At 36.2% G+C, this 72,089-nt stretch overlaps 1 protein-coding gene across 1 annotated transcript; it reads right to left on the bottom strand.

Moving 5' to 3' along the window:
• Positions 1 to 46,851: 46,851 nt before the first annotated feature.
• On the bottom strand, positions 46,852 to 66,742 carry SPOCD1 (SPOC domain containing 1). The gene is made up of 8 exons (XM_072407833.1): positions 66,632 to 66,742; positions 66,372 to 66,500; positions 65,632 to 65,743; positions 65,152 to 65,284; positions 64,538 to 64,667; positions 61,120 to 61,209; positions 49,549 to 49,735; positions 46,852 to 48,568 (listed from the first exon to the last, which is right to left on the bottom strand). Exons 1-8 carry the CDS (start codon positions 66,692 to 66,694, stop codon positions 48,078 to 48,080), a joined length of 1,335 nt encoding a protein of 444 aa, XP_072263934.1. The 5' UTR covers positions 66,695 to 66,742; the 3' UTR covers positions 46,852 to 48,077.
• Positions 66,743 to 72,089: the final 5,347 nt, after the last annotated feature.

Genomic DNA, 72,089 nt, shown 5'->3' with positions numbered 1-72,089 from the left:
TGAGGTTTTGAAACCAACCTTTATCATGGAAATAGATTTTGGCTAAAACAGACCCGTTAAGGAATATCCTGAACATTTATTATTCCCCAATTTTATTAGCTTAGAAGCCACTTTTAAATGATAAAAGAGAACACTTGTGCAAACTACTTTAACTATATTATTGAAACTAATCAGACTATGATTAGCTTCAATTGAGAATAGACTGATGAGTGTACTTATCTGGTGAAAAACTCATACATAGAAGCCTTAAACATAGCCCAATTTCCAACCCTAGAAATAATCAAAATTAACCAATAAAATAGAAAGTAGGGTTTTTAGGCAAAAAAATTCAATTGTATTTTTAGTGAAAATCAAAATGGTAACATAATTCAAAAAAATTTTCAAACACTTTGGTATGACCTATGACATGGGTCTTGGTCAATACCAACATGGCCTTGAGCGGGCATTAGAAGTTGAAAGTCTAGTGCCTCCCCATGGCCATGTTGGTATTGACCAAGATCCAAGTCATAGGTCATACCAAAGTGTTTGAAAAAATGTTTTGAATTATGTTACTATTTTGATTTTCACTAAAAATACATATTGAAATAATTTGCCTAAAAACCCTACTTTCTATTTTATTTGTTCATTATGATTAGCTTTATACTTTTTGCAGCTGTGTAACCACTGGTCAGATAGTAAGGTGGCTGCATTTCAGAGGCTTCCATGATACACTCGATATTTTGGTACAAGCCACATGATTTCGGTGTCACTAGTTGAGAACTTTTGCGGTACAAAAATAAATAAATATATATATATATATATATATATATATATATAAATGTTACTCAAACAGGTTTCTAATAAATAGGAAAATTACAAAAAAGTGTCTTTACCATTTGTTCCAGGATAAAAAGAAATCACACATTTAGGGAAAAAAATATTTTCTTATGGTAGCCGTAAATAAATCAGTATATTGTAAAAGAGGAGTACAATATGCAATCTCATTTCAAGAACAATAAGGATGAGATTAAAACTTTCAACTACAAAAATTGACTTTCAAGGTTAAATGAAAATGTTGACTGTCATTGTAAAACTTTAATTTTGTAGATTGCAGTAAGTTTTTACATTGTTTTAAATTAATTGCAAAGCCCATGAATATAGCATTGTCACCAAATTGTTTGGGGAGGAAGGGGGTTCGGGGGCCTGTGGGAACATGCCCAATATTATTGTATATGTAAAAAATACACAATTTCATGGTCGACAGGGCATAAATATCACCGAAACTTTACTCCTAATCCTCCCATTAATAGTAGATTTTTGTCCTGAATCAAATAGGATAATCCTTTTATATTTAACACTTTCATTCATTTACAAATTCGACTAAGGTATCATATTGTATTGTAACCAATTATAAATCTAAATACTAATGCTGTCCAAGGTTCTAAAAATTGGCTAAAACAAAAAGAATTCCTTGTGATTTTTTACCAAAATTATCCATGTCAAACCTTTTTTAGGTTTCCCACCAACACATTGAGGTGTTGACTGTTCCAATCAAAAACTGGCACCGCTACAAATCATATACAAATCTGTGCAATTATCGACCTTATTGGGTAATGGCTAAAATTTATTCAGATGGAATGAACATTACTGTGGATATAGGTATATGGAGTGGGGAAATATTTTATAATTTAATCCTAAACAAATACCAATAAATCTCTTTTTTGTTTACCCCTCTAAGTATCTAGTTTCAAAATGCAAAACATTCCATGACCAGTGGTCCTCATCCAAGGATACTCCAGAGGTTACTAGGGGTTCCTTGAGCAACAAGCACATTTTGACTCTCAGGTCAGTTAAAGTGATGCCAATTATCTTTTTGGCTATTTGTAAGGATAACATTGTCCCATTGGCCAGCAATGTAAGAGGCAATCTTCCCACTGAGCACCAAACTAATATACAGTGAGTTGTGAATCTAAGTAAAGGACATCCCCTATGTTAAAAAGGTTGAGAAATATAGTTGGTAAATCCTAGTTGGTAGAACAGAACAATGTGGTATGTACAGTGCTAGTTCATTCATCTGTTACTGAAAACAATGACAAAAGATCATGGTATATTCATTTTAGAAACAAAACAATGCTTAGATTCCAACAAACATAAGAACCATTTCAAGCATTGCAAAGTTGTGTTAGAGTTCTCAATAAGCATTCTCTTGGAATCTACATCTAACTGCAAAACCATTCAGACAGTCACCAAACTCAGCTCAGACATAGTAAAAAAAAAAGAAACTTCAGCTTATTACCTGCACCACTTTGTTTATGAACCAAATTAAGTAACCTAAACAACGAAAAAGCACATCTATGGTAATGCATTAAGGATGGAAAACCCCTTTTAGCAAGAATAGAAATTGTCACAGCAGAGATAGAAATGACAGCCTTCCCAGACTAAAGTACATGTTATCTCCGGCCACATTTGTTGAGTATATATAAATTTTGCAGGCAGGAATGATAATCCTGCTGGAAGTTCTCTCTCCTGAAATCTCAATGTTCCCAAAGTAAGTATCTCTATGATTTATTTGGACATGCTGAATCCTATTAGGAAATAACAGTTCCTCGCATGTAGTCTACTATAGGGAGTCAAGTTGAAAATGCATGGGCTCTGTAGGAAATCTCAGGTGCTGACATAGAATACAGATAAGACGCAGGGCGTGGGTACATGACTTGTAATGCCATATAAATAACGTGGAAATAAATATCTGTAATATGAACACTAACACACCAGAATCATCCAGCACAGCTCAATGAAATAATAAACCCCTAACATGCTTTGGCTTTACTTCCTGAAGAAAACAAAGCTCAGAAAGAACCATTGGTTTGATTGTTTAGTCTATTAGACAACTAAGAAAACTGTGATGAATTATATCTTCCCATTTCTCCAAGAGATTTATGAAAGATTAATGCTGGTGGTAAATTACTACTGAAAGGATAGAGACAGGTTGCAAAAAAGTACCTCCATATGGGGCATGGGCTGACCATGGACAATCTGTATGTGTCAATATACAGCTAGACAGAAAAGGATAGATAACAGAATGAAGTGATATTAAAATGTATGTGTGTACAAATGACTACCATTAGGATAACAATATTAAAGAGATTGCGTTAAAAATACATCTCATTGACTTGTCTTATTATGTAGACATAAAAGCTGATAGATGAAATAAAATAATTAGACTTTTGTAATATAGTGATCCTTGTTGTGATGCCGTGAATGAAAGAACATATTGATACTTCTAGGAACCACACTGACCATTCACATGGCTGCGGGAACAATGCAACACAAAGATTCATTGAAGCCTACATGTGGTTTGGAAAAGTATTTCTGTAAGTGTGCTTTTTCCTTTCCTTGGCCCAAATGATTATATAAGTCACTGGCATTTGTTTTACATATGAGTTTACATATTGTTTTATGTTAGCTATGTCTGTATTGCAAAGGTCAAAGGCTTGAGACCAGTAAGCCTATAATGTACAGCAGTACAGGACAATTATATGTAACACTGCTTCAAAACTACTCATTGTCAGAGCAGTACATTTTTTTGGTAATACAACTACATCACTATATTAGTAATCCATTAAAACAGCCCTGTTATCAATTTCTTTGTTTTGTTCAGGACAGCTTGCAATTCTAGTATGCAGACTATATGGAGATAATTGTGTCACCAATATTATTGGTACCCATGTTATCACTGACTGCTGTGGTCCAGGGCTGAGATTAAGTAAAAGTGTTTCCCCAGTGTAATAAATGGGGCTCTGTTACCCAAGTGACAACCACCTGCCCTGTATTAAAAGAAATATGCTCTCCCAATGAACAGAGAACCACAAACTGATGTTCATATCACAGCAGAGCTTCCCTGATTACTGCCACATGCTCTCTCAGTGTACAAAGTTTAAACCATATCTGCCATATAGATAATATACTATTGAAACTATTGTAATTATTTAGCAGTCTTTTTGGGTGAAATAATAGAAAGCTGGGGGCAGGACAAGAAAAAAACAAGAAAACAATAGCTATCATTTGTGTTAAAATTTAGTGATCCAGCATGGCAGATCATTAAATGATACTGGGGGCAGCTGTACTAGCAATACAGTAAACTATCAGTTAGTTAAACTGAAGTCCCATCTTCCCTCTTCATTCTAGCACAGACTGAACACGTGGCTTTGCCATCTTCTACTTCCTATGTCAGCCAATCTCGCACTGCAAAGGTGCAAGATTGAGTGAAGTGCCTTGCAGGAAATGTAAAAAAGTGCAGATCCCACTTTTTTTTTACATTAGAGGAAAGCCCCTTCTGCACATGCCTGAGAAGATGTAAGTATCCTAGGAGGCCCAGGGTTTCCCATTCAGTCTTTACCGCTTTGGCAGTAAAGACAGAAGGGTGGTCCCCCCTTCAAATTAAGGAAAGAATATCATATGAAAAAATTCCCTTGTATGAAAGGGTTATTAAAAAGTAAAAGATGAGGTCATTTTTACGTTACCTTTTAACAGCCAGGCTGGTGACAATGGTCTTCATCTATGCTGGGTTTAATGCAAACCAAAAAACTCAAAAGTTCTCATTGAAGGCATGTTTAATAGTATATATTACAAGTATTTATTGTATAATAGTATACATTACAGGAGGTCAGACTTGTTCACCACCCCATCTACATCCAAGAACTACAAAGTCCGGATTTCCCAACTAGACAGATGATTTCTTTTATAATGCAGGGATGCTGGAAAATGTAATCCCATCTATTTATGATCTTAAGGGCACAGTGATCTTAATTGTGTGCAGAAGCAGAGCATTTTCACATTTTTTGCATTATTCTTTTGGTTGGCAAAATGATTACTACTTTATCATAGTGAATGTGAACAACAAAATTATTTTGCAAAGAATACCTAAAACTTTCCAAGAAAAGGTTTTAAAAAGCTGGATTTTTGTTTACAAATTTTTGATGATTGAAGTCAACACAACTTTTTCTCATTCGCTAAGCTGAATTTTACTTTGCAAAGAGACAATTCACTTAGTTCCATGAGTATGAAATCTGTTTTCATTATGGAGAAGGCAAAAATTCTGTTTTCATTATGATAAGTGAAAATGCACTTATCAAAATGAAAACAGAAGTAGCATGCTTTACTTTTTTAGTAAATCAAATCCATTGAGTTAAAAGGATCTTTTCCATTATGGCAATGGAGGGCAATTCCCACCCTTCTGGTGCCAGTGACTCTCTGGGTCTGATTTAATAAAGCTCTCCAAAACTGATAGGCACTTCTGAAAGTTATCAAGCAAAACTAGAATGGATTTCTTAAAAATCTTGGATAGCTTTGATAACTTTTTAGAGTTTGAAGAGCTTTGATGACTGTTTAGGTGTGAGTTTATATCAGATTGTGACAAGTGTGCACTTAGATAGTGGATAGAGAGAACTAAAACTTACCGTCTAAAACTTACCGGTTTGTTAGGACTAGAGTCCCCTTTACATTATCAGGTTAATGCAACTCAGGTTTTATCTGTTTAATATATGGTATTCCTTCCGAGCTGTATGTCACAGTTGTATCGCCACTTCATGCACTGCATATTTTCAAGACTTGTTCATGGCATAAGCAGATTTAAAATTATAAAGAAAGAGCTAGGTGGTTAATAGCCGATTTCCCAGTGAAAAGCTGACATTTGGGAAAGCTGATTTTTTTTTTCATTCTGTAAGTGGCTACTGAATTGCACTCTTATCCAGCAGGAGAACAATTAACATGCTTCTGCTGACTAGTGATGTTTAGTATATCAAGCGGAAACTGTAGATGTGAACTGCCTTACCCATTGTGCCTTTTTAATAATCACAGATTCTATTTGATACATTTTCTTGCATAATATATGAATCATTTGCATACATATCCCAAACAAAAAGCCTGTTTCATTCTCCGCTGGGTAACTATACCAAATAATCTGGTTCGGAAAAAAATGTCATTATTTTGTAGAATTGTTATATTTTCTATAACACAGTCTCTAGGTATTTGATGTGCATCTCTGACAAATGCTTGTATTTCACAGTTCTCATAGATATAGAGTACTTACCCAGGTGTATTTAAACTAAAACTGTACTTAAAAAACTTAAAACTGTAAAAAAACAAAAATCCATGGCGCATTAGAATAAATAAACCAACTGGCTTCAAAATTTACTGAAATAAATTACTCCTTCATACTCCAAAACTGATATCTCTTCCTGGCTGAATGACATCCACTCACATCCATCCCCATTCCTGTAAGCCTGGGCCAAGGTGGCACCAGGAGCTTCATATACAATGGTGCATACACATCATTTTGTGAGCACTGTGCTGTCATGGAGAATGGGCCGTCACTGCCAGATTAGAGAGACCCATGATGTAAGTATGCAAAAGACTGCAATGAAAATGTGAGGCTGATCTACTACTGTTGTAATGTATTCAGAATTTTAAGAGTATTTTTTTATATTATTTTCTATTAAAATGTATCAATTTTACATATCTGCTAGACTGTCATGAAGAATCCTTGCATGCAATGCCTAGTATCCAAACTGCTGCATCTGTGCATAGACATGCATGCTAAAACAGTTCATTTACCAGACCTTTGTGAAATCCATTCATGTGAAAGGGGAATAAAATAATAATAATAAAACATTTTCTTGAAAAATTGGCATGATTGGACCAAGGTAGATGTATATACACTTTGGTAAGGGAATGGCCACTACTCTTTTAGTAAATTAGACCCACTGTTTAATAGTAATTTGTGCAGTTTTCCTAAGGTATGTACATACAAGACAAAACTCATAATAGAGAGGGAATATTGATATTGCCATTCAACAAGACACTGCAATGTTCACCTAACCCTGCATTTGATTTTCACAAGTCATTCAAAAAATGTAGAACACAACTCTTAGAAAATTCTCTACATAACAATGTAGAAAGAACAGTAAAAGAAAGGGAGTTTAGTTACTGTCTCGAATTTATAGGTCATTAACTGGGCTACTTTCCTCCAGCCTTGCTTCCCTTTCATTAAAAATGAATGGGGCTTTTGCTGAATGAAGATCCAAAGGAAATTGGGCAGGGAGCACACTATTTACATTACGGTGTTGAAACTCCTGTGCATAGGTACTTTTCCTATGAATTAATCAGCTGTTTGCACAGTTCACTCCAATTTCTATGTGGAATTGTAGAATATCTGGAAGAAACCTTTCCAGTTCTCTGCAATCGGTACAAAAATGGTGATCCAGCTTATCAGAAAGTAGTGTTTTTCTACTTTAGTTCTCTCTCTTGCTTTTGGTAAGGAAGCTATTTCCTCTCTTGTGTATTAGAAATTGCTTTCTTCTCAGTGCGCCGGAAGACATTAGTTGCAATATTTTAGAGGTTCTGTTTGTAACCATATGCTTGAAACATTTATTTCTAAAGAAGGTTATTCTTCTTTTAAAAAAGATTGTCTGTTTTTCTGCATTTAGTCCATTATCTGTTGCATTGTATATGAGAACTTCATGCTCCTCTGTATTCTTGAGTATTGAAACTTTTTAACTCGTCTGTATTGGGGTTTCCAAAAAACTGACTAATGATTCATAATTTGTTGCTGATTCAAGCTAAAACATTCTCTAGTGACCCAATCCTCTCTAACAACTTTTATTTATATTTATTTTAATTTTATTGATTATTATTATTATCATCATTAATAATATTATTCTTTAGTCATAAATAAAATATCTGAACATGCAAGTTAAAGTACTACAATGTAGTTTTGCTGAACTTCTGGTTTCAATACTTTTTTCAGATTAAATGGCCACAAAGAAGAGTCAGAAGCCGTTGTCAGAATATATGTACCAGGTCAAATTACGATAAATAGATAAATATATAAATATCTTATTACAGATAAATAGACCTTTCAAAGTTATGAAATTTGGGTTGAACTTGAACTTTGGGTGGAACCCCGGGGCAAGGTTTTAGTTATCCTACTAAACACAGCTCAAGAGCTGCATTAAAAATTATTCTGACACCAAAACTGCTCTGCATCAGCTCTTCTGTGCTAAAGATAAATATCAGCTCATTAACTGCTAAAGACTTGTTTTTTTTAACATATTCCCTTTTAAAGAATTATAGATTTCAAGTATATTCGGTGAAAAGAATGTAAAATGCTAAGGACATTTAATACAAGTGAAAATTTTTATTTTTGTAACTATTCATGAACTAAATCAATTATCTGACTTTTCATCACCCGTCATAATAAACCCACATGATCAATAAATACATATATATTACTTCCCCATGTTTAGGCACTACATAAGTAAAAAAGAAAAAAATTACATAATCACAACTCTTGAAAGACAAAATCATCACCTACTCAAATTATTCACACTTTTTTTAACACTTCAGCACTTATACCTAATTACTTTCTATTGACCAGGTTATTTTTGCATTTCTGATATGCTGATTGATTCAACAAAACCTCTGCCATTTCTTAAGAGTAACACATACATTGTTTTATTTTGGCATTTTTTTCACTAACACTATCATCTGTGTTGGTTGAAAAACAGTGGCTTACCGAACATGAAAAGTATAATTTCTATCAATTTTTAAGGTAAAGGTATGATTCTGGCATTACAAAGTTATTTATAAATTAAAGGTGTTTTAAATGCAGCATTATAATAATTGTTAACCAAATGAAGAATAAAAAGAAGTGAAACGAAAAAATTGTTAAATAGATCAAAAGTGATTGGTATAAAAAAACAAGGAGTTTACTAGTGCTCCTTTTGCCACGTCACATACACTGTTCAGACGGTCTTTTTTTATAATAGTAGCTTTTACAGATGTTGCATTCACATTGCAATTCCTGACTGTCATTTTGACAGGTGGAAATTGCCAGCAAGTACAGCAAGACAGAGTTTACTATACACACCAAGTATAATTCAATTAGTTATTTTGAATTCAATGTGTACAGTACACCCAGTTTATACTCAGTACCCTTGCTGTGTTACTACAAAATTATTTTATATTGATCTGTGTTAAATTTTTCATGTATGACCACCATGTGAAGAAATACTGGAGCAGCCGACGAAGATCAGTTCCTTCTTCAAGTTTTGAAGTCTCCACTACAGTTGTTAAAGAATTAGGTTTTAAAAAGGCTTGAGGAAAAAGAGGGAAGAGTCACTGGATTCTAAAGGACATGTTAGCTGTGTGGAGATTTGTTTGGGGTGCACTTTATCAATTTTAGAAACCAGCGGTTTTAAAAATGACATCTAGAGTCCTTAACTGCAACTTGTTGATCCACTGCAGCTTTAGTTTGCAAACTAATACATGTCTGCAGCCCTGGAATACATTGATTTAGACTTGATTGCATTTATAATCTGATCACACAATAGCACAAATGAAAAGCTCTTTTGTAATCAAATCTTGATAAATCTATGCAGCCTGCCTAATACAAATGTGGGGCTAAGTATACACTGTGTTAAATGCATTCTTTGGTTAATCACCTATTTACTTATAGCATGTAGTCCTAATCCAACGTGCTATAAAACCCTAATCTCAAGTGCACCCTTCCTATCTGAGGACTCTGGTGTTCAGCAACCAAGGCGTATACATTAGCATCTGATGTAACTCAAAACCTTAAAGCTAAAGGGCAGGAGAGGAGAAAAGAGTTTTTTTGGCAAGTCACTATAAATATTGTAGTAATACAGTTACAATACAGTTACAATCCAAGATTATATTATGACAAATTAGACCATAAACCCTCATTTCGTCATGGGGCTTGGATGTCTTTTTTCCTACTATTAGTAACCCATACAAAGTCCATTTTGTGGACAATCAAAGGTAAGTAGATTATGGAAATACAGTATAAAAACAGGACTGTGGTCTCGAATCCCAATGTGCTTCACCTTTGGCTTTCTCAGAGGTATTGTAGAGGCCGTAATGAAATTGTTAGCCGTAAATGGTCATTGTAAAAGGATGAAGATTATTGTCACATGATGTTAGAGAGTTCACTTGATATTTGAAAATTAACTGATTAGTCTTAATAAAGGATTTTCAAATCCAAAAGGTTAGGGATTATGAAAGGTGGTAATAGGGGGTTATTGTAGAACTGAGCATAGGCTAAAAGGTTCAGTCCTTTAATGATATTGAAGGTTTGGCAGCATTGAAGCCTTAAAAGTAACTTATGTTTTCAGTGGATTTAAAGTTGACATGAGGCTTTCTTGCTGATAAATATATATTTGGAATCCATTTCAGAGCTTTCTGCAAAAAGGTTTCATGTAATACAGACGCAATGCAAGATTTTCTTTCTAACCTGTTAGCTACATAGAGCTGACAGACCTATGTATACTAATACATGGCTCTTCATAACTGAAGAATAAACATATTTAGACAGCTCAGTTACTATTTACATTGGATCCCAGCAATAAATGGATAACTACCAATTTCCTCACTACCCAGCCCTCCAATCCCCATAGACTGAAATCATTTCTTATATCTGAAGCTATCCTTGTATGCTGTAATAAACAAAAGCATTACTACCCTGTCTTTTACTGGCTGCTTAAGTATGCCAAGGTAAACCAAGTCACTTACATCTCACTTAAATATTCAGTGGTGACATAATTTCAAAAGCCATTTTCAAGACTTTTTAAAATCTGCAGATTTCATTAAAATATTTCCTTTTAACACACCTAATGAAGGTCTTTGTTTAGACATTTCATTTTATAGGGTGACAAGAATCTGTTCATGTCTTCCTTGTTGGCTAGGTTTCCAAAGGAGACTACAAGTTGCCATTTCAGCGTTCAGACTATAAAGCTCTTTATAACACTGTTTATACATATAAAATTATAATAAATATGAAATAAATGTTAATATATATTAATGGTAATATATATATATATGTGAATATATATATCATAAGAACAGTTTACCGTGTTTCCCCGAAAGTAAGACCTACCCCGAAAATAAGACCTAACACTTTTCCCCCAACCTGCCCTAATATAAGACCTACCCCGAAAATAAGACCTAGTAGAAAAAGAAAAAAAAAAAGAAAAAAATAAAAGCAAACATAAATTAAAACAGTACTCACCGAGCGGGAGACAGCGGGCGTACACACAGCGGGCTAACACACAGCCGCACAAGCCGATGCTTTCCTTGTAGTTCCGGCTCCTGTCACAGGCGGAGTGATATTACATGCACTTCGCCTGTCAGAAGCTGAAGTGCATGTAACCAGGCTTGTTCTAGTGAGCCCTTAAAAATGTGTTAAAAAAAAAAAATTAAAATAATATACTCACCTGATACGCGATCCTGCGTGTGTCTGGCTGCAGCAGCGTCTCTCTTCTCTCCTCTGCCAGCATCGTGTCTTTTCCTGTTTGTAAAGCAGAGCGAAAGAAACCGGCACAGCGCCACCTGCTGTTCCATGTCCTAACTGCCGAACAGTGGAAAAAAAGCACAGAGTGATCAGAAGGGGAATTTGTAAGGGGAATTTGGGAATATGGTGTTTTTTTTCATTAAAAAAGTATATAAGACCTACCCTGAAAATAAGACCTAGTGTGTTTTTGGAAGCCCAAAAAAATATAAGACAGTGTCTTATTTTCGGGGAAACACGGTAGTAATAAAGTCTCTATAACCCACCACAAGTACTAATATGTCATTCATGCTAACCACTCATGATTCATATAACAGAAATTTGCGTGTGTTCATAATATATCTGGATAAAGAGTCATTCTTTGCAAGCTGCACTGCTCTGCTAACTATGCATTTCACAGGCTTGCTTGCAATCGATTGTTCCAGGAGTATTTACATTTAATAAATGTAAGACTTTAGTCTGCAGAATGGGGAAAAGTTTGGAACAGGGAATAGCCAGGAATTTGTATAAGTACATGGATTAAAAGCTCAGCTGGCCCACGTCAGAGGCTGCTCACCCGCAGCTGCTATTGTGAATTTGTTAGAAATTGTGTAATCTCTTTACAAATCTGATTTATGTACATCCACCTAATCTACAAAATCCATCCACCAGTCACAAGATTCTGTACTCTGTCTCTAATCATGCATGTTTAATGTTTTGTTGTGTCTGATTTGCTTGTACATTCTTAGTGCCATATGGGCACTGAACCTAGGAAGCAACACAAGCAAAGTTCCTTTAACAAGTTTTCTTAACATTTGTATTTTACTGCCAATCAAAAAAATCCAGTTAGATGCCCAAAAATGACTTGTTGTTACTTAATACCAACAAATATAAGGCCACTTCAACTGTAGAAATTCTTTGTTTACCACCTCCTGACGTGACTTGACCTAATCTTTGTGTACCTTTTCTACCACACCATGCTGACAACTGTATTTACTTTTTTATTGGTATTGTTCTTTATTCTTGCAAAATCCTTAATTATAAAATGAAAAGAACAAGAAAAATGGGAATTACTCATCACATTAAAAGTGTCACATGGTCCCAGGATAAAGACAGACATTTCTAAATGACACCAGTTTGTTATGGAACATATCTAAACCAATGAATGGGACAACGACCAAGGAGATCTCAAAACACATCCAGGATGATGGAGCTTGGTTACAAAAATAGCAAGCTTTGAGAAAACCCTTTGGAAACACCTTTATAAATAGAAAGAATGTGTTGTGGCAGTGAGAAGACTATCATCAAAACTGAATCATATGGTAAAGTAAGTAATCATAGCAACACACAACTGGAGTCCATCACAAACATCCTTAAATTAATGGACAAGATAGCTTGGAACAGACAAAACTGTTATTAAAGAACCTTTATTTCCAGGACTATAAACCAATGAATGGAGAGCAGTCAAAGAAGCTGAACAGCCAATACAGGATATGTGCCCATTGAACTACAAAGCGGAGTTTTATAAATAGATGACAATAAAAAAAATCTAAATTAAAAATATTTTAGGAATTTCCTAAAACAAGTAGAACATTTTATTTGATCTAAAGAAACCAAAACTAAACTTCATAGCAAAAGTTTAACAAGGACAGGTAGTGTTGGCAGAGCTGAGTTGTTATAGTAAATAGTGGGGATTGCTTTAACTGGCTCCTGAAATTAGGGGAAATTTCCCACTGATTTACATTACCCTGACAGAGAAGGAATTTTTGGCACTTAATTGTGTAAAGAGTAAAGCTACGTACACACATCCAATGGTTCTCGCCCGATATTCCGTTCAAGGCCAAAAACGTATGAGAGTCTGGCGTGTGCACAGCGCCCGTTGTCCATCGTCCGAGCGACCGTCCTGGCGGATCCACGGACCATAGACGACGAACAATCCTAATGCAAGGAAAGGGGGGGAGCGCGTGGCAGGGTGCCGCTCCATCATTCTCCTCCTCCCCTCTCCATGGAGCAGAACTGTGCTGTATGTACAGGACTCATTCATGTATCGTGCAGTCCTTTGTCTCTGGAAAGGACGATCCTTTCCAACGACAATAATTGCACGTGTGTATACAGCTTAAGTGTTTTTAGTCAATGGTCAGTCAATATATTGATAAGGAATGGCCTAGTTTTCAATATATTTATATTACATTTCACATTTTTATTTAATTTAACATTTGAACGACTGAAAAACATTGCATAGTGTGTGGCCCCTTAATACAACATTGTAAACTGAATTGCAGAGTAACAAAACACTATATAACCTACAGCTTTGAAAATAAAATTTCCTGTTGTTTTGAATTATTTTACTCTGTTTTCCTTTATTTAAAATTCCTTTAAAAAAGGATGTTGTACATTATTTGTTTTATATATCACTTGTGCATTTAATTAAAGCTGAGCTATAGATGAGAAACAGTTTTTTGCTTTTTAAGCGCCCAGCATGTAAGCTATTATTTACACTTTTGAAAGTGTTTAATTACATTGTAAATACCATGGTTTCTGTCATGTCCTTTACATTTTAAATCATAGAATTATAATTTCATACCTCATACTATCACAAATTTTGCTGACTGACTTCCACAAATATTCAGATGTTTGCTTAAATATTTCAAAACTAAAAATAATTATATTGGTACCCAATACAGAATTAATGTTAAAAATGGTCAGCATGCTTCTGTAATTTTTATTCTATAACTCAACTCAAAAAATGTTTATTCTGTGCATTCACAAAGAAGAGCCATTTTTTATGATGCCTCTGTACCTTTTTAGGTCACTAACAATTCTATGTCCTGGTAACAACAAGGAAATAAAGGAGACTCTCATACAATAGTGATTGTGTTGCTTCATGTGTCCTTATGTGTCCTTATGTGTCAATCTTTAACATGTTTAAATAGTGTACAGGACTGCAGAGATTGGTCCTAGATGGGAAATATATTCCAGCAGGGTATAGAGCATGAGCTCTTTTTAACCAGGGTAAAGAGTCCAGGATAGTGGAGGCAACTCTGCTAGGGTTGCTGTGTTTAATTAATTTCAGGGCCCTGGACTCAGGAATGGGAAGGAAGGTACTAGGTGGGGTAGTTGGGCTAGGTGGGCTGCAGCAGACTGCACGTCTGCTATAAGAGCACAGGTGTGCTACCAAAGAAGGGGAAGGGGAAACAGAAGCATGTAGGCTGCACCCAGGTCTCTGTGGGAGTCTTTGCTGTTTGCAAAGGAAATATGTTGTGGCTGTTCATCTATTCTGATTTGGTTTATGGACTCTTTGCATCCACCTTTGTCCAGCTCATATAAACTGCCTTTTCATTTTGTTTTCATTTTAAGCTGAAGAAAGCCGTTTTGTTTGTAAGCCAAATAAAAAGACTCTTGTGTTAAACAAACTACTCTATGTGCTTACTGCAAGGGCTAATCCGCTTAATATTGCAATAGGCACACAGTAAGTAAGGGGAATCACCCGAACGGAGCATAGACAGCAATAAAACCCTGGTAGAGGTTCTAAGCTAGTGTCAGAACCAGGGTGGGCAGAATAAATTGAGGAGTTTGTCTATTCCAAGTGACTAAACTTGTGGTTTGGTCATGGTATAGACTTTGCTTTGTTTTCTACAGAATTGCTTTGTTATACTGTCTTGTTAAGACTAAGTAAGCACCGTTACAAAAGATTAGGAGGTTTTGGAATCTGGATTGAGACAGAGCTCCTTACTCTAGAGGGCCTGTATGGGCCCTGCTCATGACCACTATCTGACCACTCACTGTTGTACACAGAGCCCGCAGAGGACATCTTCTACCTTTGACTTCTTCTTCTTGGAGTTAGTTGATGTCATCTGTCAAAGATTGGCAAAAGAAAACAGTAGTAGAGGACCTCCTCTTCTGGTTCTATTTACAACAGTGAGCAGCTGGGGGTGCTCCTGATGTTGATAGAGGTTTCTGATGCAAATGGGGACGGAGGGGCTGCATAGTAAATTTTGCACACTGATGTAAAGGGAAAGCTCTGATTTAAAGGGTGTTCCTGACCTGAAAGATGTGAATGTAGGGACGCTAATGTGAAAGGGGGGCTCTGATGTAGAAAGGGATCCAGATTTTGAGGGGAGTCTTAATGTGAAATGGAGACCTCTGGCCTAACTAGGTGCTCCTGATGTAAAGAATCCTCTGCTACATGGTAGGGAACATGTGAATAATTAGTACCGGACCCATAGAACTGTAGCTAGAAGACCATCAGTGGCGGTGCAGAGTTGCTATGAATGATCCCAGATACATATTTTGCATCATATGTCTGTAGCTACACCACCAGTGACCACTGTTACATTACAAGATATCTGTGATCTAACTATATCACTATTGTGATATAACTGTAACTATTAGGTTACCTTTGTTTTGTTGTTATACAAGCAATAATTGACTACCCCTATATCAGGGGATCCCTATATCAAGGGATCATCCACTAGTAAATGCTGGGGTAGCTAGGAAAATTCTTCTAAATACTCAGGCACTATCAAATACTCTCCCCTACACACAATGGTCTAGCCTTTTCCCAATCCAAAGTGAAAAAAAAGTAAAAACAAATGTTTGTCTGAAGTTTACTTCAAGTAGAAAATATGTGGTTACATCTTCTCTTTCAGCTCACATCCTCAGAATTCAGAAAACTATTTCCTAGCATTTAGGTAATCTCATCATGCTTCTAATGCTTTTAAAGTGCTGGTATCCTAAACAGGCTGGCTAAAGACATATTGCTTTATAATTTAGATGCTGGAGAGTATGCCAGCTTTTACTAAGTGGCTGTCATGTCATTTCATTACATGGAAGATTAGGGTTCCCAGGCCTGAGCCTTTGGAATAGGATTTGTGAACTCTTATTAAATCAGAGGTTATGTGTTTCCCTACACTGATGCCTGAATATCTATCTCTCTCCCAAAATTCAATACAATATGCAATGTGTCTATTACAATTTTAAGTGGCTGCATATGTTTTACAAAGTTTGTTAAATATTTCAGGGCTAGGGATTTGCTATTATCGCAATTAGTATATTGAACAGGGAAATTCATATTTATAACTCATCACAGACATCTATTCTTCTCCAAATACTCCAAGCTCACACGTGTTCTATTTGCTAATTCTTCCAGAGAATATATCCTTACAGTAATAATATTATAGCCAGATATCATTACCAGACTGGAAATTTCCACGCATTGTCTAGGAAGAAGAGAAATATTAGTGAATTATGCAGTAAATGCATGCATAGGTCTCTAAAAGAATGATAGAGAACTTTATATGAATGGAATATTATAAAAATGCATTTAATAGTTGGTATTCAAATGAATGCATTCTCATGTGCAGTTAAAGTGCAATAATTTTATTGAAAATATAAAGCGTGCATTTCATATGATCTGTTTTTAAACAGTTTCCCAGGCAACAGTATCAGGCACTTGCTTGTATCAGTCTATCTGCATGTGTATCTATATCTGTCATATTAAATCACAAATAATGCTCTTGGATGTATCTGAGGATGAATGTCGACATGACAACCACCCTTGTAAATGATGTCTTGTCTCTGTTTATTGTATAATTTGATACTAAACATCCCTTCCCCCAGTGTTATCAGTTAGGATTGATTCTCCGAGAACACCTCTGCAGACAATTGGAAAAGGAAAAACAACAGCTACCAGTTCCCCAGATCTATGAGATTGAGTAACAGGTAATCAGATCAACCCCATGGGTATCAAAAATACAATTCACCTACCCACATTTTATATGGACTTTATATTACCATCTAGACCCATTCCCCTGTCAAAGAAGACTACATCCAAAGTTTCTCATTCATTGAACATGGTTGGACCATGACTGGATTCCACATGACTGGATTGTTTATTGTGGGGCTTATACATATTGCTGAGACCTTCTGGACCCTGTGAAAGGTAAGTATTATTTGAAAACTGTGATTTTTTCCAATTTTAACCCTTTTTAGGATATAAACAGGGGGTACTATCTACCCCTGCTCTTATTCCCACTTGGTGCAGGGGTAGAAATCTGGGGGTTACTGATTAAAGGGGGTATATAGATTTCAAATACACCCCCAAGCTAAAAATCCCCACAATACCAGGCCATGTTGTGAGGAAAAGGCCCACAGCCCTAAGGGTGGATTTGTTTTTTTCACGGGGAGGGGGCTACATGTATTTTACTCTTTTTTTAGGAAAACCTGTTTCCAAAGAACCTTTTTATGGATAGGACACACATGTTCCCTGCCTTTTTTTCTGTCCAGGAAGGACTCAACCCTTTTAAAGTGTGGAGAGCTGTTTTGTTTTGTTTTTTGCCAAGCTAAACATTGCCTAAATTAACTGAGCAGGCATTTTTCAAACACCTGTACAATCCTTTTTAAGCATTTATTAGACAGTTCTTATTCAAGTATATGCAGGTGGCAGGGGTGGCAAATGGCCCCTACAGACTGTATTGAGCATCCAAAAAATGCATGACAATGCTACCTCATCCTGCCACCTGTCAAATAAAGGATAATGAATAAACCTAATCAGCCCAATGTTATTTGTTCTGTGCAAGCATTTTGGAGCGGTAAAGCCTATATTAGGTACGCTATATTTAATTAGCAGCATCTGGTTTTTACATACCCTCTTAATTCCAATGGAAGAGGTACCGTATTTTTCGCCGTATAAGACGCTCCGGAATATAAGACGCACCCAATTTTAAAGGAGGAAAATCTAGAAAAAAAGATTCTGAAAGATTTCCTCTATCGTTCAAACGATCGTATCTATTGTGTGTACAATATCTACGAACGATCGTGTCGTTAACTCTATGTGCAGGATCGGTGCTATACGATCGTTTGTATATATCGTGCATGAACGTTCGTCGTTCGTTTTCCAACGATAATAATTGGAAGTGTGTATGTAGCTTTAGAATCACTCTATCAAGATCAGATTTTGTACCCAAAGAGGACCCTGCAGGGCTGCAGGTGGAGATACAGAAGACAGCTTGTTCACTCTTTGGCCCTGATTTATTTAAGCTCTCAAAGGCTGGAGAGGATACACTTTTATCAGTGAACCTGGGTTACCCAGCAAACCTGAAATGGATCTGTTCCAGGATTCAAAACAGTTGCTAACAAATAGTACATTTCATTGAAGCAATCCAATCCAGATTTGCTGGATCACCCAGCTTCACTGATGAAAGTGTATCCTCTCCAGCCTTGGATAGCTTTAATAAATCAGGCCCATTGTCAGTACATCTAGAGCATATAGGAATGCAAACCATCTTCCTTCTCTGCTAGCAGTTTGGTCCTAAGTGTATGAAGCCTGAATGGGTAAACTATATGTATTCAGTATTGTATTCCACCAACCCAACCTATGCAGGCCCAGAACAACAATAAAAAAGCCCATGCAGGTTGTAATGGCAGGGAATGTGAAAATGGTAGCCACATGATATATGGCTATATCTAAGTGCTGCCTCTGTAGTTACCTTCAATTTTTAGATTTGTTCCTAATTCTTAAACATTTATAGATGATATTTATCCTATGTCAGTGGATTCCCAGAATCATCTTTAGACATGTTACATTGTTACATGTTACATGTTACATACAGACATGTTCAAACCCAAATACTATAAGTATATGCCCTGATTTGTATATTAGTCTTTTAGCCTATTTAACATATTCTTCAATTTAAATACACACTTGGTAATATGATTTGTAAAAAGGTACAAAGTAATTAATTAAGAACAATGACCTTTTTTCCCATTCTACCAAAATATGTAGTTTTGATTGAGAAGAGTAATTTCTTCCTAAAATGAAACGTTCAGTCTGACTTTGCCAGCATGCAAATCAGTTACCTCCCATGGCCATATTCTAATGAAGTGCGCTGGCACAGATCTGCAATCTTTGATTTAAAAAAAAAAAGAAGAAGAAAAAAGAATGCTGCCATTTTTGAGACCTGCTGCACAAATCACTTTACGTTGTACCCTTAATATGCTGTCATTCTCTTACTGCCAAGCTGTGTCTTTTTTTTATGTTTACGCTGGGTAGATTGATTTGTACAGAGATGTTGTGCAGTCCCTTGCTCTTCCCTTTAAATTGTTTTCAGAAAGGTTTTGAGCTAGCAGTGGCCTTACAAAACCCATTGAGAGAAAGGCGGTTCACCTCCCCCTCTTGTACATGTGTGATAATACGTTCAAAATCAGAGCCATCCCTTTCCCTTGGGATATCAGAGCAATAACCACATGCCTTTTCTCCTCTTCACACTACTGACACTGCTCCTATCTTTCTGAGAAGGATATTTCCTCTTTCATATTCCCTCGGATATCAGGGATCAAATATTCATACAAGCTCCTAGAAAACAGGCTGGGACATCATGCATAATGTAACCAGAAGGCACGCTGCACATCAGCCTGCTCATGTACAGTCTAATCATAGGCTCCTTGAAAGAGATTATTGTGTATAAATAAATATATATATATATATATATATATATATATATACACACACCAATACCAACCAGGGATATCCAACACTAACCTAACTTCAGCAAACTTAAAGATGATATGCATCATCACACCATCTTTGTATGGGTTTATTCAATAAGTAAAACTGACTATGAAATGTTGAATTATAGTTACAGCACAGCGACCTTCAAGAATATATCATTATCTTTCTTTACAACATGCTTTGGAAACCTTCAGCCACAGTAGTGTGCAGATGCCACTATTGGATAGATATTTCTATAAAGGACCTTTAATTTAAGTTTGTTCTTTGCCTGTAAGGACAGATAGCATATACTTTGTCTTGGCTTCACTCACTTTCTGCTCAGTCCAGCCCTTGGTAAAAGGGAAGCCCTATGTTAGAACCAAGTAATGACTTGCAGCATAGGTGAGAATGGGGACTTTCTCAGGTGGTGGGTGTTTGAGCAGCCATTGGCTATTGGAATTAACACTTTTACATGAGAGGGCTGTTAGTCTCATGTTCCCAGCATACATGGAAATACCAAACTTTGCAATATAGCAAAGTCAAACTAAATATATATTGCTGGTGCTGTATGTATACCAGTAATAGTGTATCTGAATGTGCAAAGAAAAAGGATGGCAAATACAGCAAATTTCTTTTACATATGCCCTCAATTTATCAAACTGTATACTTACCACTTCATTTTCTATAGCCCATAAGCTTCCAACTTGTAAATTAAATATTGTGAGAATGTTAGAAGGTAATACTAAGGTTAGGGAATGTGTCCTGCAAGGCCACTTCTTTTCATGCAGTGGTTATAAGGAGATTGATGGTGGAGGTGGAGGAGAGATCAACTAGAATTACACACATGGGGTCATTTACCATTGCGTTGGCTCTGCTTGAAGCTAAATAACTGGAGAAAAACTACAAGTCTCAGCATTTTCCTCTAGCCAATGGCTGATTTGCATGTTAGGACTCAAAAGATCAATATAAACAATACAGACATCAGTAAAATGAGCAACCCTCCATGGGAACTAGTAAAATGTTCACTTATGTCCTGCCTTTAAAGTGTATCCAAAGCCAAAACTGTTTTGGATATTGTGAAATAAAATAAATCCTGTTTTTTTCTGCAAATTCTCTCTTTTGCCCCAGTAATCATTGTCATATAGATAGAGAATGAGTGAGAAGTCAAATTTTGAGTTGTCATGATAACAGAAAGTTGGGAAATCTTCTTATGGGGACACTTATAGAAGCCCACCAGGAGACTTTGCAAACTTTGAAGAGATTTACTCTCACTTCTTGTTGTGCATAAAAGATAGGAAATTATGGGAACTATCCATTTTGAGACACAGATGGCAAAATCAACTCTACCATTTCTATATTCCAAAAAGAACACCCTTTGGGTAACTAGATATAAACACTTTAAAGACAAACTCTAACCATTAATGTAAAAACATGTGAACAGACAGGTTTTTTTATTGCAGAACAAGCATGCTTTGTCTCTCTCTCTGCAGTAAAAGATTATTACCAGCCTTTGTAATATTCCTTACAGTGTACAATTTTAGCATATGCCAAGATAAATGATGGCCAGGTGTCCATAGTGGTCAATAAAAATGGTCGAAAACTGGTAGAAAGCCAGGTGATGATGTTGACATTGGCAAGAGAGCTCACGCACACCACAACACTGGAGGTTAAAAGGTAAGACCTTTGTATTGTTCGATTGTCTTGGAACATTGTGGGAATGGGAGCATTTTTTATTGATTGACATTGCCAGTGATTACTATTATGTATGAGTGCTGTAAGGCATAGAAGTAATACTTTTGCTCTTCAATCCCCACCAATATATTAGAGGTTTTGGTTCTGAGTGGACAGAACAATGTATAAGTGAATGATTTGTGGAAGGAGAGTGAGGATTAAATTGTCAGATCTAACTTTTTTAAGCTATCCTTTAAATTTTAGAAAGCTTTGGTGTGGCATCAGTAATATGCACACACCACACAAAAAGCAGTTTGTTAAGTACATGTATAACATCAAAAGAGCATGATTGGCACATTGCCTATCAACATTTACCTGTTAGTAGGTAAGCAGAATGTAAATGAAATTGTGAATTACAGTACTGTGCAAGCTACCTGCAAGAAATGCCTTCTGTACAATTACTTGCTGCTATGGATGCTGAGACAGGAACATGCTGCCCTCTGCTGGACAGAAAAACATATTGTATGATAGAGTGCCTGCTATTTAGAGGTCTCAAAAGAATGAAAGAAAAAATACTTGTAATTCAGCATTTCGACATGAAAGACAAGCCCCTGTAATTATAATGAAATCAGAACAGAAAATTCAAAGGCATTTTCTCAAACTCTGCAACATCTATTTAGGGCGATTTGATACATGTCACTAGCTGATTTTAAGGTGAAGGAGAAGAAGAGGTCATCAGAATTTTACTAGTATAAAGAACATAACTAACAATATTTCAGGAATGTGATAAAATACAAAAGGTCTGATTGCACCTGTGTTTTTTTGTAATGACCTTAAATAACAGTAAGTGGTTTGACCACAATAAGGTCTGACCTTTGTGTGACATTAGCAGAATTTATGTACTATAAAGGTATTATGACTATGAGAAAAGTAATAAGACCATTAATTCCAGGGGACTGACATTTGCAAAGTTTTCACAATTACAGCCACTATGAATCTTGCCAGAAATTGTGCCTGTGTTCACTATTTACTGTAATAGGCAGAATCGATGTATGACCTACACAGCCAATTCCACATACCATACATTGGCTGTCTATAGGGGCAGCATAATTTTTTATATATTACAAATATAATTGCAGCAAATAAAATAAAGCAGTATGGCTGGTTATCAAAAAAGTGGTTACATTTTTTACTAAACTCGTCCAGAGATCATTTTCAGATGCCCTGCACACACATAACTAGAACACCCACAAAGTCCCGAAACCCATAGGGCTTGTAGAAACGGGCAACGCACGCTGTGATCATGATTTCTGTTCACCAGCATTACCAACTCTTGACCTAATATGATGTTCCCCCTTACCAACCAATAGGTAGGCTCATAAAGTGGTGGGGAGGAGTGCTGACCTCCTGGTTGATTTTCCAACAACAGAAGGTTCCATGTTTCTGGTCTCCAAATTAGCTCTTTAAGAAAGGAAACAATCTGTTAGCACTTTAGAGTATTTGTTTTGAATAATTTACTTGCCCTTACTAGAGCACCCTAGATGTCCTGAAAACCAGTCGTTCCATTGTGGCAATGGGCAACAGACTCTGTGGTAATGGATCCTGTCCACCAGCCCTACCAACCCACTGTTGATTTACCATGAGGTCCTTCCTTACAGACCAATAGGGAGGCTCAATGGAAAACAGTAAAAGGCCCGTGTTTCTGGTCTCCATGTGGGCTCTATAAAAAGGGGACACCATGTGCAGGCATTTTCTGTTTTGATGCATTCACTTTGGTTGCCTTTACCAGAGCATCATGGTCCTGAAACCCAGGGAGTTTCATTGTGATAATGGGCAACATACCCTGTGGTCATGGCTTCTATCTTCCAGCAACTCCCTGTTGGTCCAACATGATAGTCTTTCTTACAGACCAATAGGTACACCCACAAAGTGGTGGGGAGACTTGCTGACCTGTTATTTCAACAACAGAAAGCCCCATGTGTGTTGGCTCTATAAGAAAGGGAAATAATGTCTTAGCACTTTAAGGTACCTGTGTAGATTGCTTTACTTTGGTTGCCCTTACTAGAGCACTCAAGAAGTCCTGAAACCCAGGGAGTTCCATTGTAGAATGCAGCACCAGATTTCGTGGGCCTGGTTCCTGCCTGGTTCCAACAGTGGTGGGGGGAAGTGCTATCTTCCTGGTTGCTGTTTGTATATCCTAATTTTTCTGGGCCCTCATATTTAAGGGTTTAATGAATTGTACTTGAGAGAATCAAGCAGGTTTTCTAGTTAAGCAATGGCTATATTGTATCCTGAAATATGAATAGGATTAACACGTGTCTGTAACATTTTCTCTAATGTATCAACATCTCTTGTCAGGATATTAGATTGTGCATGTTAATGTAATAATCATTCAATTGTTAACTGTGTTAATTGTGTTTTTATGCCCAATCAACATCTAATATGTATGGCCAGTTGTGACATTAAAAGACTTCTGGAACCTTTTCACACTGTCATTGCAAACAGCATGGATGCTTAAGATGTCCACAAGCTTTTTTTAAAACATCAACTTAGAAGCAGTGCCATGGCAATGACAGCAACACAGTACAAAAACCTGGCACTGCAAAGGTGACCTATTTAACTTAATTTAGACTGTCATTTGGTGAAGATGGGGGGATAGGCATTAAAGGATGGATAGTTTGTACTAAAAGGGAACTTAAGGAATAAAAACATGTATGGGCACCTTATGCAGCCTGTTTGGCAGCAAAATTGTCACTTTTTTGTCTGCTATCAGCAAAGTAAAGCTTCACTTTAGGTTTATTTAGCTTAAAGGATACAGTAAGTGTATCTTTCATACTTTCTAGTCATTGCTGCCTAAACCACAGCTTCAATGAATTTTTGTAGTCCTTGATTTCTGCATGCCAATGTGTTTTGAACCCTATTGACTTCAGTGGAGGATCCATCATCAGGTTGAGGAAAGCTAGACAAGCTTCCTAATAAAGTTAACAAAATTAGGACAAGTAGGCAGTGAGGCAATAAAACAGTTGTATATAACAGTTGTAATATTGATGCAACACCCTTTGTGTGTTCTGTTTGCTTTGAACTAACAATTGTTTAATTAATTAACAAAATAATATAAGAATGAATAAGCATATTGGGTTGTGACTGCAATATTATCTAAGTACAGAAAGAGAGATTAGAAGAAAGAGAGATTGATCTTTTGAATGTCCACACTGATAGGCGTTATAGCATTTATCATTGTGAGAAGTGCCAGATCACTGCCACCCTGAGAAGGTCTCTGCTCTTTGTATTAGGCAGAAGCAAACTAAACAGAGCATAGTTTCTCAGCAACACACTTGAAATATCAAGACATACATCATACATTGTGTCACTGGGAAGTCGTGATTATCAATTAATTAGAATTCAGTTAAGCAAATCAGAGGAAACAGTTACAGGGCTGGAAGGTTGTTATTCATTTGTAGATCAGTAACATGAAAATGTGTGTGAGGTTGTGTATATATATATATATATATATATATATATATATATATATATTGTTTATCACATTTAAACAATTCAGATAAAAATGATGTACTAGAACAAATAACACATAATATTGGTTTGTTTATTCTCATAATTTAAAGAAGACCTACCACTAAGACACTGAATAAATGACTGATCTGGTTCTAGAAAAACAATTTGCCTGGTTGTTGTACTGCTTCTCAGTGTTTAATACCTTGTCAATCACTGACCCAGAAAAATGTTAGCTCAGCTAATTGTCACACAGTTATCTGCATGCTTGTATTCAGGTCTGTGACTGACACTACTGAAACCAAACAATTAGCTATACATGCAGGCATTTGCTATTCTTTAGATAGAGTCCAGCAATTAACCTCCATGATCTCTCAGTGATAGCTCTGCTTTAAATATATTACAATGCAGATTTATCATATGGAACAAGAAAGCAAATCCCTACAATCACCACTTGAAGAAGTTAGAATATTGATTTCCAGTTGGGTGAACCAATGACTGAAACCTGTTCAGGGAGTATACAGCTAAAACATGTTATTTTAAACTTCAGAAAGCTAAACTATATATCTATCTAATTGCCTGCGGACTGACAGCTTTTACAGTTTTGCAATTAATTTATCTATGCTTAGTTTATCAAAAAAGAAACGAGTAAAACTGTCAAGCATTTTAGAACATCACCTCTGTCCACTTCATAAAACGCCCTGCATCCCAGGAGTGTGAGATGTAACAACTGCTATGAGCAGCATGAAATTGTTGGAGTAAAATGACAGTTGTTTATCAGATTTAAACATTTTCAATAACTCATTCATTGCCCAGGAGAACAGCAGCTAGGTGTTTTATTACACATACGGCCCGCCTGATCAGTTTGCATCACATAATTATAGGGAATTATTTATTAACATTTCTAGGCAGCAAACTGAGGTTGAAAAATATATACTGCTTCACATTTAAACTAAAAGAGATGTTTATTTCCTGGAAAGATTTTCTTGCAGGCAATATTTTTACTAGGTTTATAATCAAGGGCCATTGGCAAATCAGGTTCAATAAAGTTTTCAACATTAATGAGCAAGGGAAATAGAAAGATGATTGTAAAATCTGCATAGACTTGATACCTTGTTGTGCCATTTATAATAAAAATGAATAAAGTGAAAATATTAATGATATAAAATTTCACACAGTCTGCATTCAAATCACCAAGGCTATGTATACACACTAGATGAAGATCCCTGTTTACTTAATGCTATCTGTTACAAGTCCCGAAGCACATGTACGTATTAGCAGAACCTTCATGGTAAGAGATCTGGGTCAATGTGAATCTGCTCGATAACTTTTATGAAACCCATATGGTGCCCCCCTTTTGTGGTTTTCAGGCCCATTCTGCTTCTTTTGGGAACGCAGGATCACAATAAACTTTCTGAGAAAACAGTGGTGCTTAAAAGTTTATGAACCCTTTAACAGTTTCTGAATTTTTATCTTAATGTGACCTAAAACATCATTTGATTTTCAAACAAGTCAAAAGAAGATGAAAAACCTAGCTAAACAAATGAAGCAAAAAATATTATATTTGGTATGTATTGTATATGAAAGTATGTATGTATTTATTGAAAGAAAATTATCCAATAACATATATGAGTGCGGCAAAGTAAATGAATCTTTAGGATTATCATAAAATTTGAAGATGAAATCAGATTTTGATGTTTTTCAATCATTGAGGTGTGAGTGAAAGGAACGGTTATCTAGCAAAGCCTGATCACATACACCACACGTTTTTGGACGTGTATCATAGCTAGAACAAAAGAGGTGTCTGAAGACCTCGGTAAAAGAGTTGTTGATGCCCATAAAGCTGTAAAAGGTTACAAGGCCATCTCTAAAGAGTTTGGACTCCTCCAATTAATGGTCAGACAGACTATGAACAAATGGAGGAAATTCTAGACCATTGTTACCCAAAGATAACCTGCAAGGCATGTAATAGTATGAGAGGTTACAAAGCAATCCAGGGTAACTTCAAAGTAAACAAAGGCCCAGCTCACATTGGCAATTGTCCATTAGTCCACCATCGGGGGAACACTGAACAACAATGGTGCATATGGCATTACTATATTAGACTAAGGTAGCTTCTATGGGGCCTGGATGAGAGGAGATCCCATTAGGTAAGGCTGTTCAAACATATTAAACAAAGAAAATATGTCTGCATGTGAAGATAATGCATACTGTATTCATCACTGTTATATTAAGACTGAATTGGTTGCAATTCACACTGACCCTGTACTCTTGCAGTCTCCGGATTATAAAAAGTAAAGCCATGACACAGCAAGCACAAAATGCCCTGAAAGTCATTCAAAGTGGTGCCCTAACCCTTAAAGTGAGTTTACCATTACACACCCTGCAAGTGTCCTGCAGCACATCATATGTGAGGGTTTGCTAAAAAAAAGTAAAGGGGGCACAGTAATAGTGAAGGCAAGTACACAGGGAGAGCCTATACAGGGGTCCCAAAAAAGTTAGGGCACGCCATGCCCACCCCACTACACCCCTGCACTCATCCCACACCAATAGCTCCAGTTTTTTGGAGAAACTAGTGTCTGCTGACTGAAGATACTTCAACAAAGAATTGAATACAAGGGCTGTTTGAGAAGTAGTGAGCCTAACATATGAATAAAAAAATTTTTTGTAAAAACTCTGTAAATTAATAAAATATAAAGCCTTAGATGAAATTTGACCAAAAAAGATATCTAATTTATTTAAAAAAAAAACAAATTTAAAAATTGTATGTTGGTGATTTTTTTTCAAATGGAGAAGACTGGTCATCAAATTCTTTCACTTAAAGAGCCTAAACACTAAGGCAATCCATAAAGAGATGCAAGAAGTCTTAAAAGATGATTCTCTTTCTTATTTCACTGTCAAAAGATGGGTCAAACAAGGTCGAAAAAGCCTTTCTGATAAAGAAAGGCCTGGAGCACCCAAAGTTGTCACAACCCAGGAAATGACAGAATATACGATATTGTCCTCCAAGACAGAAGACTGAACACCAGAAGCATTGCTAAGAGTGTGGGGATTTCAAATGAAAGAGTTTACCACATTCTTACTGAAGAACTTGGAATGAGCAATCTTTCTTTAAGATGGATTCCGAAACTTCTGACTCCTGACCAAAAAAGAGAAAGGGTGAGATGCTCCAAAATCTTTCTCGAGCATTTCAACAAAAATGGGCAGCAATTTCTTGAAAAATTCATAACAATGTATGAGACTTGGATCCATCACTTTGATCCAGAGACAAAATAGCAGTCTCAACAATGGAAACACACAGGTTCTACTACCCCAAATAAGGCAAGGATCACAAAGTCCTCAATGAAGGTCATGGTCTCTGTCTTCTGGGATATTCATGGTGTAGTGATAATTGACGTCTTCAAAAAGGGTCAAACAATCACAGGGACTTATTATTCCACATTATTAAGAAAGTTAAGAAATTGAAGGTGAAAAGATGGGAAAAGTTGGCAAAAGGCGTTTTGTTTTATCAGAACAATGCGCCAGCAAACAAGTCAGCTGTTGCAATGGCCACAATTTATGAATGCGACTTTGAGTTGTTAAAACACCCACCCTATTCACCAGATATGGCCCCATCGGACTATTATCTATTTTAAATTTTTAGGAATTTTAAAGAAATACCTAAAAGGGAAGAAATTTGACTCTGATGATGATGTCACCAAGGCTGTTGAGGACTTCCTTAGGGGCCAAGATGTTGAGTTCTATAAAAAGCATATAAAGGACTTAAAAGAAAGATCTGAACTGTGCATTCTGCTTCATGGAGATTATATTGAAAATGTAAAGAAAATAAAGTTCCTAACTTTTGTCTTTATGGTTGAGGATCATTACTTGTCAAACAGCCCTTGTATGTGGTTTTACAATAAGAAAGATAATGCAATAATTGCAAAATATAGAAACAGGCGTATGTTAAAATTATGCGATTTTTGATTAAAAAAAAGTGCAAAAAAGTATAAAGTAAAGGCATATTGTAGTATCCAGCACAAATCTTCTGTATTGTCTTATTATGTACATTAATATGCTGAAAGTACATGACAACATGTAATCTAGGATCACACAAGGATTCTTGTATTTTGTGCCCATTATTTGGCCCACCTGCAGTATGCCACGACCATGCCCCATCTGTGGCCACTCCCACATTTTTTGCTGCTCCATACTGTTTTCAACCATTGGTGCTTTTGGTTCTCTGGTATGCTAGCAAAGTTGCTAACTAGTTGATGTCATATGAACAGGAGAGATGTTTGGAACACCCCTAATCACCAAGCTTCCTGAATAGGGGCTATGCCTGTTATGTGTATGTCTTTTCCTGTATATTACAATATATGCTGGTATTACCATATGTATGACTGCTGCCTGGTGTGTTTGAATTGGGAATTGGGAAAACTAGATGCAGCCTTCCACTTGACTTATAGACAAAATGTGGCCCTTAAGCCCTTTTAGGTCAGGCACTACTGCTCTATATATTTTTACCAGGGAAAATTACCTGTAGTGTGTTTGACAAGGAAAAGCAGTAATACAAAAAATATTTGGATGGTATTCTGTCTTTAATTTTAGCTTTTATTTATTGTAACTCCCATAGATACATGTATCCTATTATGGGAGAAAAGGCAAAAGCAGTTGGAATGGAATGATGTTAGGATAAAAATTCAACTGCTATGAGACAAATTAAATGAAGCAATCGTTACCCACATGCATCATGCAAGAAGATTGAATATATTAAATATGCATAGTTGTCACAACAAAGTCCAACATTTCAGAACCTCACGGGGCTTCTTTATCAAGGCAATGTGACACAGTAATTCAGTCACATTGCCATAAGTAAAGGGGCCCTGCACAGTCTAACTTAACTCTAGCAGAAACTTTTTTTGTTTAGACAGCTATAATTTTACTATAATTTTGCAAAAAAATTTATTAATAACAAGGTGGGACAGAGTTGTGTGCCTGGTTGAGGACTTTTTACACATATGTACACATTACACAAAACTCTGTATGGATTCTGTGGAATTCTGTATTGTACAGTATTTATGGGTTACCTAATATTCTTCAAGTGACTTTTACACACTGTGTTCTATATGTGATTTCAACACTGTAACCAATTTAAAATATGTAAAATAAAAACAAGACCAGGTTAAGTCATTTTTGTAACAAAACATAGCTATAACCCAGAAATCAGCAGTAAAAAATAAACAAATATCCATCCAACTAAAAACTTTCTTCTGTGTGTTTATTGTGTGATACGGTTTAGGATATAATGCCTGGATTTCGTTTTTAATATTGTAGATTGCAATCAAAACCTCACAAGTCTGTCTAGCCAAAGAAATATATGAAAACCCAAGCAGAACTGACCTTCTTATGACACAGGATATTTTCACGACCCCATTCTTCACCTGAAAACTTCTCCAGCTACTTTATGCTATGTGTTGTGTTCACTGCAAAAATGAATCTAGAGACTTTTATTTCCCATGATGCAATACTAAGCAAGATTTATATAAACTGAATATAAATAACTGAACTTGCAGACAGTCCTCTACAATATAGGCATTTGCAGAATTTTCTAGGGAGTCACAAAAGAGACATTATATCATCAAATATCTTCTTGATAATACTGGCAATAGCCTTATATCTTGTTCATATGTCCCCTCATTAACTAAAGTACGAGTTATTATTACCGAAAACCATCTAAGTTAAGTCATCTAAGTTATTTAGGAAGTTAAAGTATCAATTTGTAGAACAAACATAAGACAGTAAAATTATACTTCATATATTATACTTCTTTATTATTCTTTTAATTTTAGCTTTATTATAAGAAACACTGATCAAATTAGAAAGTTAAGTACCATTTCAAAATGGTCACCACCAATAAAACCACTAATAATAAAGTCTTAACTTTTACCAACTGTCTTTATTATTTGTATAAATTTCTCATAAATTCTGCATGTACTCTCTCCATTGCAATGTGAAGATGGACAGTTATTATTAAGGTGAAGATAAATAATGGTGAAACATGTGCAATACAACTATAATAACAACTGAAGGAGAATGTTTGGGGCCAGATCACTGCCAAATGGGAAAGCTTTTTGCAACTGCATTATTTCATACTACTTTTGGTCAGTCCTAGTAATAATGGAATATGTTTAAAATGCCTGGAACAGCAGTGATATGATTTTTTTTTCAGTTAAATCATGTTAAAACAATTTGGGTAATAGCACTTTAAAAAAAAAGATATAAATCTGTGATATATAAGCTTTTGTCTTTCTTATTATGGCTGATTTAGTAACAAGGCACAATACCTAATGGACTCCTGGAGATCTTTGCATTACAATGCAGTGTGTTACTTTGCTAACATTACCATGAAGCATAGCAATGGATCAAAAACTGGACATATACTCTTGACCTACCGTACTTGTGCATTGGGGTGCTAATGGAATGTTGTTAGTACACTATAACATTTAGCCATGTGTGATGGAATGCATATGTCTTGCACAGTCTTTTTAAATAAAAAATCGTGTTTTATTTGGAGTAGATATGGAGTAGATAGATTTTTAAATGTTTAACGTGATATGTTTGCTTTATTGAAAACAGGATATTTTACAAATAATACAAAATCATGTAATGTAATATAATAAAACATAAAGCAAAGTAACCAATAAGCAATCTCATAAACGGCTAAATGATAAAACTTGGTTTGAAATTAATGAGAATGTTCTGCAAATTGCCTTAAAAAGTAGGACTGCAGGTGTTTTTAACAGAGGTCTTGTAGTCTGGTTTTGCTCTCCAGACTTTGCAGCTGCACAAGCCAAATCTCAGGAAGAAAGTTTGCAAATAAAGTGAAATTAAAACAAACTCTGTGCAGAGAGAAGAAATCAATTCATCAGTGACCTGGTGTCAAGCAGGGAGAAGCTTTAATGCAGAGCAGGGTGGGTGATAGAAACCTCTGCTGAGAGATGGTGAGCAAGCATCTGATGATAAAAAGGTGGTTCAGCGGGCACAGGGATAAAACCAGCTTCTATTTACAGAACAGGAGGTCAGCTGAGAAAGCCTGCAATCTGCTAGATATTACTAACTGCTCTCCATTATCTTCCACCACTTATAGATTCATCCCTGCTGTCTGTGGCTTCTTTCCCAGGCCATTATATTTTCCTTTCTTTATGTGAATGTCAGTTCCCCAAAGCGGTGTCTTGCTACCTCTGCAACGCTGGCAAAATGTTGACAAACTGGACCTGAGGCAGGTTTAGTTTAAAGCACTGCCAATAGAAGAAGGTTTAATAAACTATACATTCAATCAGACACCAATTCCCCTGTCAAATCATTCCACACAGCAGTTCATAGTGCTCTTACAGTTACATAGTGGCCAAACCAACCATTCTGCTGCTTATATAGTGACCTTCTCATCCCTTTTATATTATTCAGTTAGCTATGAGCAGTGTCCAAAACAAACAATTTATTGTCTAGTGTAAGTGTATACTGGGTCATATTTATAGAAATGAATCCATTGACTAATAACTCTGCAACATTCATAATTATTCTGTACTGTTTGCACCTCCTCTTCTGTTAATGGAATAGTATTTTGCAGAAAAGCTCATTGCATAACAAAATTGTGACACTCTCATATGTATTCAAATATTATAAAACATAAATATAATAAAACAAATCTAAATATAAAATCTTGAGGCCATGGCCACTTAGAGCATTTGTCACTCTCCTTGCATTACAGTGAACTGCTTACTGCTTAGCTGCATTACCTGCTGACTCCCCACAGCAACCAGTGCTGCTATCAAGCTACAAGCAAACTCAAACAGATATTTAAAATTCTCAGACAGCGGGCAATAAACTCTAAAAGAAATAAATAAGTTCATCATGGCACATTTTATTTTATATATACACATTATCTAGACTAGCGGTCACCAACCTTTTGAACCTCATGGACCACTAAATGCACAGACTTCAGACCGCGCATGCATGGGGAGCCATGTGTCACTCAAAGAAACTTCCCCCAGAGTGACATCATAGTGTACCTGCGGTGGGAGAGTGGGCGGGTTGTGTCTTTAGGGGGACATGGTCCGTGTTTCTGGCCAGTGCACCCCCCCCCCCACAGGGTCAGGAGAAGGACCCTGTTCGGGGGGGCGCACTGGCCAGAACCTCAGACCACCAAAATGTTCTCTGGTCCACAGACAACCGCTGGTCTAGACAACCTGTTGAACTTTAAACTGAGCACCAGGAAGAAGGGTAAGTAGAGTTTCTTTGAATGTGGCATAGTTATTGGTGCCAGGTGGCATGATCCAACTATTTGAAAAAGTGCTGATCTGCAGAGATTTTTACAGATAGTTGTTTACAAAGACCAGTCCAAAAAGGGAAAATATCCAGTTAGTGGCAGTTCTCTGGGCAATAATGCCTTGGTAATGTCAGAGAAGGATGGCTAAACTAGTTTCAGAAAAAAAGGCAACAATAACTCAAATAAACACTCCTTGCAACCAAGGTATGGAGAAGAAAATATCTTGCACAACATGTCAAACCTAGAAGCAGATGGACTACAACAGCAGAAGACCACACACACCAACCACCACTAATACCGGTAACAGAAAACTAAAATTACAATTTACACAAGACCACCAAAAAACCTTGCCACGTCTGTTAAGTCTTAATTTTCTTGGCACACTTTGGGCCTCTAGTATTGACTGAACATTGTATAAATGACACAGTCTTCCTTAGTATAGTTGCTGACAATGTCCATCTCCTCATGACCAAAGTGTACCTATGTTCTGATGGCCATTTCCAGCAGAATGATACACCATGTCACTAAGCTCAAACTGGTTTCCTAAACAAAGTTCACTGTAGTCTGTGGCTGCTGAATATATATATTGTGAAAGATTAGCTTCGAACCCACTTCCTGGGAGAGAGGTATTTCGGAATCCAGTTCAATTTCAGGGCGCTCTGCCCACTTTCATTCACAAAAACCTCAAAAACAAAACAAAACCAGGGTTTTCCCATGCAGGGGATCAGTGTCATTACAGCATTACAGCCTCTCTCTCTAAGCCCCACAGACCTAAACATTGGGACACCTCCTGGACACTCCCAGCATACAGGTTACACACTGCCTGCCCACCTGAGCCACCTGACGCCTCAGACTGCAACTCACCTAGTCTCAAAGACATGGTCCTTTTTTATATTTGATGGCCAGGTGCTCCAGAGCCTTCCTCAAGTTTTGTTCTACAAATAGGGATTGAGTACCTGGCCCACCCAATAATTCCAGGGCACTCCAGGCCATAATCCTAAATAAAAAGCTGCAAATCCACAGCTCAACACTTACTGACAGCCTTATCCATGCCCTCTAGTGTAGTAGGTAGTGTAGGAACTTATGGGTATTCATGGGAACTCATCTGAATTCATATTTAGGTGTAAAGTCAAATAGAAATGGTCAGTTTAGTCACTATACTAGTAAGTGGTATGAAATTGTTTTGTACAGTTTTACCATATACAAAATGATGTTATACCACTAGGTTATTTGGGATTCTCATAAAACCTAATAGTTTGGATACCGGTTTCATCAGGTAGGACATAGAGCAGTTACATCTAACACTTCTGTTTTAATAAACAGTAGTTTAGTGAATATTAGACTAAATATTTTATCGTTATAAGGATATTTTGCTTCTAACTGAATTTTCTCTGTTATTTTTTTCCTATTTGATAGCTCATTTATTATCATTATATCCAACCTCCAACACAACACTGCACCGCAGGAGAGGGTTATTAATTGCATAAAGCATGTAAAGAAAAGCAAAGGAAATACGATCCACTGGGTTTAATGCATCTCCTCTGACACACAATATCACTGGTGTGTAAGGATTGTTGGGAATAAAACTTGCATGTCATCATGGATTCTAGAGTGAGAATTTCTCTAGCACACTGCCAGACAGGGGACTGAATTGACTCTATCCAGACAGACCTTTATGTATTATTCATAGCCCATGAATACATTGTGAGAATAAAATGCCCTGAGTGCACAGGCTGAAAAGCAATGTCAGCTCTGGGGAATGACTTTACATAAAAGGAAAGCAAAGCACATACTAATGCATACAACTCAAAGTACATGTACTAGACATATGTACAACAAACCCAAAAAGGAACAGTTTTAAATATAGCATTAAAAAGTGATAATCATATTTAAAGATGGTACTGAGGGCACATTTATTGCTGCGAATATACGTTCTTGACCACAATGGAACTGCTATAACTTCTTTTTTTCTTTATGTGTGATCACAGAACCTTTGTATGTGTGTGTAATGAAAGCATTTTAAGCTGAGGAGAAAAACCTGTATATGACTGAAAGTATCGGTACTTTAAGCACCTTTGTGTCTACATCCGAATAACGGTATATCTGCTATGTGGAATCATCTAAGGCAGTAGTGGTGCCCAACCTTTTGAAGCTCACAGACCACCTAATGCTCGGACTCCGGACCGCGCATGTGCGGGGAGCCGTGTGTCACTCAAAGGGGGAAGAAAATTCCCCCATAGTGATGTCATGATGCCAGAACCCGCCCACTCTACCATCGCAGGTCTGAGCCAGAGACACTACCCACCCACCACTCTGACCCTGCAATGTCTCCAGGAGACGTGGTCTGTGGCTCTGGCCAGTGCACACCCCCAAGCAGGGTCCTTCTCCTGACCCTGCTGGTGGGTGCACCTACCAGGGCCGCTGCCCACTTGTAAGACAGCCGTGGCCCTGGGGTTGGGGACCCCTGATCTAAAACACTACAGTCTTGACACTGACAATCTCACTTGATTTGTAATTTTATCTCTTGATGTCACTGCTGTGTTTGTTAATGTTCTCTTTGCTGAAAAGAAAGCTGTATCTGCAGCACAAAAATTTCCTTACTTCTGTTTTGTTTAGTATATTTGTATTTTGTCTCCCTGCTGCTTCTTCAATATCCCCCTACAGTCTCTAGTTATCAGTCTTCAGGAGGGCAGAACTAACAAAAAGAAGCAAAGCCCTATCTCTAATAAGATGGCTGTATCTTTACAGTGACACAGTGCAAGACAAAGCATAGTAAATAAGTAACGAAGAACAGATCAGCTGCAGAAAGTCTACACGCTTGATTTTATTTTGGCACATCCTATTTGTTTTGCCTCTCCAAAAAATACCTAAAATATTACTTCAGTTAAAGGAAAGCATTGTCTGTTTGTCCCAGGATGGAGGATTTGAGCTGATGGGAATGCTGCAGGACAACTTATGAAATTATTTTCAATAGGAGGAGGGGACCCTGGTTTTCTTCTACACACTTCATGCTACACATCACAAAGTTCACAACATGCTTTTTTTTTTACCCTGTTTGTTGTCAACGTTGATTTGGTACCCGCAGCAGCTATCTGGGACAAATGTGCTCCAAAACATAACTGAAGAGGCTTTCCTTTCTCTAAAAAGGGTATATTTCAAATGAAAAGCATGATCTGCATGTGCCCAAGGAAATATATCCATATAAGTATAAAAACCAAATACATAGTACACATAATGATTAGTTAGGTGTTGAATAGTGTCCACACTAATACCAGAGGCTGTTATTGTTACTATCTAAGCAACAGGCCAGATGACACCTGAATGTTATTCCGAACTCTCATAATGACCACTCCTTGACCCAGGCAGGCAGCATTAAACGCCATCTTTCATGACAAAATTTCCTTGTAATTGCTTTAAGGTTATTTAGTAGATTCACTTATGTTATCTACTAGATGTAATCATTGAGTTATACTACCTTATTTGTGTGGTAAGGTGCAGGTTTATATAGCTAGTTAGGAAACAGACTGCTATAACAAAATGATTAAATGTTTCCCCTAAATCTCTTAAATGCCAATTTTGCTTAATCAATCTCCCCCTTTAAATAAAAAAATCTAAAGAATACAATAAATATATCTAAATTAAATATATTTAATACACTGAAGCAATTTTTAGGAAACTCTGCTCAGCATAAAAGCTAGTTCTCCCTATGTAATAAAAAACCTTAGGCAAGGCACCGTTGCCACCAGTGGTGTAATTAAAGATCATTGTATGCAAATGTAATACTCTAGTGGCTCCCAATGCAATCTCCCCCACTAATAATCCCAGCACACTAAAATGAATCTAAAAATTAATAATTGCCATAATTCCCTTAAAGTAATATGTCTTAATTTGCTGTAAATTCAGCTAATCAAGGTATGTTACTAAAAATTATTCAAGCCTTGTGGTAAGAAAGACTTTTTTTGTTAAAGAACATCAAAATGTGACCAAAATTATAAATCAAGTCAAAAGTAGTGCTATGTTTATTTGAATATCTTTAAGGTTTTTTTTTTTTTTTACCTTGACATCATGGATGGATTTACATTGTTTGATGGCATAATTTACACCGGATCTACCTTTAATGACAAAATTTAAGTCAATAAGTACTTGTATTGTTTTTTTAAAAAAAAGGCTATACTCAATGTGCAAATATGGTGGTATGGGAATGGGTAAGGCTACGTACAAACCTGCAATAATTATTGTTAGAAACGAACAACTAACGACCGAATGTCCGATAATTGTTAACAAAAAAAGTTCACAACGACTGGCCAACGACACTGATGAACGAGGAATGTCGCTGGAAACGAATGACCGTACCGGCAGATCTGATTAGGCGAGAATCATTTGCTATCTATTCTGTGTTTGGTTGTTCAGTTATCGTAGATTGTTCTGTGATACACTTTCTCCTATACATGTCACTTCCTGCATCGTTCAAACGATTGTATCTAGTGTGTGTACATTATTGGTGGATTATATTTAAACAATCGTATCGTTTCAGCATGTACAGTATTGTGCACAATACGATTGTTTAAAATAATTGTGAATAATTATTAATCGTTCGTTAATCGTTCGTTTTCTAACGACAATTATTGTGCGTGTGTACCTAGCCTAACGGATACACCCTTGTACTCATTCCCCTGGGAGGGGGCTGATCTGATTGACTCCTTATTTAATGGGGATTCCAGATTCTACCAGAAGCCCCCACATCCTTTTTGACAGACTGTATGTAGTAAAGAGGCCCTGTTCCTCAACACTGGGACCTCCCAATTTTAAAAGAAGGCATGTAGCATAGTATGTTACAGACAGGAGGGAGTGCATGCTCTCTACTCTTTCTTTCCTGCTCACCCAGGCTACATGCCAAGATAGGAGCCTAGGTAAATTTTAACCTCATTTCTTAAAAAAAAGTAACATCATGTACAGCTTTAAATCATCCAACAAACATAATACTTAAAGAATTTGTGTATTTCCAATGTTGCCCTTCACGCAGCAATAAAAGACCCTCTGCTCGCTAAACAGTATTTTTAAAATATTTCTTTCCATTGACATATGTTCCCCCTTGACAATGCTTAGTTCACAATCCCTTTTTAACAAACGTTAGGGTTTGCCTATAAGCTCTAAAATTTGTATTTCTTATTGGTTTTGACACACAAGGTACTCTGCTGAGATTTGCACATTTTGAACTAACTGGAATTCAGCATTTCTGTTTATTCCAACATGCAAATCATTCCTTAATGTCTAACACAGACAGATGCATATCCAAATTCAAATAAGAAAGAATTAAAAACAAGTTTTTTTACAATCTCTGTATCTTATTGGTAGAGGAATCTTCTCCAATCAACTTGGTAAACATTATCAGAAGGAAAGAAATCAAACATTTTCACTGGTCATCAGAGTGAGAAATCTTCCAATGGGGACATCTGTTTTAGTTCCCCTTGAACATGTAGAGATTACATATATAATATTTGGGTTACTAGCACAAATGGCAGACATACAGCACCATAAAAACCCTTGTACCATCGTTACTTCTCTCATTCTAAGATATCTTATTGGAAAGCTGCTTTAAAAAGTAGGTCATGTACAAACAGTGGTTTTCAATAGGTGGATTGATGTTCTGTTCACCTAGGGCTTATATAAATATGCAAAACATATGCTGTCATACAGAAAACTTCTCTTAGCATGTCATACTATGAACAGTGTCTTTGTCCAAACAAACCATGATGTGGCTTTAAATGGCAATGTATGCAAATATATTTTATTTTATTGTCACAGCAGGAAAACATAAATCCTTAGCTATAGATTTCATCATTTTAAGGCCATATTCTTTCCTCCTTTCTGCATTGAGGAAGGACAGTTTGTATACTTTTTTCAGCACCAAAGAACATTAAAGTAAATAATTAATGGCACTTTAAAGGCATCAATCATTTACACTTAAGATCAATCAAATAAAATTAACAATATTTATTAGTCCACATACAAATATGTAATAAAATCTAAGAACAAAGCTCAGTAGTTCAAAATCATGCTTCTGTATCTCAATCCTACACAATTGCACGGATTTTGCAAACCATAGTGCGCTTCCTTAGGAGTCAACTGAGATCTATAAACATATGTAACACAATTCAATTTGTATAAAAAATTGTAATACATATACTTAAAGATCCTAGTTGCCACAAGAGCTATGAGGGAAAGATTCAGGAAAGAATTTTGGTTTTGTTTCATTAGGTTCTACAACATTATTCAAGGACGTGTAAATAGGTACACAATAGGTCAGCAGGCACTGATGAAAACAGTGGGTACATAAACATGCAAACAAATATAAGTAAACAACCCTAAACTATTACCCTACTTTATTCGTATAGCAATAATGCCCTTCCTGTGCTTAAAGATACCTTAAACATGAAGGCTTTTTAAGACTACAGTCTGTGTCAGCAACAAGTTTGATTAGTTGCCCCTTGGGCAAACAACCCCTTGTTGCCTTGGGGGGGGGTGTGTCTCAAAACCATAAATATTTTTGTTTCAAAGATTGGTTCCCAATCTTAGTCTGCACCCCCCTATGTCTACAGTGGAAATTCGGCATACCTTGGTTAGGCCTTTAATTTTTTTTTTAAAACATTCCTGCTGCTGACCAGTTTCATACAGCTCTAAGATCTGCTGACTATCATCTTTAATTCATGTATGAAAACATCTGCCAATTTTTTTTGGCCAGTCAAAGCAGGCCATTTCAGTTATATTAGAAAAAAGCTAGTGCCATTCCCAAAACTTTCACAAAAAGACCCTTTTCTTTTAACCTCAATTGAATTGGATTGGGGTGGTGCTCCTGTATGTATGCCAAAAAATGTCAGTTCCAAGAGCAAATATGCACCCTTAGAATATGCTGACGTTTAGGCCTGTGCATGATGATTGTGATGATCTATAAAAGCACATTCTGCTTCCTAATCCTTTTTTTTTTCAAAAAGAGAGAAAAGAAGCAAAGATAGCTATTTTTGGCAATAAAATAACTGATATTTTACTACATAAAGACCTAGTGTACCAAATATTCAACTCCATCAGCAACCACCAACTACCAAGTAAGTTAATACTTGACTCCACATTAATATTAGACTCCACGTCAACTATCTCTATATTCTATGTTAATATCATATACATTACCCTTCCAAATACCTATACCAATGCTAATATACATGTTACCGATGACAATCTGTGAATATTAGTGTAAGGTCCTGGTCAGTACCAGTCCCCCAATCTAACGCCGCACTATTCACCTATAGCAGCTCACGCTCAGCCTCGGGAGACTGTTTGCGTCTCCCAGCACTCGGTTGCCCCCAGGACTTAATGCGCAAGGGATGGTATCTGGGGATAGGTTGGCAGCTGACCAGGAGCCCACAGATACACAGTACAGAAATACCAGGGAATCCAGAAAACAAGCCAAAGTCAAACTCGGGAGATCAGTCCACCAAACAAGGTACAAAGGTCAGTCCAGGCTGAGTTCAAGCGCATTGTCAGGAACAGGCAAAAGTCAGCAACAGAAAAAAACTCAAGAATCTCTCCAGCACAGATAAGCCCAGCTAACACTATACCACCACAAAAGACTGGAAGCAGAGAGGCTATAAAGGCCCAGCAGCCAATGACAGCATGGCATAGCTCAGGAAACATTCTGCTAATCAGCTGCATGACAGCTCCAATTCCACTCAGCTGTGCAGACTCAGTGCAGAGGATGCTGGGAGGAAAACCACAGCTAAAGGGAAACAAGGGTGCTGCAATCCTCAGAGCACTAATCCTCAGACCCCTGTGCTACTGCGAGCACGGAATAGACCGAGCACGCCCTACTGTGGGGAACCATCTGGGATTGTAGGGCCAAAGAGTGCCTCCTAACAATTAGATCTATGTATATATGTAATATATTAGAGGATGTAGCACTGTGCTTTGTTTTTTATGGGTTACTTCAATACATGTGTTTATTAATGTAATATATGTATCTATATGTATTCTGTGTTAATCTAGCTTGAGTCTCTAGATCCCCTGAGGAAGTGAAACGCATCAGTAAAAGAGAAAAATCCCTACCAATGATATTATGATCATTATGTAACATTGGTTCACTACATACCTTATTTGTTTACCTAGCATAGTAGAACTGTTTAGTTGAGAATATGTAACAGGTCTTCATGTAGCAAAATATGAGATTTTTTTATTGCCAAAAAAAAAGCCGTCTTTGCTTTTTTTTCTTTCTTATTTGTCTAATCAGGCTTGGCAACTGTATACAATCAGCATATGATCCTTCCTTTGGTAAACCACTACTTTTCCATTTTTTTTTTCAAAAGCTTGCCTATTAGCTTTAAAAAAAGGCCAGAATCTACTAACTAGGATTTGCCCCTCTTAAACTTCAGCGAGTCTTCCCAGTTTTGAAGATTTCCTGAACTTAAGTCAGGCAGATTTGCCCATCTTTAGTGTTAGGCTTTAATGTTACTAATGTAGTTCTGTAAAAACATATTACAAAATGTGAGCAAACAAATGGGTTAGGAAGAGCCAAGTAATGTTTTTCATTGTAGTGTTACAATCTGGTGTATATTCAGCTTTTTGATTTGGAGACAGCTATTTGCTTTGTAACGTTTTTTTCTTAGCCATATTCAGCAGGCAATCTCATACACATTTTAGTTGTGTATAAAAATTTGCTGTGGGGCAAAACCTCTGTTACTATCAATCTTTTCAGTTAACTGCCTTTTATAAATGATACATCGTGCAATGGAAATGTTATCTGCAGTGCAAGTTTTTCCCTTTTTAATTTAGTTTCAGCAGAGCTGTGTTTTTCAGGGAAAATCTGTCCACATGCCAAGCCTCGCCTTATTGCTGGATATAGAATCAGAATTTTGCAATGTCATAAATCTGCAGAAACTGCCTTCATCTTTTCAAACATGTGACTTGCCTTTAAAATAATTATATGACTGCTCTAACCTGAAATATGACACCTGGGTTAGAGGAAAAACAAATGTCCATGTACATTAACAATCAGAGTCATATTTATGAATGGTACCTATGAATGGTTATGATAAAAAAAACCCTGGGATGAGGACTGTAAGGACTGGACTGTAAACTAAAGCCACCCATTTCATTCCCACTGAGTAATATGTAAGTTGACAACATATAAATTTTGATTGACAAAACAATGTAACCCCCCAGCCATGTGACAAATTCAGCATATCCATAAGATTTACCTATTCTAAAGAAATCTATGAATTGAAAAAATACTACATAATAATATTAATAGGCTTAAGAAAGAGTTTGTTTGATTGGTATTAAAATGTTATCAGGATTTTGGACAGGGAGTAAAAGACAGCCATGGCACATAAAGCCCATCAATCTCTGTAAATATATAGTGTAGCAATAATGCTTACTAATAAGTGCCAACACAGTACTTTTTTGAATTAAAAAGACAATATACATAAGACTAAAGACAACATTCTTTTTTGTTTGACAAAAAGGGAATTCAAGTTGAGTATGCCACAAAGGACATAAAAATCTTTGTGGTAAATGCAATAACTGCCACATCCAGTTTAAATGAATCCTTTACAATAATACAAACAATTTTGCAGTTTATGATGGGGAAGCCTTCACAACAGTTAAAGGGCAACAGTTAGGGATAGAAAGGGCAAAAAATGTAGGGAGCCTTTGAACAAAGAACTATTTCGTTTTTCTCAGGTATTTACTGTTGTGTTGTATTCCCAAGTGTGCAAATGTGCAATCTATTAAAAAAAACTGTTGTTAATAATATTATCTTTATAGAGCTTTGACATATTACACTGTACTTGTCAAGTCCATGGTCATGCCACTAACTGTCCCTAGGGCTCACAGTCCAGTCCATACACATATGTCAATAATACGTTTATTTTTTGGGGGAAGCCAATAATCTACTTGCATGTTTTGGGGATGTTGGGGGAAACTGGAGTACCCAAAGGTTAGTCCATATAGACTAAGCCTAAAGCAATTTATTTGTACAAGCTAAAACAAGAATTTGTTATCTGTAGTGTGTTTTGAGATTTTTATCCTAATCTTTTTACTAAACCTTTTAGGTACCATACTAAGCTGGTACTGCAGGACTGCTCCAAAGAGCCATATTGGGCTGCCCTGAAGTGTGGGAAAGGTAAACAGGAACGCTTGTATACTTTTTAATGCCCCATATTCTGCAAGGGAGCTATAATAACCTCACTGGTTGGAAATGTTTCTCACTTGTCAGCAATAAAGATTTCTGCTCCATCTGGTACCCTACTATGAAATGTCAGTTCAAATAATGGAATACATTAATAACTCTACTACAGGTATTTTCAGGGAAAAAAATTTAAAATCTGGTCCCCTATGTATAATGAAGAATTGGGTACAGATTAAAGCTGTCCATGGACAGAAACCAGTGCTTGTTAGATTGAAGAATATTCCATAAACGGTTATTTATTTTCTGCTAAAATATTGTTGTAATGTCAGATAATACTGATCTAATGCTTCCATAGGCAAAAATATGCATGCAGAATGCATACAATTATAAAATTACTTTTGAAAACAGAAATACTAAGATTTGTTTGTATTAAAATTAGATTATTCCACAGATGGATTTGGCTGACGATCTCAATGTTCTAAATGTACCTAAAATATTTTTTAATTTCCTAAACTGTTATTTTGTCTTAAAGTTTCACCTTTCTATGCTGACATCTAATGTCTATGGACAGTTACACAATATGCAAAAAACTGTAACAAATCAGGTTGAGAACTGGAGATGCAAAAATGAAGACGATAGACTATCAGGGGAGCGCCTGGGCAATGCAGGAAAACCTGCAATGGACCTGGTCCAGGACTAAAAATATTTGTCAAAAAAAATAATTTTAGGAAGTTTTTCCAGGTTCAGTGGATCACCCAGGTTCACCCATGATAATCTATCTTCACCCATCTTGGAGAGCTTTAATAAATCAAATCATCTGTATATCTTAGGAATCTGATCCGATTCCTCAATGTATTGTAAAATTACCTATTCTTCCTAGAAAAGATATAGTAGCTTTGTATGATAGCAAGAACAGTTACAAAGATAAAAAAAGAAAAGTAAAGAAAAACAATTTCTTAAGAGAACATATAAGTAAAAGTGATTAGCCTGATTTAAATAAACTAATAAAGGTGAGTGAATGTTTTAAAAAACATAAAATGATTATATATATATGCATTATCAGTGTGACATATATTTTAACTTGCTTGGCAAAAAAGCTAATACACATATGGGAGTGGTTTCACCTGCCAAAGGACTTGTGTTTCTCTCAATCAAGTACAGAGATGCAGCTTTACCACAAAATACAACTCCTGTAGTAGATATGTAAGGTGTCCTTACATCTCTATTACAGTATGTCTTACTCCCTCATGCCCCCATTTTGTGACTGGACAGTTAAGATCTAAAAGCAGACTACATGTGACTGCATGAATTGATAGTCATACCTAATTCCATCAAGTCACCCATTTCCCAGATTCAATGACAGATTTCAGTTTAATGTTTAAATACTTCAATGTAATGTTGTAGTACCTATTACAACAGCTTAGTGGTTGAATTAAAAAACAAGTTTCATTGGATAGATAGATAGATAGATATCTACTCATTCCCCCACATGATTGAGTCACTGGTATGTCAGGATATACTATAGGTTAAGTCTACAAAAGAGGACATGATGCTTCCCATTTGCAGGAATACTTTCCAGCATAAATTGTTTATTGTGGGAGGGCAAAACTGGTCCAATAGTCACAATTGTTGCTTCAAATTGAAAAGACTCAAAAAATCATTCCATGTTGCTAATATTTTTCAAAACCTGCTTGTATTGCTTTAACGTGAAACTGTCATTAAAATAAAAAAAACACCTTTACTTCTGAGGAAGGAGGAAGAACCAGGAGCTGTCACCTTTTTTTTTTTTGTCTTCTGGCTTCTGCCGACATCACCCAAACTCACACTGCACAGGCACAATATCGGGTGATGTGTCTTCAAATGAATGTAAAACATTGCGGAAAAGCCCAACGTAAAAAATGTGGTAATGGTTCTGCTTCAATATTTAGTCACTGCATACAAATCAAGACTTTGCACTATCAAGCATGTAAAAAAACATATGTGCTAATAGTATTGCCTTCTTATGTTAAAGTGACAAAATAGAAACTATTCAGTATTCAGAATACTTCAGATATTTGTAGCTATAGTATTAGTTTTTTTAATGACACTTGTTGTTTAGACTGCCCATGTACCTAAAGATGGATGTTCAAGATGTATGCTATTGCTATCTTTCACGCTTTCAATTGTCTACAGACAAGCTAGAAACCACTCACATACCAATTATATATAGAGATTAGTATAAGTATGCTGGTGTCTCAGTAACATAAGAAATGTTTTTCTTTTCTCTATTTATGGACTTGCTTTTCTACAGAAAGGCCTTTCAAAGCAAATGGCTCTGGGTGGTTGAATACTCTAATCACATCTTATGGCTGCCTGAGTTTGTAATTCACTACTCCCTTAATCCACCCTAGTAGCTAGTGGACAAATCCAATGATTTGGGGAATTTAGACTTTGTGGATGTTAGGTGTTCTCAACAAGGAGATATTGGCCCTGATTTACTAAAGCTCTCCAAGGCTGGAGAGAATACACTTTGATCAGTGAAGCTGGGTGATCTAGCAAACCTGGAATGGATCTGGTCCAGGATTCAAAACATTTGCTAGCAAATAGCAAATGATTTAAAGAAATCCATTCCAGGTTTTCTGGATCACCAAGCTTCACTGAAGAAAGTGTATTCTCTCCAGCCTTGGAGAGCTTTAGTAAATCAGGGCCATTGTGTGGATCTGCATCATCAATGTTGGCTTGTTGCTTACTACAGTACTGGTTTAGGGTTCGGTACCAGCTAAGGTACTGAAGGGAGCTGTCAGTTTAGAAAAAAAGAAATGGAAAGGTGCATTGTACTGGGTAGATCTGTTCTCCAAGTACATGTACACTTTTTTCTGCATAGCTATTAATTTAGGTAATATACTGAGGTGGTTTAGGCTGTTCATTTAGCAAAGTGAATATTTGCAAAGAAAAAAACATGGGTTTTCTTGATTGGATAGCTGAAGTCAGCAAAGTTTAATCTCATTAAATAAGCTAAGTGAACAGTCCAAGTTTTAGAAAAGTACATTTCTTACAATTTTTATCTTAGAACTAGTGTTATAACAGAAGATTATTTATTTCCTATATTAAATGAGGTGCTGAGAGCAGACTAATCCCTTTAGAATTATACTAACTTTAAATCAGACATTAGAAAATCGAAAATACTGTGAAATCTCTTTAGTGCAAAATAGCAAACCTCGGTTTTACACACAGGACATTAAAATTGGCTGAATCTAGTTTAGTGCTTAGAATGGAGGACTAGTCAACAGAAATCCCAGGTGCTATTATTTTTATGTACGCTAATTGTTTATTTCTTCTTGAATAATAATCCTTACAAACAGGTTTAAAACTGTAGGTGATTTTCATGGAAAAAACAGGAATATTAAAGGCATACAAAATAAAATTTGCCATTGATAACATACAGTTGTTCTGAAAACATCCATTAAAAATTGGGAACCAATGGAAACACATAGATATTGTGCATGAATTAGGCAACATAAAGAAAAGTATAGAAACAATAAAATGTATGTATAGACAAAACATATTTGTTTTTTGCTTAGAAGGATTAGCACTCCATTTAGGTTTTTTGTGGTCTGTTTATCTACCCTTGTCCTAGTGACACTGCCACCAAACTGAAAACAAGTAAAAAAACAAAATATTTAGGTATTCCCAGAATACAGCGATTGTCACTTCCTGTTGAATCTTGGGGATAGAATGTGTAAAATCTCCTACAGGATGAACCATTCCCTACTGAAAGTTTTTTGGCTTTGCATAGGCTTAAACAAAATACACTTTGTTACAGCAACAGAGATAGTCATGCACTCTGTGACTATTTGCTTTTTTCATTAGAATTAAATTCTCCATTTTCCCTTAAAATTATGTTAATCAGATGTTTTTTTCCTTTTTTATTAAAACTATTTTCTATCTGTTTCATGAAGAAAATAAACTGCCAGCCAAGCATAAATGATCAGTTAAAGGATGTGCACTTTAGTGAACTATTCTCTGTACCACCATGCACCCCTAGCAGCCCTGACATAAAGCTTCTTTTTTTATCTTTTCTGCTGGGTCCAACTTGTTCCATGCTTCTGCCAGGATGATAGGATGGGAAGAGCAGTAAGGATTTTCAATATTTACTGCACAAATCTTTAGAGAATTATGTCAGTGGATCAGGGACAGGTAAACATGTAGCTTGCCAGGGATGCAGAAGGACATGGGGACCTGAACCAACACCTAGTGATGGACTACTTGACAACGTTGAGAAGAACTTACTTAGGATGTAAAGTAAAAACTTGTCTATTTTAGCAAATGTGTGTTTTTTCTCAGTACTGAAGAAATAACATTTTTTTCTGTTTTTACAAAAGTAAGATAAAAAAAGCAGAATAAAAAATAAACTTTATACAGTTATTGGGTAGTACTAAATTACCATAACACAGAATGGTGTAACGCAGAAATACACTGCTATCAAAACATTAGGCTTTAAAATTTAAAGTGTAGATTTGAGAACACCAAAACATTAACAACACTATAAACAAGTAACACTTGACATTTTTACCTCCCACTGTAAACATCTAGGACAATCGAAATAAAATCTTTAGATTCGTTACTGTTTAAAGGGACAAAAATTTGGTGGGCCATACATAGCTAATGGATCAAATACGGAAGGTGGATTACCATCAAAAGTATTATGTGGTTGACTATTTGGTGCAGTACCTAAAATTGGCCAAAAGCGGTTCATTTCTGCTGTAAAATTTGGCTGTCGAAGCAAATTATTATGTGGATTGTTATTCTGAGCCTCCCCTGCCAAGTTGTGGAGGTTATTACTTAGCACACTAAGGATGTTCATCAGTTCTTGCATGCCTACTTCTCCAGTATCTGAGGTTTGCCCACTGGGAGTAAAATCTGCATGTGGCAAGCCTTGCTCTGCACTCTGCCTCTCCTCTTTCACGAGATCATCTAATATAGATGAGAAGATGTCATCAGGCACATCAATTTCCATCTGAACAGGATTGGCCTTTTTGGGGACAGATGTCCAGGATGGATGATTTGGAAGAAGAAGGGCCAGTAGCAAATGGGGATGGTCATCCTCAAGGCCTACGTAAATACAACAAATACATAGAAAAAAAAATAAAATAAAATAGCGCATTCATAACTCACATTGCTTTTAGGATTTAATTTATTTTTAGAAAGCTGGATTTTTATCGGAATCAATCTTTCCATAAAAAAAAGCTTACCCACCGTGAATGTTAAAGAAAATGTTAACTGTAAACTATAAAATGTAAACTCAGTTTAAAGAAAATTAACAAGAAATTGACATGTGTTATCATCATTGATATAACTGTGTAGCCATGGATATCAGATACAGCCATACATACACACACATGCAATTCTTGTTGTTAGAAAGGATCTTTAACGATCCTTTCCAACAATAAAAACCGCACGATGCATGAACGAGTGCTGTACATACAGCACCGTTCTGCTCTATGGAAAGGGGAGAGCGACGCAGCGGCACCCTGCTGCGCGCTCTCCCCCTTCCCTTGCATTAGGATCGCTTGTAGTTCATCGTTCATGGATCCGCCAGGAAAGATCCACGGACGATGAAGGACGCAGGCTGTACACGCGCCAGATTCTCGCCCGATATCTGGCCGAAGCCGATTATCGGGCGAGCAAAATTTGACGTGTGTACGTAGCTTTAGTTGCTTTACTACTTTCCAGGTGTAGTGTAGTATAGGCTGTATGTTGCTTTTTGAAGGTCCTTGTAACTGGCTCTCTTCTCTTTTACCTGGGATCAGTGCTAAAATCAGATGCTTTCTGTGGGATGCTAATTAAGCATAAACTTCTTTTACAAAACTGGAAATAAAAATAACAGCTTAGTTCTCTTGAGAACGAAGTTAATCACTATACTCCTGCTTACTTGTTGGTGCACAAAACTAGAATTGAATTTAGTCTTTGTTATGTGTTTGTGAAATTTATGGTCACAGTTTAAGCTACTTGGCACATTTGGCTGTTCAAAGCATATTCATTTTCTTAACTTTTACTTGGCCTTAGTTTATTTATGTTTTTTTATGTCATACCTGGTCCTCCCAATGGGCGCAGTTTAGCAGGGATTGGTTGGCGTGCTGACAACGGGATGATAAACCCCTCCATTTTGTTGGTCCCGATGATAGCATACCTCAGTTTGTGACTCAAGTAGGAGAACAGTCGACTATATGACACCACATCACTATCCGTTCGAGGACATAGGCGAAGCAAACACATATCCTGCACAGACACAAGCATAAATGCTCTATTTCCTGATGCATATAATCTATTATTTACACTCTATGATTAAGAATGGCTTTCAGGCTATACTGTTTTCCAAAAAAATAAATATTAAAATATAAAAGATTACAGGAAATATACAGTGTTTTAAAATGTCACTAGGTTGCAGTACATTAAATGGGAAGTTCATGTAACCTACAATTTAATGTTGGACAGAATCTGTTGAAGCCCACATACCAAATTCATCCCCCACTAAATTATCCATAGGAAAAAATATGAAATTTCCTGTAGGCAGCTTGAAAACCTAATTTTATTAGTGGAAAAAAACTAGTAGTGGCTGTGGAGAAAGAAGGCAGAAACTTCAGCCACTAATGCCCTAGAGACATGGAAGCAATTTAAGTAGCAGACGTGTGCTGTAACACTCCAGTTTCTACCCATCACTGCTACTTAGTTTTTTTGTGAACTAAGCCTTATACCTGAACTGAAATGTAATTTTAGTTCAGGTTTTAGAATTTGTAGTGCTGTGGAATATTAATTATCTGGAAACGAAAAAGTGACTTGCACATAATTAAATGCAGGGTCAGCATACCATGAAGCAAAGGTAAATGCTGTTCTCTTTTCACATTAAAGCAAATCTGCTGCTAAAGTACTGAATGCAACATCTAATGATTCAGAGGCTGATTTACAAAAACTAATATAAAAGTTGAGGTGTCTTTACTCTTAAAAATGGAATTTGATTAGTTGCAATCAATAATACCTCTTTTGATCCAGTTTTCATGAATAAGCCAAATACAAGCTCCCCTGAATGGTAATACTCTGGTTTTAAAAAGTATCATGACTTGGCCTTATTGAAATGCAAATGACTACTATACCTCAATCAAAATAAATCAGTTTTAACATTTCAAAAGATTAAATACAATGCAAAGAAACATATAAACAAAGTAACATTTTTGTGACATTTTTGAAAATAGATGGTTTAACGCACACGCTTTAAGGCACACTCTAGATGATTGTTGCCTGGGATGTGCAGTCATGATCGTCACGGTGTTGTGGTAATCACAGATGAGTGGTGGACCCACCAGTCCGCTTAGCAAGGGCGTAAACGGGAAGCAGAGTCTAAGACATGGACCTCTGGCTTCACCAGCGCACCCTGCAAGAGGTGATAGGGTTTAGGAGGCAGTGCCCATGATGTGGATCTGTACACAAAAGTGCTGGTGACTGCTGACTGAGAGAGGACCAATGAGCAGTACAAGAGCGGTATGCAGCAGTGTAGTCACACAGGCCGAAGTCAAGGCAATCATGAATGGTTAGGACAGAGCCGTGGTGGGTATACCAAGGGATTTAGTCCCAAAAACCACAAACAGGATTAGGAAGCAAAAGCAGGGACCTGGAAACAGACACTGGAAGAATTCCTTTAGGTGACATCTTGTTGCCAGTTACTCCCTTATATGGGGAAATTCATGTGGCTGGAGAAGGCCATGTGACATGTAGGGAACACATCTCACCACCAGAAGGAGTGCTTAGGCTATGGCGGCTCAGGTGGTGCAAATGAAGCCAGCAAATGAAGCATATCTACAGAAGATTTTTGTCCTCTGGGTTAAAATAGCAGTTTTCAAGGAGTCATATGATTCAGACCAGTAAGTAAACAAATAATTGGATTTCTAGAAGAGCTGGATGGAGAGGAGTGTAAGTGCAGCGGGGATCTGTGACATTATCTCAGTCAAATATCATGTGTATATGGTCCCCCAGGGTGATTAATTATTCTGCCCTGGCACCCAGACATAGGTAGCCTCAAGGGCATCAAGTCTCTTAGTGAGAAACTGGTTATTGGCAAGAGATAACTGGGTTGCCTTAGACAGATTTATGGCTCAAGTAACTTGCTACCAGCAGGAGTCTGAATGCTTTGAAAACAGGCCTGCCCAGGCAGTAAATCCTTTGTACAATAACTCAGGGAAAAGTAGTTCTTTAAAAGCGCCATGATGCAAAGCCTTAACATTACACCAGGTCTTAACCAGAGCATCATTTAAGGCATATTATATGAGGGGTTAAAATAGCTGATCTAGCTTGAGCCATATATGCTCCTGTAAGGAAGTTGTACTTCTTTCTTGTCTTTACAGTTTAAATGTAAACAGATGTTGTAAATTGCAAAATATTTGTAATACAATGTATCGAATAACACCATATATGACTAAAACTTAAATAGCTGTATGTAACTAAAGATCACTCCTTTTTTAAATTGTCTGTATAAAAGGATCACCTCGTTAAGTAAACATTAGAGTATATTCCTAAAACCATACTGTGTGCGTGTGTTATTGGGATATCTCTCCAGACGTCTGTCTCTCTGGTGCAGGAGAAGTCACGGTGCATTCGTGGAACTAGAAGTAGAAGCAGATCCTTTCATTATACTTTACAAATAGAAATATCTGGCTCTCAGGAATACTAGTCTAGCTGTATGAACACTTGCTCTATGAGGACAGGAACAGGCAAAAACAGAGCTAGGTAAAGATCTAAGGTTAGGGCAGGTAACAAATGAACATAGTTCACTCCTGAATTTAGAAATGCTAATCTAACTTTATGTCTAGACTTCCCCTTTAATTTCTAGAGTACTTAGCTCTATCTGACCTAATTCTGTTACTATGCACATCTTTAAAATAAATGACTACATGATATCTGTGTGTTCATTGTATGAATACTTTTATAGCGTGAAGATCTTTTTGGAACTGCATATTTATGAAGTAATAAGAATAATAAATATATGTTATTTGGTATTACAGTAATATCTCACATAGAGTTGCTTTCTTTTTCTACAAAACTGAGCATTACCGTGACCTGACAGCTATTACCAGCCACTAAATTATGAGAGTTATCCTCTATCACAATTGCTCCTAATTGGATCAATAGACTTTTTAAAGGCTATCAATATTCGTTCAAGTGGGGTAATATGGCTGAGTGGTTTTCATTGACATTTTAACATCACACTTTTAAAATTCAACAAATGAAAACACGTTATCTCTGGGAGAACAAACAAGATACAAACTAAAGATACTGATGTATTCTTTACAGACTCTATCAGTCAGTTATTACTTGTCAGACATTACTTTTACCTTGAACAATAAGACCTGTCCAAAAATTAAGAAAAAAAAAATTGTGTGTATAATTCAGCAATTATTTAGGCCAATCTAGCAGAAACTTTTTTTTTTACAAATTTTTGTATTATGCACTTTAATTAAAAAAATGCAAAATCAACAATTTCTAATTCAAGCATACAAGTTACCTGACTCCCCAGATTTATTCAACCTTGGACAAGAGGGTAGTGTGTATGTAAAAAGCCATATGTTGTCTAAACTTCCCTGACACTGAATATGCTTCACATTGCATTGAACACATCTGTCCTCCTGCTCTGGGTGTGAACTAGAAATGGCCAATAATACATGCAAATTACACCAACTTCAAAGTGAGCCAATCAAACACTGCAAGTTGCGCTGTTTGATTGGCTCAGTGAAATCTATACAGGTAATAGTCCAACAAATACAGCTTCCATTAATCTGAAATCTAGGATTTAAATGTTGGTAAAAAAAATAAATGATCAATACAAGACTAAAGTAACAGCCAAAAATGAATGCTTTATAATTAGGATTCTGAGAGCTTCAACATGATGGTGTGTTGGTGGTATTTATTCTGCATGTATACTAGTTCACAAATACCATATATCCTTTGTAGGGGTTTTTCCTTTAAGTATGATTACAGAGTAGCAAACCAGGTGGGCTGATACAGGAGAAACATTACCATAAAACACTGTGTACACTGGTACCTTTATCGAATAAAAAGAGGGAACCTAACATGAAGGTTGCGTTTGAAATGGTAAATTATTTTTATATAAAAGAATATAAATTGTACTAGGGTTGTGCTAGACCTTTATTGTTTAACTCCAGGAGGAAAGGAGTATGACTTTCCCTGCAATAGATTTTTAAACATATTTTGTGGGAAATGTATTAGGAAAGTAGCAGCAGACAATAGAATAATACAATAATTCCACTTTGTCACTACCACATCATTTTGTAGTTGCCTGCAGTGATAGTGTTACATCGCCCACTGCCCATAGCCTCATGATTAAATGAACTCTAAAAATTCTTTGCTTACACTTATTTTTCTAATATTTCACTGGGAGATCTAATATATCATAAAATAAAACAGTTTTATGGATTTGTTTTAGTTATATTTTAGATGAATAGGTCTTAACCCCCTGAGCGGTAACCCCGAGTTTGACTCAGGGTAGAAGACGCTGAAAGCGGCAGCCCCGAGTAGCTAAAACAATAGAAAATATTAGTAAATAAAGCCTTACCTGATCCGTCCGCGTCCTTCTCCGCGATCCACATCTTCTTGCTTTCTCCGGCCAGCGTCCTCTGCATCTGATGATTTACTAGTGACGTCGGTGTGTGCGGATGATCCATTCGGGGTGTGGCAGGAATTTCTAATCTATTTGTATTGCATTTAATACAAAATAAATGTACTGAATGCAATACAGTAGATTTATATGTGTAAAAGCTGTACATGAATTTTTTTTTTATTTTTCAATTTATTTATTATTTTGACATGATTTATTATACTCATACTATTATATTATGCTGTAAAATAAATTTTATAAAAAACAATGTACCACTTTTAGACATAAATCTGGACAGAAATGTATCACCCAGGAGGTTAAGAGCATAAAGCCTTATAAAAACAGCATCAGCAACACATTGGGCATAGGATAAAACACCAACTAATAATGTATTCTCTCAGAAAGTGCCATCTAGGGAGAGAAACAAAAAGCCTAAAGGTTTTGCAGAAATGATTTGCTTATAGATGATATTCATAGGCTAACAGATGGGAGATGTGAGAAGGCTCTCTAAGTAGAGACTCTGGATCAATATGTCTTAGAAAGCAATGATCTTTCATGCTTCCTGAGCAGGACCATTCGGGAAATGAAACCCAACAGAGCTTTTGGCCTGGTATAGTGTCACACAGAATGTAATAAGTAATTATTAGCTAATGGATCTCTGTGGACACTGGAATATTTCATGATATATATGATGAACATTACACAGCTCATCAAATTCATGGGAAAAGTGTACAAGTGTAACTTTGCAACAACACGATAAATCAAAATAATCCAAAGAAAAAGAAAAGGAAAGAGGTTAAAACATTCTTTGCCAACACCAGTGTATATGATTTCACTGTGCAAAAATAAAATAGGGTATACTGATATGTGCCTACGTGCATTACATTGAGTAGTAAATGCATTTTTCATGGTGAACCAGCAATGTATTTGTTTTCCCTGAGGAGAAGTTCATCTGTCTGGCACAAAAGTGTGAGATGTGCTTTAAAGGAAAGTAGATGAGTATTTATAGTGATTGTGGCAAGTTGCTATCAAAAGTGGTAGTTGATATTGTAGTTCTAATGGCTCATTAACATTATTTAAAGATTTGTAATGTGAAATTTCCCCTTTCTTCAAAGAATAACCTGAAAACTTCAAGGAAACAGATAACACACAGTGAATTTACAGTGCATACATGAACACTTTTGTTCTTCCAAATGATTTGTAATTTTGTTCAAGACATCTTGTGATCAAGACACCTCTGTCAAACATTAAAGTCAGGATACTGAACTTTCTTATATGCTAAAATATGCTACAACGTAGTAAAGTACTACAGCCTGGCCCATCTAATGCCCCTCCCTTGACTGCAACTGTACAATAAAGAGCAGCAGCACAGTGTTACATCATCCCTGTGATCTTCTTTATTCTGTTAGCATGTTCCCTGTAAGCAACAAAGTACAAATTTTCTGTGCAAACAATTATTATTATTATTATTATTATTATTATTAATAATAAACAGGATTTATATAGCGCCAACATATTATGCAGCGCTGTACATTAAATAGGGCTTGATTAATTACAGCTTGATTAAATTAATGATGTGCACCTGCTTGTCCTAGTTCTTCTGAAATAAATGCTAGTCTAAATAAAGTGTTTTTGTAGTTGCCTGGATTCTTTCTTGTACATGCATTCATACTATTTTTAATTTAACACTTTATTTTTCAAATTAGTTGAGGCATCTATTATTTTATTTTCTTGTATAATTTATGGAGGTCTACTTGTCCATTAAAAAAGATTATGAAAATGAATACACCGGGTCCATTAAATGTGTTTTTTTTTAGAATAAATCACCTACCGGCGTATAAGACGCACCCAATTTTAAAGGAGGAAAATCTAGAAAAAAAAGATTCTGAAAGATTATTCCCCTTCTGATCACTCATGTGCCAATTCACTTACAGTTACCGTGCGTTTCTCTCCGCCGGGGGAACTCCGTTAGGGAAGATCAGCGTGCTTCCGGGATCGCGGGGGCGCGTGTGCCGGCTTCTCCTCGCTCGGCTCTGAAGGAAGGAGGAGACACGCGCTGCAGCCAGGAGGAGAAGAGAGAAGAGGAGAAGCGCGCCGGATCGCGGTATCGGGTGAGTATCGGTATGTTCTTTTAATTATTTTTTAAAACTGTATTCGCCGTATAAGACGGACCCACTTTTCCCCCCCAGTTTTGGGGAAGAAAAAGTGCGTCTTATACGCCGAAAATACGGTATATCTTTAGGCACAGTTTGAATGACAATATACAGGTTTATGGTTAAAATATGCTAACCATAAAAAAAAAAAAAAACATCTAGGAAATTTTACAAGGAGTCTTCCCTTTTCAAATAACTATATAACTGAGCAAAATAAAATTGCAGTAAACTGTGCAAAAAATACATTTTATCACCTAAATAAAAAATTATTTATGATAAATACATTCCCCAAGGCCCCTTGCACACCTACACACAAAGTAATACAAAAAATTATATTTTGATGGAGACCCCGCCAGATTCTTATATTCTTTCACTCCCTACTGCTTTACTAAACAAGAGGATGTTCTATGGTTTTGGTATTTTCATAGGACTAAGGACCCTCTCATATCACAGAACTTTGTGTCTAGTAACTAATCACCATTTACCACATCTACTGACTCAGTAAAGTACTAGGGACAAAGACTTAAAATTAAAACGCTGCATTTTTTTTCTAATAAAACAAACTATATACGATTACGTAGCTCATGTGATTCTTCAACAATACAAAGGCATCAGTTTATTTAGAAAATAAATGAATGCAGATCAGTCTGGGCTTGTCACCAGGAATATTGTCCACAGTTATCAGTAAGTACTGATTTTGGTATAATCAGGGACATTTTTGAACTTTTTTTAAACCATGCCAATGAAAATTTCATTTACTGTTGGCTTTAAGAGAATGTTTGTGGATCCTGCCAGGACTGGAATAGAGGATCCCTTGCTAAGGATTATCTCACTGTCATGCTGTTCAGCTGGTAATGACAGATAAAATGACAAATGTATACACTGAATAAGTTTCAATAAGTCTCAGACAACAATGAAGTACACACTGTATTACTTCTAAATTACGGAAAAAGTTGAGATTTGCGTATATTTTAGCTGTCTGTTATTCTGGATCTACTGATCATTTTGACATTTCACCGACAGTAACATCAGATTATACTTATTTTAAACATAACCTTGGTCTGAATTACCCAAATTTGTGACATATGTAGATGAAAAGTGTCTGCATCATGTCTTTCCTGTTTTCAATGAGTAAAGACTGAGCTATATTAATATTAGAACATAAACTATTCTTGCACATTGTTACAATGCTAATCTTAAGGAAGAGAAAAATTCTAGGAATTTAATTACTTACATAACTTGACTGCAAGTCACTACCAAATCCCTATCTAAATCTAAGCTAAAAAACTTGGGTATTTGTTAAGAGCTCACTGACAGAATAATCTGTCATTTTTTGCAGGCTTATAATTAGCTGGTGTCACTATTGCTTAGAAATACCTTTTAACTGCAAATGAGCAAGTAGACACTGCTTTAAAAAAGAGTTAGGGCACTAAAATTAAATTAGGAAAAGAAAACAAACTGACCATAAAAATGACTCCTACTTTACTGTAACTCCTCCACCTAGCTCATTTGGCACAGTTACATTCTGGTAGCAACCAGGCAAAACCTAGTACCTTGACTCTGCTACACCAGCATTTATAACTGAGAGTGTTTAGTTTTATTTGTTTGACAAGTACAAAAAGTACTTGTCAGAAATCATTAACCGGTAACTTCCTGTGGTCTTTGCTGCACTGCCTTCCAATCACCTACATAGTTCTTAGGACAACAAAATCCCATGCTTCTTTGGTATAGAAAAGAGAGGTGAATAGGTTTTTTTTGGTTCTTATACAGTGAAATGAGCAAAGTCACCATAGAGCAGAATCACAAAAAGAAATTGCCGAAATATGAAAACTACTGTAGTCACCATATCTAAGTATTGGTAAGGTGCAATGTTACATTTCTTGTATTTTGGATAAGATGAGCTTTAGGAATTTTCGGATTGCCTAAGATAGTGGGTTATAATGATAGATACACAGCAGAAATATTAATGATACTAAAGTGCAGATAATAGGTATATAATAAGTACAGGGTCAGAGTACACAAGCAGAAGGACAGAATGTTGTCAGTTGGCGGTAAATGGCTCTCTGTGTGGTGAACCTGAAGTGACTGACATTCACAAGGGCCTACAAACAAACATGGCTGTATTTGTGAGGCAGGACATCTGCCAACTAGAAATAGTGATGATAAATACAGAACTGCATTTAATGTATGTCTTATATAGTATCTCCATCAAGTTTAGGGTTAATATGCTTAAGTGTAAAAAGTGTAAGAATCCTTACTTTTTATTTAAATTAACAGAATGAAAAAATTTATAACAGAAAATGAAGACAATAGACGATAATATCATAAAATACCTACTGATTCAACACAAACAACATTTAAATCCAAAAAGTAACAATGGTGACAGCTTTGTCAGTAAAAAAAATTAAAAAAAAAACAGGATTCTGTTTGGTGCAAGACTGCTACTGTCGAGAACCCTTTGTTATATATTCAATGCTTAGTTGTCAAATTTGATATGAAAATAAAAGAACATTTTTGATATCGAAATGCCAAACCAAATACGATACCCAAAATTGTACACATGCAACACAAACAAAAAGCTTTGTGACTCATCAATTCAGTTTAATGATGGCTTTAGAATTATTTCTCTCACTGAGAGTGTGAGGGTATACATAATATGTGCTGACCATTTATGTGTTAACCTAGAGTCCTAGCGTAGGTGTATATTTATGTACAGTATGTGAATTGGCAAGGGGGATAGGGGTAACAAGGGTCCTTTAAATAAAAAAAAAGTCTACTTCAAATATTTGTTTTTTACTTTTTAGAATTAATTTAAACGGATCTGCCTATGAATAGTCGCCTTAACCTCTGCAGTGATGCTTTCTTCAAAGTACCGTTCTCTTCAAAACATTTCCATATATCGCGTAATAAATGTTTAAAGACCTTAACAAGAAGATAAATTATCTGCTCAGGATCACACAAGCAGCAAGTGCTTGAGCAGTTTGCTATTGATAATCTACAAGGCAGCATTTTAAGACTCAGATAACTTTGTGATTTTAACATGAAGGCTGCCAAGTGTATACTACAAATGAAGCATTGTGATTGGAAAAATATAAATGATTGTGCCAAGAAAGATAACAAAAAAAAGAAGAAAAAAACAGAAAAACAATGAGGTTAGGAAACAGCTTGTAATTGGATCAACATAGTAGAGAAATGTAAACTCTCGCATGCGATTAAGTCTTAATCATACTTTCCATCTATAATAAAAATCTTGCATTAAATAAACAAGAAGGCTTTCTTTTGGTGAGATCATATGGCAAAATTAATTTATTTTCCATGCAATCATAGGCAAACAGCAACATTTTGTCAAAATTTTCTATTTTCTATTTTAGAGTGAATAAGGGAAACCTCTAGAAATCAAGCATAGGGAGCCAGGCATTGCCACATGAGACAAGTTCCAAAGCAAAAGTTATTTTGGAAAAATACTGTATAGCAGAGAAATGCTATCTCTAAAGACAACATTAAAAGCAATTCTGATTTATCGCCCCATCCCCAAAAACAGTGCTACACCAGAACCCTCAATGGGGGCTGGCATTTCCTACATAAAGCAAAGGAATCTTTTGTACTTTTTGTAGGTGAATCAATGAGCAAATATCTATTCACTAAGGTATAAAAAAGGACTATTAGTAAAGAACAGCACTTTTCTATTAAAGAACAACTGTTGAGCAAATTTAGGAATATGACATTTTTTTGGGGAGAATTCAGGCATTTCTTGTTTTAGGTTATTTTCATTTGAGTGAACTTTGCCTGAAATGGGAAATGTTAAAAAGTGAATCTGCATTAGAAAGCAAGTAAACATTTTGCTTTTAATTATCTCAATGGACAGTTTGATCCCTACAGATTATGTCTTAGGCCAGGTCTGGGATGTGTAAGATCACCTTAATGTTTTTACCTGTACACATTTCTGATAAAAAGCAGTAACATTTTTAAGTATAGACCATACTTTTACTCTTGATCAAACATCAGATCTCTAATGAAATAAAGATAAGATATATAAAGGTAAAAATATATTAAGTAAAAATATCACCTGTCAGCACACTGCTCGGAATAGCAGAGTAGTGTAAGAGAGCTGGTGTGCTGTCAGGTGGCAGAGCTGCTTGGATTGGCAGAGAAGTTTAAGCCCTTTCATACATTGCCTGCATTCTCAGCAGCTCCTGTGTAAGCAGTGTGAGGAGAGCTGCCCACGCTAAATAAAAATTCTAATATGTAAAAGCATTATCTGCAAATATAAGCCTATAACAAGTCTGATGAGACCTGAAACACAATGGACAGTGTTTTTGAGAAGTTATATTCAGAATATAGAGATAACTAACCGCTGGACTTTCCTAAACAAGAGTGGTGCTCTCTTCCTTCACACATTCTTTTTAGATTTAAGCTGTGAAGATTGCTGGTGGTCAGGCCAATGAATAGAGCTGCCATTTCTACTTTGAATAAAGAAGATATCTGACTATTTGGTGTCCAGTTCTTTTATATTTTCACTATCTCTACAAAAGGTAAACAAGCAAAGTATCTGCATTTTCCACTGTCACTGTCATGTAACAATTACAGGAGTTCCTTATACTCAATAACTCGCTTAAAGATGATCAGGTACTTGCTCGCTGGATTTTCTAGATTTTTGATTTAAAGATATCTATCTGCCACTCAAAGAGTACATGAATCTATCACCACCTGAAGCTAGTAGACAATAATGAATATCTGCCCTGTGCATAACAACTGAAAGGTTTGAACACAATTTTGTTAAAGCTTCCTGATAAGTACATGCCTGAAAAACTAAGCATTTTAGAAACATTCTTAAAGGAAGACAATACCTTGGTAGAGGCTGGCCAAATAAGATCCACAAATTCCCACACAGATTCTGGACTGATGAACCCTTTGGATGTTATAGCATTTGGTAATTCCTGTACAAAATACATAAAATACATAATAATTTATAGAAAAAAATGCAAATGGTTGAACAGGCTTTTGGAATACATATATTAAAGCTATCTGCCAATAGATTTGTACTGTGCTTCCAATTCTGACATTTAAAAAGTAATACTGCACAGCACGCTAAGGCCGGTAAACCAGACTTACCTAGCTGCAGTTAAGCAACAGAGCAAACACAATTGCAGGGCTTCCAACACATCCAAGTGAAATGTTGCCACTGGGCTGCCGAACACCCAATTGACATATATGCCCAGGCAGAGGAAGAAAAACGTATTTTAGGCAATTATTGGGGTGTAGGAAATTATAGTGGTACATGCTCCTCACAGAGCCAATGATGACAGATGCAGACTGGGACAACATGGCACTGATGCCCATTGCTTTTAGTCAAATTTTAACTCTTTCTCTTTCTTTGCGGAGGGGAGTGGGGGACTAGCAGAACAGAGATCTTCATACATCATCAGTTAGTAGAACTTGTTTTGGGGGAGGGGGGGGCATTCTTAGCAGTTCTCCAGGGTCCAAACGCCATAAGCCCTATGAGGCCTAGTGAGCCACTTGAGGCCAAATTAAACTACGGGGCAAGCCATTTCTTCTTCAGACTAGTCAGACATGGAAAACTCCTAAAATGCTCCACATGTAACTATGTAACGGATTCTTTAGTCAAATTTTTTGAATTCCTGAGTTATATGTTCCAGAAAAACTCAAATGCATATTATTACACTTTTTTTTTCAAAGTTGAGAAATTTGTCTCTGAAGTATCCTACTGAAACAAATGTTAAGGTAAAAGTGTCTGCCAGTTCAAGGAATTGTTCGTAATAATTTCCACTCTGATGATGAGTGGCCTGGTCTTCAAGTCTACAATTATAAGCTGTCCCTCTCTACACAACTCTTGATTAAATAGTAGTTGTAAACTAAATTACCAAATAGAACCATATCTGGGGTATATTAGATTTACTACAATGTCACTGTATGACCGGTGTCATACTGCATTTATGCTGTACAAACAAAATTTTCTGACATCACAACATCAGCTCTTTATATACTCATAGTGCCATAGGCACTTCAAAGAAAGATCATATTGTCTACTACAATGCATCTTCTTCAACAGTATGTGATAAAGAAATATTGATTATCCATGTTAATGCAAAAGGCTGCAGATTAGTGGATTTAAAAAGGTCACAGAACACACAGAAAATCCTATTGCCCTTAATAATTTATAACAGGGTATAGGTTAATCTTTATGAAAGCAGCTGATGACAGAAGTTTAGAATATGCATTTAAAGGAGTTAAAAGAAAACCCGTAGTCAGCTCAAAGCTTATTTTTTATTTTGAATGTTGTATACAGCATTTGTACTTTAAACAAAATTTTTATTGTAGCAGGTGTTGAATTCACTTGCTCTTAAAAAGGAAATATGTTTTAATTTATAAATAAAATTATTTTTAGCCAACTCTGTACAGCATTTCTTTCTATTCGAAAAATTTGTGTTTTAGCATTGACCTTCAGTATATTCATGGGAATGATTGGCAAAAAGCACACAAAACAACACTTACCTGCAGTTGATGACTATTCACTGAATGATCACTGCTACTACTAGCAATATTCATTCATTTAAACAATGTAAATACTTATAATTTTGCATTAATACAGCAGCTGGCAGAAACTACTGTATATATGGTGACTTTAGCAAAAAAAATGTATTACTATAAAACCTCTGAAAAACTCTAAGTTATTCCTACTCAGCCCTAATTATTATTTATGTACCGTTTACTGTTTTTTTTTTTTATGTCTTAAATAGGGAAAATATGTGCACCACCACTTTTGATAACACAAGACTTTCAGCTCCATCAGTACAGGGTGGCAAAGGCAGTGAGTAAATGTCCACAGCAGACAACATTGCTTGCTGAGAACATTAACCTCCTAGCCGTTAAGCCCGACCTACCTACGGACAAAACAAAAAATGGCTAGGATGGTTAACCCTGAGTTTTTTCCCATCCTTACTTACCTGGTCCCGCTGTGCTCATCCAGCGTCTTGTTCGTGTTCCAGCGTCGTCCTCCGTCGATCGTCGTCCGTCGATCTCCCTCTCCAGCGTCGGGTGCCTTCGTCGGGTGCCAGCGGGACCAGTAAGATGCCGACCGGCCAGCGGAACACAAGATGCCGGCCGGCTTCTTACCTGGTCCCGCTGATCGTCCACGTCCTTCTTCTTCCAGCGCCGGATGATCTCTGAAACGAAAAGCCATCCGGCGGAGAAAAAAAAAACGGACGGCTGTGATGACGTCGGCGCATGTGCGGGAAATTCAAATTGAAACTCATTCATTCATTTTGTATTGGATTCAATACAAACTCCTGTATCCAATCCAATACAAAATAATTCAAATAATTACAAAGTATATAACTGGTAAATTCAAACTGTCATTTTGTATTGGATTGAATACAAACTCCCTATCCAATCCAATACAAAAAATAAAAAAAAAATAAAATAAAAGTAAATAACTTGGAAATTCAAATTTATATTTTGTATTTGATTGGATACAAACTTGCGTATCCAATCCAATACAAAATAATATAAAATTAATACAAAGTACATAACTGGTAAATTCAAACGCTCATTTTGTATTGGATTGAATACAAACTCCAGTATACAATCCAATACAAAAAAATAAAAAAAAAATAAAATAAAAGTAAATACATTTTTTATATTCATATTATCTACTAGGCCCTTGTTCGGACATATTTCTGTAAGTTACAGGTCTTCAATTTAAAAAAAAAATTTCATGAAAAACAGTGGATCACTTTTGGTACAGAAATCTAGACCTCAGTGTAATGCTCAGGTGGTTAAAGAGCTAACTGTGGTTAACTCAAACAAAGTCAATGTTCAGTCCTTACAAAAACAAACCAAATGGTGGATGTTTGGACTGAATCCAAACACCAACACTAATCTTAGCAAAACGTAAGAACCAATAAATAAACTAAAACAATGACATTTAACAAGGCCAATGTTTTTTTTTAAGATTTGTTATGAAGTGTACTACGCAGATATTTGAATTTTTATAGTCAATTGAAGTTCACTATTATAAAAGTAAATGCAAGTAATTTATAGCCTACAGTACTTTGTCTGACAAGACGAATATACTAAAACTTAATTAGAGGAATATACTAGCACAGATGGAAACAAATGTAATGTTTAAAATGTCTAAAATTCACTAGATAAATTCTAAGGCAATCTAAAAATGTCAGGTTTACACAACTAGTTGTCAGAATATTAAATAATGTACACAGATGTATCATTTATTAAAAGACTCACCTGGCAAAGGTGGGTGCTGTACCCAGACAATTGAAAACCTGCAGCTTTAAACTGCTTTAATGAAAACATCTGAATGTGTCCTTTCCAGATAGCTGGGGGCATCTCTGTAGTTTCCACATTCAAATCATCTCTACAATGAGGAAAAGAGCCTATGAATTAGACCTTAGAAGTTTAGAATAGTTGGCCACATGTTACAGGCGGCAATTAATAAATCAATTTACACATCAGGAAACTACATTGGTATGATTCTCCTAAATCTATATTTGTGCAAGGTTTGTCCAGTATGCAGATGACTGTACAGTCCATGAACTGTAAGTGCCTGGTTTAAGCTGAATTCCAAGAAAATATTTGAAACACAAACTACTGCCGCTCTTTAGGCATTATTACATCAATAATTATATTTTTTAAATGACAGCCATAAGTGGAGAAAGAAATCAGATTAAGCACTGTACACTGAAGATTTGACATGAAAAATGAGAAAATCTTTAACGACTCATTTAGAACTGAATTAACAGAATGTTCCATGTATATAAAACACATTTGTTACCACTATTAACAATGTTTACTGGAGTTTCAATTGTTTTAAAAGAACATCCTCTATGTGAATACCCAACTGTTTTGTGGCCTCTGTGATCATTTCTCTGTCCGAAAAAAAGCTTCCTTTTTGGTTCCTTTTTTTTTCTTTATCTCGAGGCTTCCATGATGTCCACTGACTGATGTCCTGCTGGTCTGAGGGTTTAATTTTCCCTAATAAACACAACAGTGAGTTACGAAGTCAATACACACATCTAAAACATTTCATTATACATTAAATTGAGCAGTGATCCTCTCAGGTATTATTTACCATAGAATAGATATTCAGTATTTACATATCTCAAACTTAACAGATTCTCACTATATACAAGATAGCTTTATTCGAAGTTTAAAAACAAAGAACATCCGCTTTTGTCAAACAGAATGCATATGGTTCATGTTCATATCATTCTTAATAATAACATATTACAATTTAGAAAAACGCATTACAAATTATGCATTACAAAAAAAATACTTTACAATACTTAACTAAGTATCTATCTAACTATCCATCAGCTCACCCAAGCAGATGAGACAGTTTACATCCAGAAGGTGACTCCTGTGTTGGAATGTTGTGTCAATCATTTCTGGGATGGTGGCCCTTTGAAGATCTTGCTCCTTGAAGGAATTATTCTAGGAAAATATAAGAATCATACCGATTTATAAACTGCATTGGCAAACAACAGGTGAAGTTTCTTCTGCAATAAAATAGCCTTACCTGCCTGATCACCGTTTTTTCAATACACTCACCTGTCCCTGTTCTGCCACAGACATCACCATTTTTTCTTATTTCTCTTTTAAGTTACGATCTTCAGCCAACTTGTTTGGCTGGGCCATTCTTTCCTGGCACCCCCTATGCCTGGAACATCCTGGCATCATATGCTGAGTTGCAGCATTTTCCAAAAAGAAGACAGCGATCAGGCAGATAAGTGTGTTTTACTGCAGAAGACACATTGCTTGTTCCTTCTGCAATAATGAACTTGGCTGATCACAATTTATTTTTGCAGTACTACAGTTCAATTTTAAAGTTTAATCTTTGTGTCATGTTGTTTCTTTTTTAGCTGTGTTTTTCAAAAAAACATTCACAAAATTATGTATGTTTTCATTAGATTAAATTTGCCAATATTCTGCCAGGTATTACTGCAGACACATTAAAAGTAATTGTTATTCATACCAAAAAGTACATTTAGGTGAATGCTATAATACCTTCATCCAGATGTGTGCTTCCTAAAAGTACACTTTACTGGAACCATCTACTTACAGACAGATCTTCCAAAGTGAGGATTTCATTTACTGGTGTTTCTATTTCAATAAGTCCCTTATGTGTGAGTTTAATCTTCTGCTGGTTGTGATGGAACTCTTTCTGAGCTTTCTCAATGGCCTCTAGATTCTAAAGAAAAAAAAAAAGAAGAACCAAAAAAGTCAGACTTGGGAATGAATCACTTGTTTTTTTCTGCTGTTAGTCTTAGTTAAAGAACTAATTTACAAATATAATATACAGAATGAGAAAGCATTACTCACTTGTTGTCTTTCTTGCTTTCTCCAGTCTGACAACTCCTGTCCAGCCATTTCTGTAGCACTCATCTGAACAAGACATTGTGGCGTGATCTCACCAAGTACAACACGGTGGAAAAATATCTTAAAAAAAAAAAAAGAGCTTTGCAAGACACTAACAGCCTTCAATACAACATTCTTATCTGTACATGCAGAGACCCAGTGAAACAAGTTCCAATCCATCTAAATGTACCTCAGCAGAGTGAGCTCAGATTACAAACTGAAAACTGCACTTAAGAATTAACACTTAAGATTGGGTGGTAGTTATCAAATTTTGCTTACAAGCAGATTATACAAAATGAATTAAAAAAATATTAATTAAATAAAAACTTACCTAAATTTGCTTTTTTAATGCTGTAACTTTTTTTTTAAACAAAAACATGGAAAGCTCTTTTTTGAACAAAGATAAAGCTTATGATGTACCTTATTTCTGGTATCTTTTAGATTGAATATCAGACTTCTGTACTTATTTTTGTATCTTATTCCAGTATCCTGATACAAATCAAACATTTCCTTCTCTACAGTCTTTGCCAGGTTTTTCACTGTTTCCTCTTGCACCTGAAGGTATTCAGTCTCTTGAACTCTGCAGTATCAGTAAAATGTATTAATTTATTTTTTAATGTTCAATACAATCTATTGATTTTATCACTATAAACAATAAGAATAACCACAGAGTTGTAAGAATGGCATTTCAGTAGTCAAACCCGACAACCAGGAAAAGAAAATTCTTCCGCTACTTAAGCTACTGGTTATAATCAAGTTGAAAGCATATGGAGGAGTAGAGAGAGGGAAAGTGTTTCTCTTGGAAGTTTATTTTACATGTAAAACAGACAGGTCTCTGCTACAGCCTCTAACATTGACAAAGTTACAATTCTGAATTCTAATTACTGGCGAAAAGAAGAGAGAGAATATGTTTATTCCTAACGGCAGCAAACTGATGAAATCATCCCAGCCATAGACAAATAAGTAGGTAAGACACTGGGCTAGAGCTAAAAGTTTCCTAATAGAATGGGTAAGGATTAAAACCTCTTTATTAGTTGAGTGTGTCCCATGTACAGTAGATCAACAACCATTGTATGTTCTGGTGGCCATGGTCAACAAAACTTAAAGTATTGGGTTGTCAAACATTTTACAGTTTTTACTAAAACATAGGGTACGGGTAAACCATTACATTTTAAATCCTGGTGACCAATGTTTATAGCTAGATTACCATGGTAAATGTTTCCTGCATTTCTTTCCTTGCTCAAATAATTTTTGCCTCTCAAAAATTATTCTTTCTTGGTTATTGCAAAGGGAATCATATTTGTAATTCTAGTATGAAGTTCAATTATTGGCACATTAAGGAACTGGATTTTAGGTAAAATTGTTCAAGGACGCAAGTAGGGGCTGTTGTTCTACAGGCACTGATTTTGATTTTACATTATTATTATGGGTTAGCAGGGTAATACTGTACCTTAAATGCTTCCCTGACCAACACAGAACCTAGTGAGTAGTCATTATATTCAAAGAATTTATTTCTTTGGATAATGTGGACTCTATATGTACCTATATTACCTTGCAAGAACTATACAAATTAGAATGCATGTTTGGTCCTGTCTGCATAGGTTTGCTGCTTTCTACATACGTTGATGGTAACATTACCATATTACATATTAAATCTGTGGTATTTTTGGATTTTCTGTTCTGATGTGTGTTGAAGTTAACACTTCTCAACTGGCCTAGGGTTTTTGTTCTGTAATTTATGTTTCTCTGTTCTTTGTACTTGGTATAGGAATACCATATAATGTATATGTGATAATAAATGAAACTATGAAAAACAAAAATCACTAACACATAAATCTTATAAATAAATCACATATAGCTCATCACAGTTAGATGTTAACATTCACAACATAAAGACTGTTTATAACCTGTGCATAAAAGACAAAACAAACAGAAAATAGAAGATATATCGCTAAAATCATAAAATACTTATAAATTCATTCCTAGTAATGTTAAGTCGTATTCTCTGTTGAGACCACCTGGCACAAAGGTCTCCAATTTCTTAATCCACATAGCTTCTTCTTTTTTAACAACAATTTATGACACTATTAAGAACAGCAAAGTGAAGCTGTGAAACCGTGAAACAAAAGGCTGGCAACAGACTGATCAGTCAAATCTTTTATTATTTTGTGTTAATATTGTGTTGTCTTTCCAGTATATATCACATCACAGAGACACTTGAGGCACTATACTACATACTCAGGTATTTAAACCTGAGTATGTTGCATACAGTGTAACATGTATTAAAAACCTTACAGTTACAGGTATTGAAACAATTATTGCTAAACAACTATCAATTACTAAGGTGAAATACATTGCCACTTTACTGGGTGCATCCCAAACCCCTTTCTTTTCCACCTAAAAATATTACAGAGCTAACATTTAAACTCAGAGACCAAATTAGAATTGTTACTTACATTTTACAGGATTTGGAATCATACATACATAATTAAAAGCTCCTGTGAAGGACAGTTGGAGATATGACTTTATGTAGCATTGGCATCTTTCAATGAACTCCAGAGTTCTTTAAAATATAGTGGTGCTACACAAATAAATTATAAAAAATAAAAGTGCTCTGTTTATTTTTAAAAAGTATGGTAGATGTTTTCATTTTTGTCCACAATTTTAGTTTTCTGGAGCTATGGGCCTGCACTCCAAATATAATTAGTGCCTGAACACTCACTATTACAAAAACCTATTTTTGTATTTTTATATAAATTTTGCTGTACAGTAATAAAACTGCACACTAATACCATGTATTCTATGACTGCAGTACTTTTCTGCTGTACCTGTTCAATAAAACATCACTGAGTGACTGCACTGTTGTGGCCCGAATCTGTTCTTCTGACACTGCGGAGGCCTGCTTGCAGGTTCTCAAAATGTTCCCTTTGCCATAAGGTTTCTTTCTAGGTGTTCTTTTGAGTTGATGTATTTTTGAGCCTACAAATTAAGAAAACAAAATTATTCTTAAATTTTTCTAAAAATAAAATATACCTAAGGGCATTATCAGACCTGTGCAAGCAGCTGCAAAAGCCTAGCAGAACAGTTAATTTTTTTCTTTCATTTTTTTTTGTGAATTGCTTTTAAAAATGTTTCCAAAATCCTAAAAATGTCTGCTGAAAGATTTGTAAGCATTTCAAGTCTATGGAGGCAGCAGGGGCTGCGAACTGCTCCTGAAAGCTGCATGTAGCATCCAAAAAATGTGCAGCAGCCATGCAGCTTCCTTCCTTCCAATGCTCAACATTTTGCATGCAGTTGTGAGCAGTAAAAACACTCAAAACTGCTTGCAAAAAATATTTATATAATATATATTTTTATAACAATAAAAAAAAACTGTTAGGGTGAAGAGAACTGCAAAGTATATTACCTCTTCTTTACGCAAATCCAGTTACTACGTTTGTCCACTGAGATTACTGAATGAAGCTTCATTACTTCATCAAGCAAAAATGTAGTCATTGATATAAAATTGATTCATAGGATCAAGCAACAGAGAAAGTTAAGAGTAATAAATCACCAGGACCAGATGAATTACACCCAAATGTCTTTAAAAAGCTGAGCTCGGTAATTTCAGAGCCATTGTTTCTAATTTTTAGAGACTCTTTAACAATGGAGTGGTGTAAAGCCAGATGGCTTCTTATCTGTAAAAAGAGAGCAAACTCAAATAACCAACCAAGTACCAAGTAACTACAGACCGGTAAGTTGAACTTTAGCGTTTGATAAAGTTTTTGCTAGAAAATAATACTATAAGTGATTGTCAGCATGGATTCAGAAAAAATGACTCTCTTTTATGACAGATAGTGGAGTAACAGTTGATATAATGTACTTGACTGTGCATTTGACACAGTACCTCACAGACGTTTAATATGCAAGTTGGGGTCTAAAGGTTTGAAAATTCAATCTGTCAATTAATAGAGAACTGGCTTATAAACCACATCCAGACAGTAATGATTAATGAGCCATACTCTGAAAGTCTCAGGCAAGGGTGCTCAATCTACGGCCCGCTGGGCTGTCAGATTCTGCCCTCTCCTGATACCCTCTCTGTTCCCTCTGCTCATTGTCTTGCAGGGAATGGGGCGCGCACATCTCTTGTTTCTCTATCGAGATTGTGCTACCAGGGGAGGGAGCTCAGTGTTAGTTCCCAAAGAGTGGGTGTGTACTCTAGACCTGGCAATCAGCTGTGGCTGCTCTCCGCCCACCTTCTACTGTGAGATAATCCCAGCTGCAGCATGAGAGCTGTGCCTGTGTCCATACAGCTGTCAATAATCCCAATGTGTAAACCTTCATATTTGCTACACTGATTGACATAGAAATGTGAAATATTCAGGGTAAAAGGGACCCTGAGAGCTGTTACTAAACTTAATCAGCCCCCTAAACATAACAATTTGCCAGATATGGGGTCACAAGCATAAAATCCTAATAACTATCAGAGATATTTTTACATTAAGGGGGGGTATTTTAGGACCAGGGTCCCCAAATTGAACTTGCATGTTGGGGACTCCCGGGGGCCACTCCAATGGCAATGAACATTAGGGTACTGCCAATTGTCTGTGCGCTGTGGTGCCCCTTTATGTTCACAAAACCTCAGGGCTGCATCCAGGTTGGTGGTGAGGTTGCAGTGCGGTTATCCCTTCCACATGCCATGGAACCCTGGCTTGGGGGCGGAGGGAACCTCAGTACCACCTACTGCCGCCTGAAGTCAAATCTGCAGACACTGTGGTGCGAGGGACTGAGCAGCTGATGGGGTGCTTGTTATACATAGCTGGCCACTTACCTTCTCTGAACCCGAATTTCTCTGGAACAGAAGGATGTTGGTAACTGGAAATGTGGAGGACAGTAGGAAACCCCATTTGTTCCCCCTTCCCCATTAAAATGTTATATCCTTCATATCATTCTACCCTGTCACACATAGCTATCCCCTTACTCTCTATGAACCTCAATTTCTCTGTAAGAAAAGGGAACTCCCCCTAAAATTTCATCACTATGGCGCCAACACAAGTTACAAAAACTATACCTGTCACACCTAGCTGGTCACTTACCTTCTGTGAACCCCAATTTGTCTGTAAGAAAAGGGAAATGTAACGGTAGGTACAGTATATTAAAATGAAGGATAAGTGGGGGAATCAAACAATCAAACCCTGTCACACATATCTGGACACAACTTCTGTGAACCCTAATTTCTCAAGAACGGGGAGATAAAGGGACCTGAAGATGTAGAGTAGGAACATGTTCCCCTTGGCTATCTGTCACATGAATTGCATTTCTCTGGAAGTATCCATTGCAGTTATTGAGGTACAAAGAAAGTTATGGTGTAGTTTCTGTTCTTTGCTAAAGGAATGGTGAGCCGGGAGCAATGTATGACCGGGCAGCACTGTATGAAAGCTTT

Source organism: Pyxicephalus adspersus, chromosome 1 (genome assembly GCF_032062135.1).
Source record: "Pyxicephalus adspersus chromosome 1, UCB_Pads_2.0, whole genome shotgun sequence".
NCBI lineage: Eukaryota > Metazoa > Chordata > Amphibia > Anura > Pyxicephalidae > Pyxicephalus > Pyxicephalus adspersus.
The sequence above is the reverse complement of the archived record's forward strand: the minus strand, read 5'-3'. Positions and strand labels throughout refer to the sequence as shown.

Coding starts and splice junctions, on each gene's coding strand:
- SPOCD1 (XM_072407833.1), bottom strand. CDS start 66,694: ATGAGTGCTACAGAAATGGCTGGACAGGAGTTGTCAGACTGGAGAAAG. Junction 61,210..64,537: donor ACAGCACCCACCTTTGCCAG/GTGAGTCTTTTA, acceptor TATTTTGTACAG/GAATTACCAAATGCTATAAC. Junction 49,736..61,119: donor TTTGGCCAGCCTCTACCAAG/GTATTGTCTTCC, acceptor GTGTCTGTGCAG/GATATGTGTTTGCTTCGCCT.